Genomic DNA, 72,089 nt, shown 5'->3' on the forward strand with positions numbered 1-72,089 from the left:
TTTCCTGCACCAAAAAAATCCCTCAATACATTTTTAGAATGCAGCACACATAGAAAAGGAAAACAATGACAAGAATAACTTTTTTCTTCTTGCTAAATCATCTTCTGGGAGTTATAACAATTTCACGCAATCCCAGGTTTATATACCTTTGTAAATCTGGGATTGTGTGAAATCTATGGGTGGATGCAAGGGAACTCATCCCGGAAAGAAATGTAACGCCATGCACCGCAACCAGCTGCAATCCGTTGAATTTCTTTACAAAGCCATGCAAGACTGTGCAAACTACCCATTGTGTGACTTTGTAAATACCTACTAACTTTTACAGTCTTTACTTTGCCTCAATAGTGACACAGCCACAACACAAAATGTTAGTGAATATGGCCGCAGATATGTAGCAATTGGGTTTGGATGCCTTGCTGACCATTTTGGAACTGCTGTTGTATGTTCCCTTTGATGTGCATGAGGAGATTGTGTACAAAATTATATGTATTTTGTACATGACATTTATGTGTATTGTAGTATTTTATTAAGATGTTTTGTATTATATTGTTCCAAAGCAGATATTGTAGGGTAAATGTGCTTTTAATTGTACATTTGTATGAGCTTTCCTAGATTATGTATTGGCTTATTTGTCTATGTGTACATTTCAGTTTATATGAGGTATCATGGTAGTTATATATCATTTGTGTCTTCTACATTATGGGCATGATTTGTATTTCTTCAGACAGGATACTCTATTACAACGTGGTGGAAATCCCACCAGCTGTAGTACAAATGTATTATATCCTCTGGCACTGGCAATACAGCAGGCAGGATATCCATCACGTTTGTGACAGAGTATCCTGTCTGCTAAAATATAAATCAGGCCTTATATTAGGCAAGTTGTGTGTTGAAGTTTTTTAGGAGAGTGAGCTTGGTGCATTGATATTATTACTACTACATTAACACTTGCAGATACTTTGTGATGCTGGCCATTTCAGTCAGGCCAATCCACTTGTGTAGCCATAAGTGCAGTGTTCCCCAATGCACAAGCATCTGCTCCCAGTGGGCATGTTGCACCACTCCGCCCATCAGCTTCTGCTCCTTTGGTTGGGTGTGGTGTTGCATGTGCCAGACTTGCTGGTGCCTGTGGTACTGCATGTACCTGATTATAAAGTCTGGTTAATAGAAGAATACAACTAATCCCATAAATTAGAGGTAAACTATGATATGTAATCCCTTCTTATACAGATGAAGGAATTTGTGTACACACATAACATCATCTCACATCCATAGTCTCAACATATTCATACAACAAACAATAGAAAACATTAGAGGAAAGATCTCCTTGTGAAATGTCTAAGTGTATGTAACTCTCATCTTTATAAAACTTGTCTAACTCAGAAAGTGTAGTAGTCTCTGGAGAAGGTGTATAATAAGTTTCAGCTTTATCAGAAACACTCATGCTTATGATCAATAAAAGAACTTATCAACACATATACAACTGCCTATCCAACACACACTTATACCCATTGTTTATTTTGTGATTGGTATTCATGACTTATAAAGAATCAAAAAGTGAAAGAAAGAAAAATAGAAATCTAATTATGCAGCCACAACAAAAATCAAAAATAATCTTCAGTTTTCTTTGCAATTATCTAACGTAGCTTTCAAGGCTCTCCAGAATTTGTCGGAAATCAGTTTCAATATCTCTTTAGAAGATCACAGTCTGTTGATCACTAACTATTACTTCCATTGTATAATGTCTTTCTTGCTCTTTTGGCAATGTAATTTCAAAACTCAGCTTGATTATGACTCCAAGTTCCAAAATATAGAACTGGATTCTCAAGGTCAAAACAAAAGGACATAAACTTGTTTTCCCACTCATTAGCTGCAAGGTATGCCCTTTTTGATTTTCGACTTGTACTTACTCTTCAATCAGATCTGTTCTTCTTGTTGTTTCTGCTTCCTCCCTCATGCTTGATAACACATTGGGAACGTCTTCAGGTGCATGCAAAGAAGGCCATTTATCTCCTTTCTCAGATTTTCTAGACAATGATGGCATAACTGGGCTTACATTTCTTCTTAGATAAGCAGGAATTTGACAGCCTCTTCTTTGACTTCGACTTGTTTCACCTGCACCATCAGCCACTTTAGGAAGAGTCAAATATGGATGACTTTGATTCAACTCAGCTTCACTTTCGGCTAAATCAGGAAATTAGATTTGCTGTATTTCTTTTTCCCAATTGTCTGCTTCTGGGAGAGTCCTCCGGCTCAGACTTGACTCTACTGCTACATCCGCTTCTGATTCTGCAGATAGAGGAGTATGAGGATTGTCCTCTATTTCAGCTCCCAGAGGAGTACCTGAATCTGGATCTTCACCAGTTTGCAATGTCTTTACTCTTGCAGTCTCTTGCTCTGCTTTTGTCACTTGCTCTTCTTGAGACTGTGCAGTTTCTGCTGGTGCTCTCAGGAACACTAGATTTTCATCATCCATAAAATATGGCACTTTACGAATGTGACTGGCATGAATCCAGTTTGGAATTCCAGCACATTTCACAGCAGTCATCGTTACCAGGATAACCTGGTAAGGCCCCTTCCACCTATGCTCCAAGCAAGTCTTGCGCACATGCTTCTTAATCACCACCCAATCACCAGCCCGAAGACTGTGACACTGGCCTTGGGATGGTGACACAGCTGTAGCTTCCACCTGGTGAGACAAAGAGCGAACCACATCAGCTAGACCCTGGCTGTAATCCAGCAGCAAGTCATCAGTTTACAAGTGCATTTGCAGAAACAGCTAGTAATCTCATGGCTCTGCCTATCAGTATTTCATTAGGCAAGAGACTGATCTTTCTGTCTGGTGTACTTCGCATGCTCATCATAACCAAAGGTAAAGCATCAGGCCATTTCAGATTTGTGTAAGCACACATTTTTGCCAGTTGAGCTTTCAGAGTGCCATTCATTTGCTCTACTTATCCAGAAGCTTCAGGTTGGTAACTATAGTGCAGTTTCTGCTCAATGTTTAAGGCTGAACATAGCATTTTTATCACCTCATTATTGAAATGACTTCCTCTATCTGATTGTAAAGAGGCTGGAAAACCAAATTTTGGGATCAACTCTCTGAGTAACAGCTTCGCTACTGTGAGACTATCATTTCTACCTTTAGGGTAGGCTTCAATCCAATTAATATATATACAGACAATCACCAACACAAATCTCACACCACCACACACAGGCATCTCAATAAAATCCATCTACATTCTGTTAAATGGACAACCTGCTCTTCCAATGTGGCTAAAATTGACAAAGGTTCTCTTTCCCACGTTCATTTGCTGGCATGTAATGCATCTGTGACAAATGGCTTCTACAACCTGCCGAAATTTTGGACTGAACCAAGATTGCTTAAATTTTTGAATCATTGCATCGCTCCCAATGTGAATTTGACCATGATAGTATCTAGCCATTTGCGTCAGCAGACAGTTTGGCAAAACTACCTGCCCTTCATTTGAAACCCAAATTTCATCAACTTCTCTTTGATTACAATCCAATTTTATCCCGCTTCTTTTTTCATCTTCTGGAACCTCATTTTGCAATTTTTTTTATCCCTTCCGAAATGTCAACCATTGTCAACAGAAAACTTTGAATTGTCTCATCAGTGTCTGTTATATTTTTCCACTCTTCATTGAAAGTGGCACAAGTAAGTGCACGGAATCTAGCAATCTGATCCGCATATGAATTACCCATACAGATAAAATCACTTGTGTTCGATTCGCAGCACACTTGACAACTGTGACTTTCTCAGGTAATTGTAAAGCTTTCAGTAATTCATTAATGTTGTCCACATTTTGTATATGGGACCCAGAAGAGGTCATAAAACCTCTCTAGGACCACAGCTGCCCAAACTCATGAACTACATCAAATCCATACTGGCTGTCTGTAAAAATCGTAATTTTAAACTGTATTGAAATACAGCATGCTCTAGTTAGAGCAATCAATTCAGCCACCTGGGCAGAAAATACTCTTCGAAGCCATGAACCTTTGAGTATACCAGAGATGGTGCATACAGCATAACCAGATCTCAATGTTCCCACATTGTCTCTTAAACAGGTACCATCAACAACAATTATTTGATCATTTTTATCTAACTGAGTATCCTGAATATCAGGTCTGGGTTTGGTGCACAGTTCAGTAACATCCAAGCACTCATGTTCCATTTCATTTACATTTTCAGATTCAGCAGTGTCTAAAGGTAGCAAGGTAGCAGGATTAAGTATTCCGCACCTTCTAAGAATCACATTTGGGGTCCCCCAAATCAACAACTCCTAGCGAGTTAACTGCGCATTTGTCAGAAATTGAGTTTTGGTCTTGGTAAGCAAGACCTCGACTGGGTGAGCACCATAACAGTTAAAGGGTGTCCCATCACAATGCTCTCACTTTGGACCAGGCTCATACCAACCGCGGCTACCTGTTTCAGACAGCCTGGTAAAGCGGCAGCAACTGGATTCAATGTAGCTGAAAAATATGCTACAGGATGACTTATGCCGCCATGTACCTGTGTCATGACGGAAAGAGTGCAACAGTCACGTTCATGACAAAACAGTGAAAGTGATTTGGTGTTGCCAGGCATTCCGAGAGCTAGTGCTCTGCACAGACTCTCTCAGCTCAGTAAAAGCTTTCATACAAGCTTCATCTAAGGGCACAGGATCAGTTATGTCTTTATGGGTCAATTTCTGCCAAGGCTTAGAAATTACAGAAAAATTGGGAATCCATTGGCGACAGTAACTCACCATTCCCAAAACATTCTAACATCTCTTTGAGTAACAGGAGGGTTAATTTGCAATAAAGCTGTAACCCTTTCTCTGGACACTTTCCTTGCACTTTTCTTTCTCAGATGTCCCAAGTACTTAACTTCTTTTTGACAATACTGTAATGTTGCTGGAGGCAAATTGGGGCTTATTATGACTTCAGCAGATGAAAAAGCCCGTCTGCTAAAGTCCCAGAGTGTGGCAGCCTTCCCGCCAGGCCCATCATGAGTTTCCCACTGGGACACCGGGCAGAAACACAATTTTTACCTGCTGGCTCTGTGTGAAACGGCCTACGGCATTGTCTCTGACTCATAATAGAACAGGCAATAATGCTATAGTGCGTAGGGTGCACCAGCACCCGTCGCAATGTTCACTGTCTGCAAAGCATGGCAAGTGCATGGGCAGTGCAGGGGCCCCCCTGGGGCACCCTGCACCCTGTCTCTGCCAGCCTTTTCATGGGGGGTTACTGCTTGCAATGTTCACTGTCTGCAAAGCAGACAGTGAACATTGTGACGGGGCTGCCCCGGGGGCTGGCCCGGGGGCCCCCTGCACTGCCATTCCAAGTGCATGGGCACTGTAGGGGCCCCTTTGGGGCACCCTGCACCCTGTCTCTGCCAGCCTTTTCATGGTGGGGTTACTGCTTGCAGCACTGCCCCAGTGGATTAGGACCCCCAGACCATCATTTAGACGAAATCTGGCGGTGCTGGCTGTCCGACCATGGCACTACTGCCACGGTCGTAATATAGTGCTCGGAACGCTCCATTGGCGGCGATCCTACCGCCACCACAACCCTGGATGTCATTAGACCACCAGGGTCAGAATGAGGCCCTTCATGTCCATTTTCACCCAGATGATTCAATAAGGCAATAATATTTTGCCTGCATGCTTCTCGTGTCTTTAAAGCAACCAATAAGTCCTCAATGTACTGAACCAATGTAGATTGGAAAGACATTTCCAATGATTCCAAATTATTTTTCAAAACTTGATTAAATATTGATGGGATTCTGAAAAGCCTTGTGGAATTTTACACCAGGAATAAACACAGTTGCAGAATTTGAAACAAAAGAGAAACTGGCTATCCTCATGTAGAGGCACTGAGAAAAATGCCTGTGACAAGTCCACTACTATGAACCATTCTGTGTCACATGGAATCACTGCTGGATTGGGTTCCACAGGACAATGTTTGACCACTATGTCATTAATGTTTCTCCAATCCTGAAATTTCCCACAATGTTTTCGCAAACCCATAATAGGTGACTTACATGTGCTGCTCAGCACTTCTTTGAAAACCACTTGCTCAAAAACATCTGCGATTATAACTCCTTAAATTACATCTGGTGCCATGTGATATTGAGGAGTTTTGGGGAAAACTGCATTACATTTAACTGTGACTTTGACTTGTTCCACTCCTTTAATTAGACCAATATCTTCTCCAGAAAGATCCCACACATTTAAAATTACTGTATATTGTAGGTCATTTGTCAGGTCCTGTACCGTAAATTCAGGAAAAAGAGTAATCAATGGGAATTCTTCATTAATTAAATTACAGCCAATTGATATGCATGGTTCCTCATCATCACTATTTGTTTGAATGGCAATTCCATCATTTGTGCAAGGAATCGAACATCTTGATTTGCACACCAAATCTCTTCCCAGTAGGCATACTGGACTTGAGTCACAGACTGCAAATTTGTGCATGCCTTCAAAAGTACCAATTTTAACAGGAACTGGCTCAGTAATCAAATATGTCAGGTGTTGATTTGCTACTCCTACAACCTGTACGGTTCTCCCAGAAAGTGACACATTGGGAACTTCTGCAGTTCTGACAGTAGAACGTGTAGCTCCTGTTTCAACCAACAATGAAACTTCATGACCTATGACTGTTCCATTTACATAGAGACCACTCTTATCCACCTCTAATGAAGCTACTAGCATACATTCTTCTTCATGCAAACTTTCACTCTTAATTTCATTACTCAATTCATCCTCACTATGTAGCGGGAACAGTGTTATCAACTGATTGGTTTGACTTAACCTGTGACCCATGTTCTGCTGAAGCTTGACGTATTTACATTTGCTGCCATGGCATCATTTGCATCTGCTGTTCCATTTGTTGTTGTGGCACCTGAAAACGTGGCACCTGCTGTTGGGGAATTTGCATTTGTGGAATCTGCATTTGAATATTCATATTCTGAACATTTACATTAGGATTCAATTTTCTCGGTCCTCTCAAATTTGAAAAAAGTTTATGGTCATTCATCTGCACAACACCTTCCTGCACCATCAAAGGACATTCCCGGTTCCAATATCTAAGACCCCTGCAAGCATGACAAGGTAGCATCTTCTTCATTGTCTGCATCTCACCTACATTAACATTAGTATTCAAATCAACCCAATTTTCATTTCCACCACCAACACATCCTCTTCCTCCCACATGTCCCTGACTCAGAATCACTTGCATGCTTCCCTGTTGTTGTGGGATTCCCTGCATCCCTGATTGTGCTGCTCTAATTTTCATCACCATTGCCTTTTCTTTCAATCTTTTCTGCTTCATGTCAATTTGGTCACTGCAATATTTAGCAAACTCCAATACTTCATCAACCGGTTTTGTTTGCCAGCAAATCAAATGATTCTTGATTCATGTTTCTAATTTCAGGTCTCAATCCCTGCACAAACCTGAACACAAAATGCATCATTTCTTTGGGTTCAATTGTCTCTGTTACCACTGTAATGCTTGGATGCCTGCAACAACCTTTCATAATATGCATGTATTGACTCTTTTGCTTCCTGAGCTGTCCTATCAATTCTCTGCCAATCAATATCTTTTGGGGAAATTCTTGTTTCAAAAATTCAAACACTTTGTAAGAGCTTTTCATTACTTCAGGAGTGCACCTGCAGCTAGATCTCATGGGGGCTCTCTTGTTGGCCAATCAACACTCCTTTTGCAGTTATTCCATTTATTCCATAAATCAGCTGGAACCTCTATTTCTAAAAGAGTATTTAAATCCTCCCACAAACATTTTGCAAGTTTCACAAACCTGTCTGTTTTTTTATGCCATTCCAGTAGGCTTCTCTCTTAATTGAGGGTAATCATTTTTTAATGATAAAATATCACTACTGCTCCAGGGGACATGAACATAATTCCCTCCAGGAATTTCTCTCACTGGTAATATTTTTACTGGACTATCAGCCTGCTGTGTATCAGTAAAGTTCGAAGTTGCAGCCTCTCTTTTCTTGTGTTTTCTTTTCTTTAGCCATCTGCCTTCCCGTTTATCCAATGCCCATGTTTGAATACTTTGGATTAATTCTCTAATATGAATTTTCATTCCAGGAGATCGCATGTTTTCAATGTCTTTTGAATTGAATTGTAATCTGTAACTCCTCTTTAATGGTTTGGATTTCTCAATATCTACATCATATTTTTCTGCAAGTTCTGATAATTTCTGATGTGCCAATCCTGCTCTGTTTGTGACATCTTTACACATGGAGTGTAACTCATCTTCATTATATGAGTCAATTCTATTTACTTCAATTGTTCCCTCAATCATTTCATTTAATTCTAATTTTACTCTTGCTAGATTCAGTGTTCTTTCCCCTGCAGTAACTGTATTCATTGCTGATGCTCCTCTCACTTTCTCCAACTATTCTGTTAATTGCTGAGATGTCAAGCCTTGTAAAGAAACATTATTATTCATATTGGGCACACAATATGAACTTTTACTTGGTGTGCCCATCACTCTTTCAGGTGACATTAGAACCGAATTTGGATTTAGATTGGATGCCTCCAAATTTGGTCACATCATAGAATAATATTAAGTCAATAAACGGACCTGTTTTGTCAAAAGTCTGATTTATTGGAGACATAAGTCCAGCAGCAGCATTAAGTTTCTCCATTTCTGCATTTGAATTAAAAATATTTTACATACTGCTCTCAGTGTTTCCCTGAGCATACAATTGAACAACTAGACCAATTGTAACAGGAACTGTTAATGCTTCTGGACTTGGTGGAGCATTTTGATTTCTCGAGTAAATCACTCCAGAATTCTGACCTGTAAATACTCAGGAACTTGATTGCTATACTGGAGGATACATTGGCATTGTCTGAACTTGACTAACAACTTACACAGGAGTTACTGAATTAGGTGTAGACTCCACCTGAACCATCATTGGTTTCTGGAAAATCTGTGGTGCCACCCGTACTGTAATACTCTGAGCTGAACTCACAACAGGAACTGTAGAATATATTACAGGCTGAGCTACAGTTTGAATCACAGAAGTCTAAGTTACCGTAATAGTATTAACATTAGTTGCGACATCTACTTGACTCTATGTTACCACAACTGGAGGTGCACTTGGACCAACACTAGCACCTTCATTTGCTTCTTCTGCTGCATATGGAGGAGGACGATTTTTCAATAAATGTGTTATGATAGTGATTCAGAAGATGATGAATTTATAAGTCAGTGATCTTTTAGCTTAATCTGACCTCGAATCAGTCATTTCAGAATTCTTTTTCTTTGTCTTTGGTCTGACACTGTCTCTTCTTTCTTGTGAAATTGCAGGAAACATTCCAATACCATGTAAGGTTTCTGTTCTCCAAAACGTCTGCTCCTTATCCCATTTGGCATCTAACAATGTTTTCTCAGCTTTTCACATTTGTCTCTCAAATTGTAATTTCTCTTGTTGTCTGGCTACTAGCTCCTAAATAGCTAAAGCTACAAATTGTGCTAGTCTCCGAGGGGGCTATAATTCATAAAGTACTCTTCTCAAATTATCAAAAATTCTCATACTAAAACTTCCATCAGCAGGAAAAGCTAGGCTCCCTTCCTTTTCCATTATTTTGCTCCACTGTTTTAACCAAATGCATGCTGACTGACCTTTCTCTTCGATAGCAATGTATGCAGACGTACCTTCTGGTGGGGCAATTTCTCCTATTCTAACTGAAATGAAAGCATCTCCTTTTATTGCACATTTGAATTCTTTGAAAAATGTTATTTTTAACTTTAATTAGGGCTTAAACTACAAATTACATTCAAAACAGGGAGTATTTCAATCCCAAAATCCTTTTCACTTGCAACTCTCAACCAATAGCAGTTCACAGTTGTCCACCAATCCATTCACGGCTCCTTTCACCAACCAACCAATCCCAGCACAGACCCAGTAACGTCACACTCACTCACACAGCGGCTAACAAAGCCTTGCGGCTCGTCCTTCAAACTCGATTCACACAGAAGATTAAATGCAAAATATTGCGAGCACAAAAAAAAATTTGCAAAACCACTTGTCTGTTTACTACAGGTGGGACTCAATCACTTTGGAAATTTTACGGAAATTTCTACTGTGGTTTTTCACTCAAACAGTTACTCTTCTGGCTGTGGCTTTCTCTCATACGTAAGTAAACTTTGACCTGCAAATTTCACCCTTGAGTAATACCAGATCCTCCTTGTGCACTCAGAAATCACTAAGCACTTGCCAATCTGGCACTCGCTTAACACGCACACCAGGAATAAAAATACATCAACTGCAGACAAGTAAACAACAACAACCAAATGTCTAATACACTTGTATAATATTCCAGAGTCTCAGACCACGCAGGGTCCGTTACAACAACAACCACATGGGCAAATTTTGAGCACAAAGCACCACATTCACTTGAAGTATGACGACTTTTTTACTCTTACCCTTTGGAGTACGTAAACTCCCTACTTAACTACGTTGGAGTATGCAAACTCCCTAGTTCTCTCATACATCACAATTCACCTGTGATTTGACAAAGCATTGCAAGAGCAAACCCTACTTAGAACTTAAACAACACTGAGAACATAGCAAATTGGAATTTAAACAAGCATTGGCAAAACCAAATCTCCAAAAATTAGAATATTAAACAAGCATTAGCAAAACCAGATCTCTCAAAACCAGGATGATCCTTTCCTATTGAGACAAAACCATCCTCTGCTACCAAAATCTGTGGACATGTGACCTCCTTTAATTAGGCTAATGTGACACATAATAGGGCAGTGACATCTACTACCCTCAGAGGTCAACTTGGATCTTTTGACAGGAGAATGAGATCATCAAATCAAACAATGAGAACCAATACAATCAACAATAAGAATATGCAATAATGAGTCAGTAATTTATACACAGCATGATCGATGTGGTCATGAATCAGCACACAACTTTAGGAAAGTTTTAACGTTTATAGTCCTTAAATTGACAATGCTAAGGTCCTGTAAATGATGCGCAAACAAAATGATACCAATACAAAAATATCACAGGCTGTCCAAAGTGTCTGAAGAATTGCAACTTTATAAGTACAATTACTACTAAACACTCCAAAAGAATTATACAAAATAACAACAGAATTATTTGGAAAATAGCAACAAACTTCATTCAGTTGTGCAATTGTATCAACCACAATCAATTAATAAACATTTAAATATGTTGTTGGATCAGACATTTTAACTATCAAATTCTAATTTGAAAAGCACGTGTTGGCTGGGCTTTGTCACATGAAAAAATTAAAAACAAGACAAAAATTAATTTGGAAAAAAACATCTAACTATGGTGCTAATAATAATATGTGGTTGGTTTTCTAAAGGGAAAAACCTGCAAAAGAAAAATAAATGCACATTGGTTATACCTTCCTAAATGAGACAACAGCTTGCAGAATCTTCATCAGCTGAGCACAGAAACAGCAGGTCTTCAGAGATCAGCATCAGGAACATGAAAAGGGAAAACAGTTCAGTAATGCGGGGCCTAATGTAACTGAACTACTAAAATCATAGATAAGAGCTGAATAGCAAAACTGAACTGAACAGGAGCTGAAAAGTAACAAATCGGATTGCAAAGTGCTGAATGGGAAACCTAACTCCGAATGGAGCTGAAAGGAAACTGACTTGCATCACCTAAAACTTTGCTAAATTAAAGTCCCAAAAGTTACTAGCTAGGCTTCTATTGGACAAGGCTATGAGGTGTCATAAGTGGGCTTCAGTTGTATACTTCTTCGTTCCGTTCCCAAGATAGGGTCACATTCATGCTCCTCTCTGGATAGCAGGTTCCGTGTAACAATTACATTATTAAAACAGCAGCACCAACACAACATTTAGCTAACGTTACTTACTTTCTAAAACTAAGGCTCATTGTTAAAAGTTGCAATTTTTATTACAAGAAAGTACAGTACGAGGACAGAGAAAGAGTAGCTTTCCACTGTGAACTTTCAATTAATAATGTTTGCAAAAGCATTTCAGTAAAATCAGCATATCATTTCAACATTGTGCTTCTGGAAATATACTAAAATATAGGCCTTTATGCCTATGCTAATACATGAACAATAAAACATTTCTAATAATTTCAAGCCATTAGTTTTGCAGCACAGTAATATTACTCATGTTTTGTCAATGCATGTAGTTATAATTAATCAAAATACATTCTCACAAACATTTAATAATTCACATTGAACTTGAGAGGTGTCTGACACCGTCTCAGACACAATTTAAACATACACATTTATTTTTCTAACACACGTTTCTCTATTTAGGCCTTTTAATACATGTTAATCATTTCATTTTAGTTACACATATTTTAATAATAATGTTTGCTCTCTAACAAGCTCAACAAACATTTATGATGCAACAAAACATACAGACACCTCAGGGACATTTAGGACCTGATTTAGAACTCAGCAGATGGGTTATTCTACCATTTCGTCCCTCGAAATCGAAATCCCATTATAGCCTATGGGATTTCGATTTCAGTGGACAGTATATCTGTCATTGTTGTGACAGACTACCCCGTCTGCCGAGTTCTAAATCAGGCCCTTAGTCATGTGAGATGATTAACTTACGTATCATACCCATGGGTATGATAACCCTAATGATAATGTTGACGGTATGTTAAAAATTCCCTTTACCTACACAATGTATGTGTCTGACAGTTGTCACATTATCTACCTTACCAGACTGTACATCCCTCGCCATGCACAGTTTTCTCATCAATAATTTTACCGCAAATGTTACAGTAATATTATCAGTGGTGCCAAAGAAGATGTCATGAGTGATGTAATGTCTCAGGTAATTAACAGTGCATGGCAAGGGTGTGAGTTATTGTTACCTTAGGGCACAAGTTATAGTTACTTGAAATAACTCTAACTATACTAACTGAATTTCTATGGTATGGTGCCTGTAAAATCTGAACCTAACTATAACACCCCGTAACGTTTGTTTTTTTGGGTGAATTTCTAGGGTTTTATTTAATGTTAAGTGTTAGACCTAGCATCCTCGACATGGTCTCCCCTGTCTTTTTTGCCTCTGCTTCCCATGTTTTGACTGTGTGCTGGACTCTATTTTTGGTACTCTGGGTACTTTACCACTGCTGACCAGTGCTAAAGTGCAAGTGCTCCTGTGTAAAGTGTATGTGTGATTGGCTTTTCCATGATTGGCATATTTGATTTACTAATAAGTCTCTAGTAAAACGCACTGGAGTGCCTAAGGCCTGAAAATCAAATGCTACTAGTGGGCCTGCAGCATCAGTTGTGCCACCACATTAGTAGCCCTATAAACATGGCTCAGACCTAACACTGCAGTGTCTCTGTGCGCAGTTTTAAACTGCCAATTCGACCTGGCAAGTGTACCCACTTGCCAGGCCCAAACTTTTCCCTTCCATACGTGTAAGGTATCCCTAAGGTAGGCCCGAGGTAGCCCCAAGGGCAGGGTGCAGTGTATGTTAAAGGTGGGACATGTACTCATGTGTTTTATATGTCTTAACAGTGAAATACTGCCAAACTTGGAGCTCCCCTTTGAGAGTAGAACAAATATGGAGTTTGGGGTCTCTGAACTCACAATTTAAAAATACATCTGGTGCTGAAAAGGTAGTGAAGTTGGTTTTTAGATTGTTAGTTTGAAAATGCCACTTTTAGAAAGTAGGTACTTTCTTGTTAAAACCATTCTGTGACTGCTTGTTTGTGGATTCCCTGTCTGGGTCAGAATGACAGTTGGGCTGTTTGTAAATCTCCTCTAGAGAGTGACACAAAGGGAGCTGGGGTGTAGCTTGCATATCCTGATGAGCTATTTGAGCTAGAGTGGAGGGAGGAGTGGTCACTTACACCTGATTGTGCTCTGCCTGCCCTCACACAATGCAGTCTCCACCCCGTGGATATGTGTATGGGGCCTGGCCTGGGCAAGGCAGGTTATTGTGAACAACAGAGACTTTCCTATTTGTATTTTGACTACTTCAAAGGCAGAAAGGGGTATAGTTACTGGACCCAAAACCCCAGATTTTAGATCACCTCTGGAACCAAGAGGAAGCTCTGCCAAGGAGAAAAAGCTGAAGAGCTGGGGAGAAGTGCTGCCCCTGCCTGTGACTGTGCTTTGTTGGGCTATCCTGCAGTTGTTGCTTCTGCCTGTGAAAGGGGACAAAGACTGGACTTTGTTGTGCATTCCTGCTGGTGAAAAATCTCCAAGGGCTTGAACTGAGCTTGCCTCCTGTTTTGAAGTCTCAGGGCCATCAAAGACTTCCTCTGCCAGCATCTGGGCTCCCTGCTGAGAATCCTGCCCTGCCAAGTGGTGCCCTATCCAGTCCCTGGGCCCTTGAAAAGTGAAGTTGACTGAACAAGAGCTGAAATCCAAGCACAGAACGCCGTGCTGGGAAATTTGCGATGCACCCTCTGCATAGCAGCTGCTAAACGACGAGCCACCTGCTTGCGGCAAATATCGATGCTCCGACTGCACCGCAGCCGGGAGATCGATGCATCGCGGCTGCGGAAACGACATGACACCCGCTTGCTGCTGCTGATAACGATGCATACCCAATGCTGCACAGTTTTCTAACACTGTGCAACCGAATTTCTCATGCATCGTCCCTGGGCGTCAAAGTCATTGTGAATCAGCGAGGATCTGAAGTGCCCTGTCTGGAAAACGAGGCACCTTTCTCTTGTGAGGGAGACAAACTACGCATCCCCTATCCAACATGAGAAGAAATGATGCACTGTCTCTCTTGCGAGTAAGGATTCGATGCATCGCTGACTTTTCTGACGCACGCTCGCCCATGCAGCTTTATTTTTAACGCAAACCAGGTGCTTTCTGGAAAATCAACATTTCCATTGTTTTCTATGGAGTAAGACTCTTTTTCTTTTGAAAATTCATATCTTGACTTGTGTATGTTGGATTTTTGTAGTTTTGGCCCTGTTTGATTTAGATAAATATTTCCTATTTTTCTAAACTGGTATGGTGTCAATTATTTAGTGTTTTCACTGTATTACTGTGCGTGTTGGTACAAAGACTTTACACATTGCTTCTGAGGTAAGCCTGACTGCTTGTGCCAAGCAAGGAGGTAAGCAAGGGTTATCTAAGTGTGTTTCTCCATTGCCCTGACTAGAGTGAGGATCACTGCTTGAACAGAATGCAAACTGACTGCCAACCAGAGGCCCCATTTCTAACATTAAGTAAGATGCATGGTGGGGAGTTGGACTCAGGGCCTGGCTCCCTAATTTCCTTATTTACTGCAGTACCCTCAGTAGAACCTGCTTTCACTTTTCCACTTCGATTCCATCAGATGGCATTCAGATGTGCCTCACTTTTGGCATAAATTCCCAGTGTTAGTACTGTAGTTCCTCATTAGAACACTGTAAGCTGCTGATCACCAGGGAGTTAACTGTCAGTCTGCTGCTGGTGTTTGAAAGTGCATGTCTCAGTCCACATGTCAGAATGTTTTTAATGAAATAGAAGAGAAAAATATTTGAGAACTCACTTAGACGTGTCCTAACTTTGCTTTCTACAGCGCTAACCATAATTTCTATGACAAAATGACCCCCTCATTTTGTTCCTTTCTATATAAAATATTTTCAGCTTTACCAGTTTTATTCAACCAAGGTGGCTTTAGGTGATCCATACTTTTGTCATAAGTAAGACTGTTAGCGCTCTAGCTGTTTTCTAGAACACTCTGGGAGGCTGCAGCAGAGCACAGGGGAATCAACTGACAGGTTGCTCCTGTTGGGAGTACATGTTTACTGAGAATGCCTGACTTCATTCTCATGTCTGAGAAAGATAGAGTGAATTTACACAACATATGTTCTCATTTTAGCTTCTAGAGCACCTTTCATAACATTCATGGCCAAATCATGAGAAATCAGTTTTCTTTCAAACATGAAATGCCAGCTGGGGAAAATCACATTAGAACACGCCACAATTCCTAAAATTAGTTTGGTACCATCAGCAAGTGATTTATATTGTAACTAAAATCTGATATCACCCTTTATAAGTTCTCCTTTGTGTGACCCTCAAAACCTGCCTTTCACTACAATGCATTTCAATAGGGTGCTATCATTTTCTGGTTAAAGTACTGACAGCCAAATAGATCTTACCATGAGATCTGTGTTTAGGCTCCGCCCAGATCCACACATTTGGTTTTCCTTTAATATCTCAAAAACTACTGAACAGATTCACACTAAATAAGGCCAAGAGCTACCTTTCTGCCAAATTTGGTGTAATTCCATCCGCTGGACGGAATTACACCAATGTAATAGTGTCTAAAATCTCCATGGCAATTAACATGGGAAATGCACTTTTGTTGACCCCCCCATCGTTCTTGGCCCCCGCTTGACAGATCACCTTGAAACCTTCCATGCACAACAAGACCCTTGGCACACTTTTTATTGGAAAATGTTGTGAAGATTCGTTAAATGGCATCAAACATATAGCCAAGTCAAAAAACGCTTTTTCAATGGAAACTAGATGGTAACTACAACTAACTACTGGCACCGCCACTAGGTAATATATATATGTATACGTATATATATTCACTTAAAAAAGAAAGGTTACAGGGACTTTATAGTTTGGCTCACATTTCAAATGCACAAAACCATACAAATTAACCTGTTATAGTTATAGTAATTTCAAGTAACTATAACTCATGCACTGCTCAAAAATGTTACTGCAAATAATACATTGATATTATCAATAATGTTATCTAAGATGTCATAAGTGCTGTAATATGTGGGTTAATTAGCAGTACATGGGGAGGGCTCGAATTATAGTTAACTTCGGGCATGAATTATAGTGAAATAACTCAGGTGAATTTCCTTGGTTTTGTACATTTAAAATGTGAGCCTATTTATAACGTGCTTGTGCCCTTGAGTTTTTTATGTGAATTTCCATGGGGTTTTTAATTTTGTTTCCTAACTATAACATTCATGTAACCTTTGGCTTTTTCAGTGAATTTCAATTTTATTTTTAACGTTAAGTAATTTTAATTACTATACGTTAATGCAGCCCTACGACATGTAAGGCCTTCAGCCGTACATGGCTGAGGTTGGCCGCAGTGTGTGGCCTGTGGCCAGACCTGCAGCCAACCCCCTATAACCACCCAGCCCCTCGCCACTCATAGCCTTTGGCTGTGTGCGGCAGGGTTTGGCTGCACGGACTGGCCTGCTGCCAGGCCCTGCAGCCAAGCTTCTATAAAAACTAAACCCCTCCATCAAGGTTTACAGATAGCTTTTCAAGGTGAAAATGCAGAAAAGAAACATTTGCATTGCCTTCAGCATCCACAAGAAATTTGGAGGATTAGCGGTTTGTAGAACTGGAGCTTCAACTTGGGCACCTGTTTTGTTCATATCTGTAAATGCTTCCCATTGAGATCTAATTTTGTTGAAATGAGCATCGTAACAGAATGAAACCTGCCCTGCGTATTTCTTCAAGAGAGGCCAGCATTTTATGCAGATTGTCTACCCAACTGGAGTACTTTCTACTGGCTAATTACTAAGTGCTACCTCGGCGAGTAAATGTATAGTGCATCTGCAACACTGCAGCTGCCTAAATGTCTCCAGTGACCTGTGTGTCTGTAACTTTGCCAACATAATAGTTCCTTGAGCATGGCTATCAATTACTTTACAAGGTGGAACTGCAGCTAAAACACATTTGGATGATTTGCACTTTACAGGAGTTTGTTCTTCCTTGTTAAGGGAGTGCGGGGGAGCCTCAAAACCCCTGTGGTCCCAGCCGGCTCCCCACCTCCTATGGGAGCTGCCATTGCTCCTGCCCACAGGGAGCTGCTGTAAATGCAGCTCTTTGAGTGCAGGAGAAATAGTGTCATCCCTTTCCCTGCCTGCATGGAAGCAGACAGGGAAAGAGATGAAAATTCCAGCAAGCGGGAGGAGTTTAAACGTTCGCTGGGAGCAGAGTTATGGTTGCTTTTGCTTGGTGGGAGCTGTCAGGTCCCACCAAGCAAAAGCAAATAGCTACTTCCCAAGGCTGGGCAACCCAGGAGGTAGCAGTAGCTGGCCCTGGGAGGTGGCGGTCCCAAGGGCCAACTATGGTTCCAGGAGGAGGGTCGCGCGGTCCCCCCTTCTATATATATATATTTTTTTAAAGTCACTGGCCTCGGGGAGGTGGTGGTTCACTGGGCCAAGGGGTCTGTGTGGCCCCCTCATTTTTTTTTCAAAATGAGTCCCGGGCTGGGGGGTCCACAGGGACCCCCTATTTCATTTAGTGTATCTAGCCCTAGAGCGGCTGTGGTCCCCGGGGCCTGAGGGGGTCCACAGATCCCCCCCGTTCTTTGAACTTTCTAGCCCCAGGGAGGAAGTGGTCCCCAGGCTCTGGGGATAGGGTCCTGGTGTCGCCCGAATGTTAAGTGAATTTTGCCCTGTGGAGGTATTGATCCACGGGGCTTTAATAAGCCCTAGAAGGGTGGCCCCTTGTGTCCCCCTCCTTTATACAATGTGAAGGCCCATGGGACCAGGTCCACCAGAGTGCAAAATGAAAAGCAAGTGTGGGAGACTGTGCTTGCTTTTTTTAAATTGAAATTCACTGTGAAATTTGCAAATAATCACCAATTTAGCCATGAATTAAAAAAAATGCTTTTTTGTCCTGGTGCAGTCCCGGGAGGACCCCTGCAACAAGGCTAAGGGGTTAGGGTAAACGCACCTGGCTCCATTTCTTTTTTTAACATTTGTTTTTGATACTCTGCTGAAGCAAAATTGCTGCCAGCACTTCCTGGTTGAAGTGTTGGCAGCCAATCAGATCTCTTCACGAGATCGGGAGCATTCATGAAACCTTAGCGTCTCTAAATATACAAATTTGAGGGCATATTTATACTTTATGACGCAAAACTGCGCCAATGCAGTTTTGCGTCAAAAAGTTTAATGCCGGCTAGTGCCATGTCTTTGCGCCACCCGGGCATCAAATTTATACTTTGACGCTCTGTGGCGCAAACCACGGCTTAGAGTCATTTCTCTTTTACTCTAACCATTGCGCCACGTAATAAAGAAAAACGATGTTAATGTAGCGAAAATGACTTTTATCCGGTTTACGACGTCGCAAACCAGATACGCACCATTTTTTGCCGCAATAGCGTCAACAAGCGGCGCAAACACAGCAAACTGTGCAAAGGAGCCCCAAAATGGGTCCCAGAAGCCATGAGAGACCCCAGGAAGACTACAACTGACCAGGAACCAGCCAGGAGGACCAAGACAAGACCCAGGAAAGGGAGAAGAAGAAAAGGAAGTGCCGGTTCAGTGCAGAGGAGCAGGAAATACTGGTGAAAGAGGTGACGGAACACCCGCATCAACTTTTTGTTACCTCAAAATTGCCAATTGGGAGGAGAGAGGCAATTTGGCAACAAATTGTCTATAAGATCAACAGTGTGGCAGAAATGTGGAGAACAGTCACTGAGTGCAAGAAATGTTGGCATGACTGCAAGCGCAGGACCAAGGAAAAGATGGCAAGGAACAGGGAGGCAGCACTGCAGACTGGAGGTGGGAGTCCAGCACCGCAGGAGGCCCTGGACCACATGGAGGAGATGGTGGCAGCCGTCATCCCTGAGAAGATCATCACAGGGCTTCAAGGACAGGACAGCGCAGACTACCTGGAAACAACAAAGATGCAGGGTAAGTTGCATGGGGGACAAAAATGCCTAAATGTTAACTGTAAGTGGGGAGGGGGGACATACCTACTACACAATGAATGTCAGCCATGATAATCAGGTAGTGGAAAGGGCAAAGGGGCACGGCACGGGTGCATGGGCTGTGCAGGGATAACCTGGGGCACTACACTACACCAACAACCTTTGCATGGGGGCACTCTGCCATGCCAAGGCTGTTGGAAAGGCAAAGGCAGTCCAGGAGGGTAGGATACAACGTAAAACTGGCCTGCTGTCACACAACAGCTAGTATTGTCACAACATGAACTAGGGCTCAATTTCCAGTCTCAGGCCATATCGTAAGTGGTATTTACCACTGACAACAGTTGCCACTACCACCTGTGCTGTGTGTGCAGGTCAAGTAGCCAATGGCAGTTATGTGCCCATGGATCAAACACACCCAAAATAGAGGGTTCAGGATGACGACGTTATCAATCCCCTGTAATTACTAACAATGTGCAAATCCTGTCAAATGCTCCTGTCTATAGGCGCTATAAACATAAGGTATTGTTGTTAACATTATGAGGTACACAGCAGTAATGCCATATCCATGCTGCACATTTCAAGGTCATGCTGCACATTTCAAGGTCAACACCGTGCCAGTTTTACAATAGCTGCAATGCCACCTTGCAACATCCCAACTGTCATACTGCTAAGACAACAGCACTGAGGGGGAGGACATATGTGTCTAGCTAGTTAAACAGACCTGCACAGTCATAAGAGGAAATTGAACACTGCCAGGACCATCAGTGCAATCCAATGTAGCACACATTCACCAACATCAGCAGTACACACTACCAATGCTGACACCTGTATCGTGCCATGCCAATGTTATACATAGTATATGCTATGTGTAGGAAGTTGGCTCTGTATGTACTATTTCAAAGTAAGAAATAGCATGCACAGAGTCCAAGGGTTCCCCTTAGAGGTAAGATAGTGGCAAAAAAAGATAATTCTAATGCTCTATTTTGTGGTAGTGTGGTCGAGCAGTAGGCTTATCAGAGGGTAGTGTTAAGCATTTGTTGTTCACACACAGGCAATAAATGGGGAACACACACTCAAAGACAATTCCAGGCCAATAGGTTTTTATATAGAAAAATATATTTTCTTAGTTTATTTTAAGAACCACAGGTTCAAGATTTACAAACAATACTTTAAATGAAAGGTATTTCACTTAGGAACTTTAGGAACTTTGAATTAGCAAAATAGCATATACAGTTTTCACACAAATGGCAATAAGCTATTTTAAAACTAGACACTGCAATTTTCAACAGTTCCTGGGGGAGGTAAGTGTTTGTTAGTTTTGCAGGTAAGTAAACCACCTACAGGGTTCAAAATTGGGTCCAAGGTAGCCCACCATTGGGGGTTCAGAGCAACCCCAAAGTTACCACACCAGCAGCTCAGGGCCGGTCAGGTGCAGAGGTCAAAGTGGTGCCCAAAACGCATAGGCTTCAATGGAGAAGGGGGTGCCCCGGTTCCAGTCTGCCAGAAGGTAAGTACCTGCGTCTTCGGAGGGCAGACCAGAGGGGTTTTGTAGGGCACCGGGGGGGACACAAGTCAACACAAAAAGTACACCCTCAGCGGCATGGGGGCGGCCGGGTGCAGTATGTAAACAGGCGTCGGGTTCACAATAGGTTTCAATTGGAGACAAAGGGGTCTCTTCAGCGATGCACGCAGGCAAGGGGGGGTGCTCCTCGCGGTAGCCACCACCTGGGCAAGGGAGAGGGCCACCTGGGGGTCGCTACTGCACTGGAGGTCGGATCCTTCAGGTCCTGGGGGCTGCGGGTGCAGTGTCCTTACCAGGCGTCGGGTCTTTGAAGCAGGCAGTCGCGGTCAGGTGGAGCCTCTGGATTCCCTCTGCAGGCGTCGCTGTGGGGGCTCACGTGGGTCAACTCTGGCTACTCACGGGCTCGCAGTTGCCGGGGAGTCCTCCCTGTAGTGTTTGTTCTCCACAAATCGAGCTGGGGGCGTCGGTGCAGAGTGCCAAGTCTGACGCTTCCGGCGGGAAACGTGTGTTGTTTCAAAGTTGCTTCTTTGTTGCAAAGTTGCAGTCTTTGTGGAGCAGAGCCGCTGCCCTTGGGAGTTCTTGGTCCTTCTAGATGCAGGGTAGTCCTCTGAGGCTTCAGAGGTTGCTGGACCCTGTGGAATGCGTCGCTGTAGCAGTGTCTTTAGAAGTGGGGAGACAGGCCGGTAGAGCTGGGGCCAAAGCAGTTGGTGTCTCTGTCTTCTCTGCAGGTTTTTCAGCTCAGCAGTCCTTCTTCATCTTAGGTTGCAGGAATCTATCTTGCTGTGTTCTGGGAGCCCCTAAATACTTGATTTTAGGGGTGTGTTTAGGTCTGGGGGGTTAGTAGCCAATGGCTACTAGCCCTGAGGGTGGCTACACCCTCTTTGTGTCTCTTCCTGAGGGGAGGGGGGCACATCCCTATCCCTATTGGGGGAATCCTCCATCTGCAAGATGGAGGATTTCTAAAAGTCAGAGTCACCTCAGCTCAGGACACCTTAGGGGCTGTCCTGACTGGCCAGTGACTCCTCCTTGTTTTTCTCATTATCTCCTCCGGCCTTGCCGCCAAAAGTGGGGCCGTGGCTGGAGGGGGCCGGCAACTCCACTAGCTGGAGTGCCCTGGGGTGCTGTAACAAAGGGGGTGAGCCTTTGAGGCTCACCACTAGGTGTTACAGTTCCTGCAGGGGGAGGTGAGAAAGCACCTCCACCCAGTACAGGCTTTGTTACTAGCCACAGAGTGACAAAGGCACTCTCCCCATGTGGCCAGCAACATGTCTGGTGTGTGGCAGGCTGCTAGAACTAGTCAGCCTACACTGGTAGTCAGTTAAGGTTTTAGGGTGCACCTCTTAGGTGCCCTCTGGGGTGTTTGTTACAATAAAATGTACACTGGCATCAGTGTGCATTTATTGTGCTGAGAAGTTTGATACCAAACTTCACAGTTTTCAGTGTAGCCATTATGGTGCTGTGGAGTTCGTGCATGACAGACTCCCAGACCATGTACTCTTATGGCTACCCTGCACTTACAATGTCTAAGGTTTTGCTTAGCCACTGTAGGGGCATAGTGCTCATGCACTTATGCCCTCACCTCTGGTATAGTGCACCCTGCCTTAGGGCTGTAAAGCCTGCTAGAGGGGTGACTTATCTATACTTATAGGCAGTGTGAGGTTGGCATGGCACCCTGAGGGGAGTGCCATGTCGACTTAGTCGTTTTATCCCCACTAGCACACACAAGCTGGCAAGCAGTGTGTCTGTGCTGAGTGAGGGGTCCCCAGGGCGGCATAAGACATGCTGCAGCCCTTAGAGACCTTCCCTGGCATCAGGGCCCTTGGTACAAGAGGTACCAGTTACAAGGGACTTACCTGGATGCCAGGGTGTGCCAATTCTGGAAACAAAGGTACAGGTTAGGGAAAGAACACTGGTGCTGGGGCCTGGTTAGCAGGCCTCAGCACACTTTCAAATCATAACTTGGCATCAGCAAAGGCAAAAAGTCAGGGGGTAACCATGCCAAGGAAGCATTTCCTTACACTATGTCTCAGCAACATATAGGTGGATGTGAAATATCAGAGACTGGGTCAGTTCCAGATTGTAAAGTGTGGTGCAAGAGCCATCAGAACACCCACAGCCAGTGACGGAGGGTTGAGTAGTACAAGAAGGTGGCAATATACAATTTGGACAGAACCTACACCTAGAGAATGTGACCCAGACAATTCCCCAAACTGCCCACACTACATGTGACATGCAGGTGGGGCATAGGACTGGGAGAATGCTAATCTTAATGACGGGAACAATGACCAGGAACCAAGATTACAATGTTCAACTAATAGGAAGTCAGGAACGTCACATTACAAATGCCACAACACAGACACACTAATTGTACAATATCTAATTGCAGAGGACGATGGCTCTCCTGGGGATATGCCTGTCCTGGTCTTCCCTGATGACATGGATGATGAGCATTAGCCAGCAGACCCTCCAAGATGTCCTTGGAACCCTCCAGACCCCACATTCAGTCGCAAGGAGGAGCACAGAAGTAGCAGCCATCACAGAGGACCCACCCCAATAGTACGACCTGCCAGCTCCAACCTAGCTGAGGACTCTGAGGATACTGGTACCACCTTTGAGAGGACTGTAGTTGGAGTACAGCGGGAGCTGGCCAAGGAGGTGCGGGTGGCGATGCAAAATATGGCAGCCAGCCTTGAGGGGATGCGTTCATGCATGATGCCATCTGCAGAACAGGCAGCAGCCATGCAAGCGCTAACATCCATCTAGCAAGGACTACAACAAAGTGTAAGGGAATTCACCACTGCAGTAAGGGAGTTGCCACAACACCTGGCACCCCAAACCTTTCACTGCATGCACAAATGCAATCATGACCCCCTCAGGGCCGACCTGGCTGCCTACCACAGTGATGTAGCTGCTATACTCAAGAACCACAGCTCCTCCTTGCTGCAGTAATGCCCTTAATAGCACCACAGTTGGCAGCTACCAGGAATTCTGACTCCACATCTTCAAACACTGAAGTGTGTGTTGCCCCTTCAAACCCACCACCAGCAAGCGCAGAGGAGACGACACACACATCAGAAGTTGAAGGTGTGGAACAGATCACCTTCACCCATAGGAGTACCCGGTAGCACCAGTCCATGCAACATGGGCACTGATATCGTAGGTCCTGTGCTTGTTAACTTGCCAGTCTTGCAACAGTTGGTCACATGTACTGTTCTCCAGCACACTGTTTACCTTGACACTATGCTCTATGATTGTCTCTCACTACCTCATTGGCAATTCATGTTCCTCTGCACTGTATGACTCCTCACCCCAGCATGTCCAATGACATGTCCCATTGCACTTTTGTAGCATCACAATAGAAGGCATCACACTAATGGACTCACAATCCTGGACTATGTAATTATTGCACTACTGCACTCTAAAATAAATAGCACTTACACAACCACTTTTTCTCTGTGTAATGTGACACATCAACTGTGTAGGAGATTAGTGATGTATGTCACATGTCAATGGCCATAGAATGTCAATACAACTGCGTTGAAAGAATGTGTCCTGATAACTATGCACTGGGGTCTGGATAGTATCATCATCTGTGCTTCCTGAGTCTTATTTCTGAAGTAAATTGAAAACTAACAGTGTAATGCTGTGTTGGACTGAAAAAGTCTGCTTCAAGGTATGTATAAGCTGAAAATCAATGTGGCCAACATTCCCTTCAAGACAATCTTTATGTATGTGACATCTGACTATAAACTTTCATCACACACACACACACCATCCAGCAGGAATGGATGTGTACAAGTGTATGGGCCAATATGTAACCTGGAAGTACAAAGTAAGAAATGATAGGTGTGAGTTATGTATACAATACTACATAAGATTATAACATCACTCAGCTTATCAGGGTTCACATGAATATCAGGCTGCAGGCAGACGTACCACAGTGCCCAAGATTCCAATTCAGGTCTCAAACGATGACAGATTTAAAAACACATCCAAACTTCACAACACATTGGAAACCATAGTAACCTTGAGTGGTGGGTGCAATGGATGGCAGATGCATAGAGAAGTAGCTTTGGTGTAGCCTGCAATGTGACTGCACATTAGGAATTGTGAATAACCATGGCAATGGTGCCATTCGGATACAGGATGGAAAACAAATGCAAATACTAAATTGACACTGTTCACCCATGCTAAGGCCCTGATCCCCAATCATATGACACATACTGTAAAGGAGTACCTAAACATTTATTTAACAGTAATAAAGGATACTAAAACTAGGGGAAACACCTTAACTAACCTAACCTATCCTAACTAAACATTACCCACAACTGGCCGTAACTACCCTATTCTAAACTTACCTATCATAGGACAACATATACTAACCTAAAAACATACTATCTTATCCTAAACAAATATATATATATATTTTTTATTTTATTTTATATTTTTATAATTTTTATTTTTTTATTCACATAAACCCCAACATCATCAAACAAAAATACACATGTAATAATATAACCCCCTCCACCCCCCAACCCTCTTATACTAACTAAACTAACTGCCTACTCTAACCTAACACTAAGCTCCCCAGACCCACTAAAGATAAGAACCAGGAAAGAGGAGGGAGCAGAGGGAATCATGGCTGAGGGTCCAAAAGTCACAAATCTGCACTCCGCAGGATCTTCTTTATACCCCACAGTCTCCTGCTGTTGCGGGACACCTCCTGCTGCAGCCTGTCCATCCTGCGCAACATCTGTTGCATGTCACGTTTCATCGACTGAAATTCTGCATTGTCTATTACAGCAGCTGGGGTTGTCTGTGTTCCACTAGTTGAGGGCAGTGCTGGTGCCATGCTTGGAGGGGGAGGTGCAGGAGCTGATGTCTGTGGGCCTGGAGCAGATGAGTTTGACTGACAATGCAACAGTGGCTGTCATCCTTGGGCGACTGTGGTTGGAGCTGTTCTGCTGGTGGTGGTGATTGTTGTGGGCAAGGATCGCCCCCCCCGGGCAAATGCCCTCCAGACCCCTGTGGCTCTCTCATGGTGATAACACTGTGCCATATTGCGGAACCCAGACTCCACATCTAGTATGTGGCGGTTACGCAATTCCCTGATCTCATGGACATTCATGTTGGCAGCTGTAAAAATAGAGAAAGCCAAACATTAGTGACATCATTGTGTGATACATCTACAGATGATATTGTAACACTTCCTCAAAATTAGCTGAAATATTCCAAATCACAGTACAGATCACATAATGTCCCTGAGGAATGACAGGCCAACGCAGCCTACACATCTACTATCTAACAGCACAGCAATGCTTAAAAAGGTGTGTACCTACTTAAATGATCTGTGTATCATTGTACTGTTATTAGTCACATAACAAATGCTGCAAGCACTCAATCAATCAATCAATCAATCAGTGTATTCGTGGAGAGCACTACCACCCGTGAGGGTCTCAAGGCGCTGGGGGGTGCTGCTACTGCTCAAATAGCTAGGTTTTGAGCCGCTTCCTGAAAGTCAGCAGGTCTTTGGTCTGTCATAGGGGCAAGGGAAGGGTGTTCCAGGTCTTGGCGGCGAGGTGGGAGAAGGATCTGCCTCAGGTAGTCGCTCTTCGGATGCGGGGGACAGTGGCGAGGGCGAGGTCGGCTGAGCGGAGTTGGCGGGACGGGGTGTAGAAGGTGGGTCATCTGTTGAGGTAGGCTGGACCGGTGTTGTGGAGCGCCTTGTGTGCATGGGTGAGGAGCTTGAAGGTTATCCTTTTGTTGACGGGGAGCCAGTGTAGGTCTCTCAGAAGGGGAGTGATGTGGCTGTGGCAGTGGGCATCGAGGATCAGGCGTGCGTAGGCGTTTTGTATGCATTGCAGTCATTTGAGGAGTTTGGCCGGGGCTCCTGCGTAGAGGGTGTTTCCGTAGTCAAGTTTGCTGCTGACGAGGGCTTGGGTGACTGTTCTTCTTGTATCTGTGGGGATCCATCTGTAGATCTTACGGAGCATGCAGAGGGTGTTGAAGCAGGATGAGGAGACAGCGCTGACTTGCTTGGTCATGGAGAGTGTTGAGTCGAGGAAGATACCTAGGTTGCGTGCGTGGTTGTTGGGTGTTGGGGTTGCTCCCAGAGTGGTCGGCCATCAGGAGTTGTCCCAGGCTGAGGGGTTGGCGCCGAGGATGAGGACCTCCATCGTATCTGAGTTCAACTTCAGTTTGCTGTTCCTCATCCATTCGGCGATGGCCTTCATTCCTTCATGGAGGTTGGATTTGGCAGTGAGGGGGTTCTAGGTGAGGGAGAGGATCAGTTGGGTGTCGTCGGCAAAGGAGATAATGTTGAGGTTTTGTAGCCGGGCGACGCAGGTGAGCAGGGCCATGTAGACGTTGAAAAGTCTAGGGCTGAGGGACGAACCTTGGGGAATGCCGCAGATGATCCTGGAAAGGGGGGAGGCGGATGCTCTGGGTTTTGCCGGAGAGGAAGGAGGTGGTCCACTCCAGAGATTTTTCCTGGATCCCTGCGTTGTGGAGGTGTATGCGTAAGATGCGGTGGCAGACGGTGTCGAAGGTGGGCAAGACGTACAGGAGGATGAGGGCAGAGGTTTCGCCGTTGTCAAGCAGGGCCCTGATGTTGTCAGTGGCGGCGATGAGGGTGGTTTCAGTACTGTGGTTGCTGCGGAACCCTGACTGGGATGGGTCCAGGATGTTGTTTTCTTCAAGGTAGTGGGTCAGTTGTCTGTTGACGATCTTCTCGATGACCTTGGCTGGGAATGGGAGCAGGGAGATTTCTTGAGGTCTCTCAGGTACGCCATGGGTTTCTTGAGTAGGGGTTTGATCTCAGCATGCTTCCAGCTTTTGGGGTAGGTCGAAGGAGATGTTGATGACTTTGCGGAGGTGGGGTGCGATGGTGGCGCTTGCTTTGTTAAAGATGTCTTGCGGGCATGGGTCTGACGGAGATCCAGAGTGGAGGGTGCCCATGGTTTTGATTGTGTCATCTTCGTTCACATTGGCCCAGATGAGCAGGGGGTCGTAGTTGAAAGTGGGTGGAGAGTCTGAGGAGTCGGTGATTGGCGGGGTGGTCTGGCTGTTGAAGCTGTCATGGATGTCTGTGATCTTGTGGTGGAAGAAGGCGGCGAGGGAGTTGCACAGGTCTTGTGAAGGTGGGATGTTGTTTGTGCTGGAGCTGGGGTTGGAGAGTTCATTCACAATGTTGAAGAGCTCCTTGCTGTTGTGTGCATTGTTGTCCAGGCGGTCTTTGAAGAAGGTTTTCTTGGCAGACTTGATGAGGTGATGGTGATTGCGGATGGCGTTCATAAAGGCGGCATGGTTGTCCGGTGTCTGTTTGAGGATCCACTTTCTCTCCAGTTTCTGGCAGGTTTGCTTGGAGGCTCGAAGGTCCGAGGTGAACCAGCTGGCTCTCTTGTTGGCACCTCTGTTGGAAGGTTTATTGAGCGGACGAGAGTGTTGGCGCAGTCGTCGATCCAGTGCCAGAGGTTGCAGGCTGCGAGGTCGGGATTGGTGGGTTCGGTGGGTGGTTTTCGGGCGAGGCTGGTGTTCAGCTGGTCTTGGCTGATTTTGTACAGTTGTGGCGGGGGATCTGTTGGGTGCGGTGGTGCGTGGTGGGTTTCTGGAAGGTGAAGTGGATGCAGCAGTGGTCGGTCCATGGGAATTCAGTGGTGTGGCTGAAGGTAATGTGGGGGGTAGCGGAGAAGACGGGGTCCAGCGTGTGGCCAGTGGAGTGTGTTGGGGCAGTGACAAGTTGTCTGAGTCCGAGGGTGGTGAGGTTGTCGATTAGGGTGGTGGAGTTGGGGTCATTGTTATTCTCCAGGTGAAAGTTCAGGACGCCGAGGAGGACGTACTCGTCGGAGGCTAGGGAGTGCCTGCTGACAAGGTCGGCGATGGAGTCGCAGAACTAAGGCCGTGGTCCGGGGGGTCTGTAGATAAGAGTTCCTCTGAGGGTGGTGTTGGGGTTGATGTGGATCTGGAAGTGCAGGTGTTCAGCGGTGCTGAGGGTGTTGGTGGTACAGGTCGTGACCCTGATGGTGTTCTTGTGGATGATGGCAATTCAGCTTCCGACTCCGTTGGTGCGATCCCTGCGGGTGATCTTGTAGCCATCCGGAATGGCAATGGTGATGTCTGGGGCCGAGGAGGCATTCATCCAGGTCTCCGTCAGGAAGGCGACGTCCGGGGTGGAGGTGTCGAGCAGGTCCTAGAGTTCGACGGCGTGTTTGCGTGCGGAGCGGGTGTTAAGTAGGATGCATCGGAGATAGTTGCGGTCAGGCTCGGCAGGAGGTTTGGTGATTTGGAGGCTGGTGAGTCTGCAGTTCCGGCAGGTGAAGGGTCCCTGGGTGTGCTTAGGGGAGGCCAGGAAGCAGGCGTGTGCTCGTCCATGTTGAGTGCGCAGAGGGTGCTGGCGGTGTAATGGCTTTGCTGGCCGTGGTGGTCTTGGGGACCAGGGGTCCTGGCGCTGGGCGCGGTCTGGACACGGACGGGCGCAGACAGGCTTGCCTTAGGTGCATCTTCGTTGTGCCAGCGGCGTGGCTGCGCAGCGGCTGCCATATAAGGGGAGGTGGGAGGGAGAGGCAGCAGGGAGGAGTGAGGGGACAGCGAATGGGCGAGCGGGGGGTGGGGCCACAGGGACACAGCAGCGGGAAAAATGGAAATTGAAGTGGAGGGAGGGGGGAGCGCTGCAGGGACGCAGCAGCGGGAAAAAGGGAAATTGAAGTGGAGCGAGGAGGTCGGGGCTGCAGGGACGCAGCAGTGGGGCAGAGAAAACAAAAGGGAACCTGGAGCAGTGGCAACACTGGCACGCGGTGCAGGGGAGCGATCTGCCTGAAGCAGGGTCAAGGGTCGAGTACTCCACATGTGATAGGCCAAAAAATTACTATCTTCTGGGTGACAATAAAGGCCCATAAGACCTGTGATTTGTAAATGGAATTGCCTGGGCGGTATGCAGTTGCTAATCATGAGGGGGTATCCTAGGTTGGAACAATAGAATATTGGAATTACATGTCTGTTTTCTACACTGGGATCCTCACACCTGGGTACACATATTTCATATCCCTAACCCTGTGCCTCAGGGGGTGATGGACATGCAACACATACTTTCAAACATCAAGGACAGCCAGGAAGCTTTGGACAGCTGTCCCTGGGTTTAGTCAGTCCACCACAGGTAAGGGGGGCTGCCAACTAGGATTGACTCAAACATTGGACAATCACATCCACATTTATGTTCCTAATTGTAGCCAATTGTCAACATCATTTGATCTCACGGATACCTTTCCAAAAACAAGCACATAGATGCAAGCACCCATCTGGGCTTTAGCTGCATGCACACCTATGACATTCAAATCAAGTGCCACATAAACAGAGCACAACATGTGGAGCTAGATGTTGCTAAGAAGTCAAACATACAGGCCCTCATTCCAACCCTGGCGGTCTCTGACCGCCAGGGCGGAGGGCAGCGGAAGCACCGCCAACAGGCTGGCGGTGCTTCCAGGGCTATTCTGACCGCGGCGGTAAAGCCGCGGTCAGAAAAGGGGAACCGGCTGTTTCCCGCCGGTTTTCCCCTGGCCCAGGGAATCCACCATGGCGGCGCTGCTTGCAGCGCCGCCATGGGGATTCCGACCCCCTTCCCGCCAGCCTGTTTCTGGCGGTTTTCACCGCCAGAACCAGGATGGCAGGAACGGGTGTCGTGGGGCCCCTGGGGGCCCCTGCACTGCCCATGCCACTGGCATGGGCAGTGCAGGGGCCCCCTAACAGGGCCCCATACAGATTTTCACTGTCTGCTTTGCAGACAGTGAAAATCGCGACGGGTGCCACTGCACCCGTCGCACCCCTGCAACGCCGCCGGCTCCATTCGGAGCCGGCTTCCTCGTTGCAGGGGCTTTCCCGCTGGGCCGGCGGGCGGCCTTTTGGCGGTCGCCCGCCAGCCCAGCGGGAAAGCCAGAATGGCATCCGCGGTCTCCTGACCACGGAGTGGCCATTCGGCGGTGACCGCATGGCGGGCGGCGACCGCCGCCCGCCGCGGTCAGAATGACCGCCACAGTCCTACATGGTCATTAGTTAACAGGGATGCTCAAGTTTGTGGGTCATACTTCGGCATCACTGGTCTGTGTGCATAAGAGTATGACTTGCTGAGTAAATCATGAAAATTGCCACCTCCTAATTACTCATTGGCATACATGTAGCAACAAATATCACCCTGTTCACCTGCCCATGCCTATAGCGCAGCCCTCAAATCCCAATATATGACTCCGCCACTGATTGTCCAATTCAAACATGGAACAAAATGTCAACCTCCAGTCAAGTCACATATCAGATCTTGTGCCAGCAGATCATACCTTGCAATGTTCCAACACACAGGAGTAAATCACAAAACAGCTGCAAACACAACGCAGGACTAACATATCAACACTTACTGGATATGTCTGGGTCCGCAAATCGAGCCACTTCACCAATTGTGTAGGGGGCTGGTCCACCTTTAAAACATGGAAGGGTGAAATGTTCTCAATATCTGCTCACTGTATAAAACTTGGAACAACAAATCACTGTGTGTGACATTTTATACGATAGAGCAGCACCTCAGGCATGTAGACACCCCAACAGACATACTACTGCAAAGATGCACTGACCCTGTCACTCCAGTGAGTGATAGACACACATATGCACACATGCACTGGCCCCAACAATCATGTAGTGCCAAACATGATTACTCAATTTTGTGCAGAATTATTTCTCGAGGGTACTCCATTTCTTCATTTTTTGTTATGAGAGAAATGCAAAGCCACATTCCTGGAGCACTGCAATACCAGTCACTCTGGTATTGTGGCTTGTGCATGAAGGGACAATGAGTTACTGAGTGATGCTCATGTGGGTTGAGTTTAGTTCAGGATTTTTTGTGCTTTCTATGGTCAATTATATGTGTGCCTGTGTTGTATGTAGGTTACATATGCCACATTGGCAGTGAACCCAGAGCCGTATATGCCCCCTATTACACCACGATGGCAGGGATCATGTGTGTTACTTGATGACAACGTTATGCTAAACATGGATTGGCCATTTATCTAAATCAAAACAACAAAGAAATATATGCAGACAGTGTCTAATTTGATCATCCGTGACAGAATGCATGGGCACAGGTGTAGTCATTGCACCTGAAATGTGTTACTCAGGGCCCTGTGTACCTATATCAGGTATTGTAGATCAAAGTTAGTCACATTCATTATCTTACATTTGCCAAGTTGGGGGATCAGTGGTTATACAACAAACTGACACGGTACCTTAATTGAAACATGGTTTAGCAAATGTACTACTTTGGAAATCTTGATGAGGTAGGTCTCAATTAGTATACACCTTAGGAATTGCAGCACTCACAGGAATGCTGGCCTGCTGATCTTAGCATACATACAAGTCTGTGATAGCCTTTATACTGAAAACTTAACAATTGTACATATTGTACATATGCTGCACTAGATCAGCAGGGGTGTACAAAATGTAAACTACCAAACTATTTTGTCACTTTAAATGTATGATGGAAGCAGTCAGGGGTCCCTTGCACAACATCATGTAAATAAATAATTTGTGACCATGCATTCACAAAGTTCAGGGATCCCATGATGACCCATTAACTTTAGAAAATTGTTTGGCAATTGACACAGATGGCAAATGCATCAGCTGTGTACCAGCAATTGTTCCCAAGGCAAAATAAAACACACAGGAACAATTAACTTAGGGCCAGATGTTTTCTTTTTGATGTGTAGCATTTGCTTTATTTGTTTACGCTACAGCTATGGAAAGTAGCACAAAATATTTAGATATTATCAAGTGTGCATTACTTTGGCATCCATAATTAATTTAAATGCTGCACAAAACAGGTCAAAATATCAGCCTAAGATATTACCAGAGGTTAGGAAGATCTTTGTACGTATGGCCATGAATACAGTTCAGACAAGTATTCAAAAAATTGGGGACTACATTCGTTCCTTGCATTAGCACGTGAAATACATCTCATTCCTGGTACACTCACAGGCCCTGAATAATACTTTTGTTTGTGCCACATTACCATCATCTATTGACGTAAAAGCAGCACTAATTTACAAAATCAAGTTGTCTTTTGTAAGGTTGTGCAGCTTTTGCGTCCACAAATGATGGTAATGCGTAGCAAATACTGTATAAATCAGGGCCACTGTATGTTCAACTTGCATTCCACATGTCCACAAACATGTCACAAAATCTGCTACTGTCACTACAGAACATTTTACTGTACACATTAGTCTAATTTGTGCTCACCAATAGGGCCACCAATCACCACACCCAGGTGGTCCAGCAGGTCTTGCTCTCTGACCACAAGGTCAGCCCAGCGATGTTTAAGTTGGTGGTCGTTGCGCTGGCTGTTGAACACTCTCTTTAGGTGGAACAGCACCTTGGACCACCTGAGCCTCCTCGCCTCTGTGTGATACCCCTGTATCACCCTGCCACCAGCCTCTAACATCAGGGGGAGGAAGTAGCACACCAACCAAATAAAAGCCCCCAGATCCTCCTCACCCATTCTCCCCAGACGTGGCCTTCCCAACATCACAAAAATAATAGGGATAGGAAAGAGAAAAGAGGGAAATACAGGGAAATACAGGGAAAGGAGTTATGAAAATGAAACTTAAAGAACCTACAAACAGCCAAACAATACCCCAACTAACAGTACCCACTACACACTCCCAACAGTACAAAGACAAAATTAGACACAAAAAATGACAAAAACACACTTACACTGATTTACAGAGACAATTACAAAAATAACAGATGACAATTGAAATGGCACACAGGAGACAAAAGCACAATATTGACAGACACAACTCCCTACACAGCCACACAGTCTAGAAAAATCACAGACTGCAAAGTGAAAGTACACTCACTGTACCATTTCTGTAAACAGGATATCCTATTACATCACTTCCTGTCTCAAATGCAGTGAGTTTTTATTATGATGTGAGGAATTTTATGACCCTCACGGGAGTTGTGTCAATATTTTTTTACGCATATGCTTACAAATTCCCCGCATTGAAGGATCACTATATTTTTCATGGATAACCGATTTAATGGCGTGCAGTGTTGGAATTAACGCTAGGGACCAATCGATGTATAATGGGTGTGAATGTCATTTTTTAACGCATATGCATCACATTTTGACGCATATGCGTTTTTTTGACACTTTTGCGTCAAAATATCTGTCTTTAACTGTGTTCGTGTAATTTTTCTCATTTTTAACATACATGAAGGCTATAACTATACAAAGATAGGCTGTTAGGGCCTGCTGTGTGTGTTCTAGTGTTTGGGCATATGTGCAGACCACACTACTGAGGACCACAGTACTCATTTTGTTGTGCCGGATTAGCACTCTTAACTGACGGAACAGCAACCCAAACTTTTGGAATTAAAAGTGGTATTTCCTAGTTTGAGCAGGTGGTGCATCAATAGAGGATAGCAAGGCTACGCATCTTAAAAAATTCACTCATGGCCTGTGTGTTTATGTCTGTGAATTGGCTATTTCAATTGTTGTTGGGCCTCTGTGTGAACGTCACAAGACATGTTTTGCAGAATGTGCTTGTATGCATGTGTTGTAATTGTGGATAACCATCTGATGCCATTCATTGAGGTACATCAGTCATGATATGTGTTTGTCATATCTGTTGCGTATATGCTGTGGGAACTTCCCTGACTTTGGGGACAAAACGTCTCCTATGACAAACTATACACAGGATAGATAGAGGACGGTTGATAATGGCAATGTTAAAAATGTAAGCCATCACATGTAATGGAATGTTGGATACCACTTCATGGTCACTTGTGTGTATACTACCCATGAGTCAGGCATTTGAACATGCTAGGTAGGTACAGTGTTTGTGACACAGAGTCCCAACTTCAATCCAAAAAAAGTTTTGGTACACCACCGTTTGAGTCATGTAAATGACCCATGTTTCTCCTGTGGCTGTGGAGGACCAGCAGACCATGCTGCATGTGTTCACATATTTCCAGTGGTTCATTGCACAAAGGTGTCCAGTTCAAGTGTGTGGCCGTGTGTACCCTGTGTCAGTATTGGCCTCCATGGTGTCACAGTTACGTGCAGGTCTAGTCATGAGTCTGTGGAGCCATTCCCTCGATTAACAGAGTATCCTTCAAAGCAGTTTTGACCTCAAGCCAAAGATCAACTAATGACACACATGGGGATAGTCCAGCTATGGCACTGCAGAACTTTAATGAGGCTGATGACAGGGCAACCTTGGTGTGCTTAAAAACTTTATGGATCAGTAATAGGAAACAGGCAGCTTTCATCACAACATTTGTGCACAGGGTGGGCTCTAAAATTCCTACTGCAACAGGGAACATCAGTGCCTCTGTGCTGATTAATCTCACAGCTAGTCACCACGCAAGCACCATCAAAAGGTGGCTGCAGAAATGAATCTGTGTGTGGTCCATCAGGGCACAAACATGTTTTGTCCTTACATATACATTAGCAACCCATGTTTGTTGTGCTGGAGGCACAATACCAAATCCATGCATATAGCCATAGCACACTGCCACTTTTCGGCACTAATGAATACATGCAAAACCAGACAAGGGATAGGGGCTGGATTAGATTAGGCAATTTGAATACATGTCCCAGAACAAAATACGATAAGTAAACTGATTAAACTATACTATATATTTGAGGATTTATCGTAGACCTACCAGACACAATACCCCAGGAGGAAAGAGAGGGCATGGAAAGCAACTATGAGACAAATGCAGCCACAGGGGACCTCTATGGTTAAAGCAAGAACAGGAACCAGTCAGGCTAACAGGATGCAGGCTCTGTCAGGAACAAACATGAACAAGGCAAATACACAGTGAGCAGACTCTGACTGGGAAAAGCTGGAACTAACACTGTGGGAACTAAAAACTGTATTTGTGCTGTGGTCTGCAACGTTACACAATCCCCCAAGGGCTGTGTTACACAAGTGACATGGCTGGATCCCGTAACCCTGATCAGCTGGAAGAGAAAATAAGTCTAAATATTTGGATATTGGTGGCACCTTGATTATCACTTTGCATGGCAGTTGTTATCTTGTGTCGTCTGTGACTCATCTGTGTTTGTGTTATTGTGTGGGATCCTAGGCTTCTAGGATGTTCTTTCTGCATTGGGTTGTTTAATTATCAAAACTGGTGTTTGGCTGATTAACCTGATATCAGCGGTATATTTGTAAACTTGCAGTTGATTGTGTATCTCCCATGCATTATGTTATGTGAAAGGAGTGTCCATGTGCCTTCACTAGAGGTGACATGATACTTCCACATACAGAATTGATTCCACTGTGGTGGTAACACGGTTGCACTATATGGCCTGAACATCCCATCCAATTCAACATATGTAATAGCATGTGATAAACAACAGTGAGGCCCTATGATTTGGCTAGGTGACAATGAACAACACATCTCCATAAGTTGGCAGCACTGAAGTGTTCACAATTGACAATGCACAAATATCCCATTAGTGACAAGTTCTAGGCAAACCTAGTTTTGTGGCCTCACCGAGTTGGCTCATGTGCAAACGTGTACCTACACTCCTGAACCTGCGCCAGGTAAGCTGGCTAACTTGGTTTAGGGGGTGAAGGTTTAAGTGTCAGAAGGTCCATGTGCCTGTACATCTGTTATGTATATGTGTAATTGTCTCAATCTGTATGTGTAGTAGTGTGCACTTTGCATCAGTATCACATCAATATGTATTCATAGCACAGTCCACTTCCTTATTGCTGGCGGGCAATGTCACCCCAGGAGTGATATGAGATGTTGGTACAGCCTTAATGATTCCATGTCACCTTCATTGGAATCAGCATCATCATGCTATGGGTCTCATGGTGTTTGACCTGCAGCAAAACACATTACACACCCCTTACACAGTACGTATTGCTTGGAAAGGTGTGTGATTGATGTGATATTGAATGGTTAATCTTCCAAGATTCACTGCCAGTGCAGGCCACTTCATTGTCACTGTGTGGTTTTAAATTGGTCCCTTGTGGCTCTAGAGTGACATCTGTTGTTATTTGCATCTGTCATATGTCCATAGTTGTGTATCCCATTGGGTCAGGATATCAAACATGACTAGCAGTGTCACAACCTCAGTGTCTTCCTGGCCACGTGTCAATGTAGTGGTGTATGTGTTGTGTGTCCTACAGGGTTGCTGTGCTGTGTGCATATAACTAGGTTTCTGTACTTACCAACAAGTAGGCCATTGCCATATCGTCCATCCTGGAAGTGTTGATTGATGTGGCTGTGGCGGAATATGAATGAATCATGTACACTCCCAGGATACTTTGCCACAATGTTGGTGATAAATCCCCGGTGATCCACAATGGCCTGCACATTGATCGAGTGTGTGTGCTTCCTGTTGCGGTATAGATGCTCCGTTGCAGCAGGTGGCACAATCCGTACATGTGTGCAGTCAATGGCACCAAGCACGTGTGGGAAGCCATTGATTTGATAAAAGCCCTGTTTGGTCTCCTGCTGTTTCTGCTTTGTGTTGGGGAAGCTGATGTGGCGGGTGTGAGGGAGATGATGGCATCTAGTACCTTGAGAAGGAAGGCAGAGAATGAGGGCGGTGAAATCCAGGCAACCAGGGCACCAGTGGTTTGAAAAGAGCCACTTGCCAACATGTGCAGGACAGCTAGCAGCTTGGTCTCTGGTGGAATGATGTGGAGTGTCTGCAAGCTGGGTGCCAACTGTGGCTCAATGTGGCACAGCAGCTGTTGTATGGCTTGCCAGTTTAGTCTGTACCTTTGGATGATGTCATGTTCCCTGAGGCCCTGAAGGGTTGTCCTGGTCCAGAATATCCTCTCCTGCCTTCGGCGTTGCCTTTGGGGTCCCTGTTGGTGTGGTGAAAGCTGCTGCTGTTGCTCCTGTACTCTGCGTCTTCGTGCATGCTGAATGAATAGCACCTCCATGTCTTCCTTTTGGAGCTCTGATATTGCTTCTGTGAGTTTTCCTTAAGTACTGGTGTGTTTGCCCCATTTTAACACCTGCCCTGACCCAGGCATACATTTTTGCCGCAAATCGAGATTTGCGCCATTTTCCAGCTCCGCCTCCCAGCCGTGCGGCATTTTTGCGCGCTGGATAAATATGGGGCACGGGTGTTTAAGTCATTTTTGGGACGGGAAAGCCTACCTTGCATCTCATTAACGCACGGTGGTGTCACGCATCCAGAAAATGACCTTGGTTTTCTTTTAATATTTAAAGAAATACTAGACAGATTTATACCAAACAACAAAAAGGCTTCTTTCTTGACCAAAATCAACATGGGAAATTCATTTTTGTTGAACCCCCCTTTTTCTTTCGGCCCCCACTTGACACATCACCCCAAAACTTTCCATGCACAACAAGATTCTTGGGCACACTTTATTTAGAAAATTTCATGAAGCTTCGTCAAATCTATAGGCAAGTCAAAAAATAGTTTTTCTTTAGAAAGTAGGTCCTATCTATAACTACCTACTGGTGACCGCCAGTAGGTTTTATATATTGTGTATATATATATATATATATACTTATACATATATATATATATATATATATATATATATATATATATATATATATATATTCACTGAAAAAAAGAAAGGTTACAGGGACGTTATAGTAAGGAAAAAGGATTTAAAAAACATTGAAATTCACTTAAAAAACAAAGTTTACATGGACGTTATAGTTAGGTTTACATTTTACACACGCAAAACCATAGAACTTCAGCAATTACAGTTATCTCAAGTAACTATAACTTGTGCCCTAAGGTAAATATAACTCGTGCCCCCGCCAAGCACAGTTATATCATCAATAATTTTACATTGATATTATTAATGATGTTATAGATGCAATATCTGGGGTAATTAGCTAAGGCTGATTCCCAAAATGGCCGACCCAACTAATTAGCTGAGGCCAAGTCCCAAAATGGCTGGCAACACTTCCTGGTTGAATCTCCACGTCCCTAGATATACAAATTGGGTTTTGCTTTAAATACTCTAAAACTACTGAACAGATTTACACCAAATAACAAAAAGCATGATGTGCGCACCAAGATCTAGCTTCCTGCCAAATTTGGTGTAATTCCATTTAGCAGCTCAGGCTCTAGTTATGCCTAAAGACCCTACGGGAAAATGCATGAGGAAAATGCATTTTGGGCCACCACCCTTTGTCTCAGCCCCTGCTTGACAAATCACTCTGAAACTTTTAAGGCAGAAGCTGAAGTAAGTGGCAAACTAGTTTTGAAAGTTTTGTGAAGATTTGTCAAACTGTGCCAAAGTAACTGGCAAAACAAAAAACGCTTCTCCTATGGAAACTAGCTCCTAACTATACATCTTGTGGTCTTGCTTATGTTCTGAAGTTAAATCCTTGCCTTCTGTCTTCCCCACTTTTACCTCCTTGTAACGAGGCCTCAGTGGGAAAGGAGGGCTTCCTTCCTAGTACAGACTTCTTAGTCTTATTCTTTTTTGTATCCCATGGCACAACTTCTGAGATGCCCTTAGAAATAGGGGCCAATTCATTGGGATCTTGTTGTCTTAACTGCTTTCCACTCCACCACCCAGTCCTATGCAGCCTCAGGTGTCTCAAAGAAGTAGCTTGTATTGGAACTCTGTGACCCCAATTTTCTTTTTCATTTCTTTGAAGGATTTTCTTTGCTTCTGAACCAATTTTTAATAGTATTTATTTGTATGGTCTAGAAAATATATTGTTGGGGATGAACCTCAAGGTTCCATTTTGGCACGAGGAACCACTTGAGTCTTTGCTGAAATGCTCACAGGTGTTCATTCCCTAGCACATGAACAACACTTCAAAATCACAGAATTCAGCAATGTCATCTGTCTTAAAAAAATCCTAAGATTAAAAAATGGGTGTCATCAAACTTCCTAAAACGAAATCCAGAAAGGTTAGAATTCATCTTACTCAGCAGAGGCTAACCTCCTAAAATTAACATCATTTAGTTTGCGGACCTCAAAGTTTCAACTTTCAAGTTAAAGAAAGAAGTGAAACCTCTGAGTTTCCAGATTGACTAAGACCTATCCATGAACTTTCAAACTGGCCATACCACCAAATTAGGCAGAGCCGCCTATTCACTATAAAACAGTTCAAACGCTCTTCTCAAACACCAGAAAAATTAATTGGCATCTCTAATGGCCTTTCATCCTTCTGATGTTCTCATAACAGAAGCACTATGAAATTCAATTACATTATTGCTGTTTTAATTGACCTCCACTGGTTCTTTCTAAAGGCAACAATACAATTTAAACTCACCTGTTGTGGGATGAAAACGTTTCTCACGTGATGATAAACATGTACCCCTGCTCTGAGTGTCTCAGTTGCAGTGATATCTGGATCCTAGGCTATGATTGTGGGTCTTGACCGAACACCGATCATGTATGTGAGCTTTAATCAAGACCTTTTTCCTGGAGTGTGGTTGGCGTCGACCGGGAATGGTGCTCAAAGTGCTATCCTCAGGAGTTAAAGGCTACTGGCCGTCACCTGGAGTTATGTAGCATAAGCACAGTGATGACAACATACTGTGATTTTAGTTTTTAGGGATCAGTTGAGTGAACAGGCATTTTTACCTGTGTCACAGGAGTAGCGTCTCCTCACCCACCTTCATAAAGTTCCAATGATGTGTGCTTGCACGTTGCAAGGGACACAACACATGGAAGAAACTAGGTTCCATTTTGGGAGCCCCAGCACTTGCTCGAACAGTAGGGAGTGGTAGAGGTTTTCCCCAGACATATTTGTGAATTGCAGCATTCCTCAAAGCTGGATAGGACACACACTGGAGTACAGTACACTTCATGTGTGCTGTTTGATTTGGGGAGAAGTCACTGCTCAGAGATGCTTAGGTGCATGCAAGGAATAAAGAATAGAGTTGTGGCATGTACATGATTGTAATTATATGTGAGTTTTGACTACTGACTCCACGTTGCACTTAGCCTAGCACTACACTGTCACATTAGTGACCACCAGCTTCATTCTGCCTATTGACTTTATCATAGCATGTTAAAAGCTGCAAGAGATTTTCCATGTTGTACAATGTGCTCTGTCTTGTTTTCGTGTACATTTTCTCACCAAGGGATTTGGTTGATAAGAATGTTCTAAGATGGCAGGGAATGGCCTTGTTTTAGGTTGGCACCTTGGGATTGTGGCCACATCCCGACATGTTATTTTCAAAGCTACCCAAAAGCAATCAGCATTTTTTGAATAACTAAACTTCTGCAGGAAGAGGGAAGTCTGGAATTTCCCTCTATTGGTTCTTTAATTATAAGAGGCTGAGATCAGAAGTCTGGGGACAGAGCAGATCTCAGGCGCAACCAGGACGCTGGAGTGTGTCATCCTTCCCACAAGGATAATTGATCTCTCTCTCCTCGATTGATTCTGGGATCTAGCGATTTGATGCTGATAGGAGAGAGATGAAGGAAATTGCCCTTGCCTCATGGTGATGCATACTTCTTAATTCATTATTTGCTTTGCATCATAATATAGATACATATATTTGCTGTGTATATTGCAGTGGAGAATCATTCGTGTATGTTTTCATTTCATTGCTGTGACCATTTTTAAACGTGTGCTTTCAACATGCTAATCTCCTTCAGAGTGAAATAATAAATGTCTTCTTTGGACTAAGAAGTGCATTCCAGAGATTTTTGTCAGTGCATGAGTGTTTCAGCTCGGTCATTAAGTGAAAAGCGAAACAATGATGTACATGTTATTGAGGAGGCATCCAGGTATGAACCTCTGGTCGTTCCAATGGCCTGTGTCTGCGGCTATCAAGATTGGATACTGTCCTTCTGTGGTAGATTGCTCTGTAGATGAAGAGCACAACAGGGAAGTTGACACTTCAAAGTGGGTAAACCTCAGAACACAAACTTCAAAGACAGAGACTAAATAAAATACTAAATCACAAGTTTGTCTAGAAACTGAATATTAAAGCGTAAACTTGAGACTCACAGATTGTCAAACTGAAGTTGTACATCTGTGTGGAGAAGCTCAGCACAAGTTCAGCCTGTTATAACCAGTACTAGGGACTGTGGCCCAGATTTATCAAGGGCTTGCATCGTTCTGGTGTTACACAAGGTAATGCAAGATAACACAAATCCTTAAGTCAGATTTAGAAAGCCAAGCAGAGACACCTTGTGTGGCTCTGCGTGGCTTAGTAAATCTGGAATAAAACAAGACAGCGCAAGTCTCTGCCTTGCAATACTCTGCATTGGGAAGGCATTCCATAGGTTGAGAGTTGGTGCCCACGCATCCCCCTGTTGTGTTTTTTCGAGCATTCCCAGATTTACTATGACTAGTAAACCTGGCAATGCATCAAAATGCCACACCTTCCCAGGTTAGGCGTAGGAAGAAGAAATATGTTATTTCTCCTTGTTATTTCATCTTGCTACATGTGCTGCATTCTGCAGGAAGATGTCCCTTGCTGCGCAAAAACAACCTTGTCTGTAATGCAGGCAACTTTGCACCAAGATACAAAAGTGTCTGCATTGGTGTTTGGCCGTCACAAGTGCACCATGACTGAGAGAACAGGAATGCGCTGTATGTTATTAAGTATGGCTCATTCCTGTCCTCTCCATTTGATGCAGTGCAGCAACCCAAAGAAGGCCATCACCTTATTGATGCTGCTGAGTGACCCGTGTACGCCAGGAGGGGATCACAGAGAAGTCTAAGGATCATCACCCTGTATGCACTGTGAAGACTCCCTGCATGGAGACACGTGAACATTCGCTGAAAGCACTTGTAAAACTTGGAAGACTTCAGCTAACTAGAGTGGCTTAGCTTGGATGTCATCATGTGTGAATGGGGAATAACGATCATCCATAGATGGGGAAGGGGGACTGGAAAGCTGACTTGGGTAACATTAGTTGGCCTGCCTTAAGAAGACTGTGCATATTATTTATAGTGTGTTGTATTATACTTTGTGGTAATAGATAACAGATAACTATTTTTTTACGTAAAAGCAATTATTTGACTGCACCATCATAAGTTGGGGTTGCTGGGAGTGTTTTGAATTGTGAGTCTGTGCTCACCTTATACCTACCTAATCCCCACTGTTTGACCTGTGCTGCCACCTAGTAGGCCGGCCCTGGAACATCAGTAGCAAAAGGCCTTAACCACCATGATTGAGTCCAGTAGTTCCTGCTTTTCCTCTGGTCCTTTGAACGGGGTTTTGACATCTGTCTTACCTTGAAAGCTTTCAAACTTGGCCAACTGGATTACCTTCACTGCTTGATACATATCACCAGTGGTAAAAGAATGCTGAGGAGCATCTTGAAAGCAAAAAGTTTAGGTTTTACCAGGATACACACAAACCATTCTCTGGCAAAGTTCTCTCTCTATGAAATTCAATCCCCAAAGAGGTCTGATGTTGCCTGTATGCAGAAAAAGACTAAAAACGTTTCTCTTCTGTTCTGGGTGTCCACTCTCAAATTGCTCCAGCATGCCCACTTTCATTATCTTGTTCTGGGGCGCCTGTCATTTGACAGTCCTCCATTCTGTCTTCTAAGGAGCGAGTACTGGAAGACATCTGCTGCACCTTCATATGCAGTACCTTGAAGCCATGATCCAATTTCAGATTGTGTTCCCTGCTTCATTGTGATGCAGTCAACTCCATTCATTAGGTTTTATTTCTTTATTTGCTTATTTATGGTTGTGTAGGTTCACAGACATGGGGCAATGCATTGGTTAACAGTCGCAATTGATAATCACCCTTCAATGTGCAAGCTAGCATCGCTTTATGATGCTCTGAAAATCATTGTTGTTCTTTACTTTTGAAACACGTGGCTTAATGTGTACTGCACTGTGTGAGGGGAATTTTTTTTTTTACTTGCATCTATAATGCTGTGGTTAATCACAAGATTGTTAAAACTGAAAAAATTGCTCATAAAAAAAGGGCATTTCTTAATTATTGCTCAGAAGGGCAACATAAACCCCAGCCTCCCTGATAGTCCCTCAACCTCACCCTTTTCAACATATACATGACACTGCTCACCAACATCATCTGATCACAAGACATCACTGTCATCTCGTATTCCAATGACACCCAAATCATCCTCTGCCTGACCGACAAAATAACCACTGGCAGCACCAACTTCACCAATTGCATGATCATGGTAGCAAACTGAATGCGAAAAAAATGCCTGCAGATCAACTCTGACAAGACGAAAGTACTGGTCTTCGGCAACAAGATCTCCCAATGGGACTTCGCTTGGTGGCCAGCGGAGCTAGGACCAACACCCATACCCACAGACCATGCAGGACCATGCAAGAAATCTAGGAATCATCCTAGACGACAACCTCAACATGACAGCTCAAGTCAATGCAGTGTGAACCTCCTGCTTCCACATCCTGTGCATGGGGCATAGAATCTTTAAATGGTTGCCTCCGAACACTAGATGGACCATCACACAAGCACTCATCACTAGTGCTAGCGCGCTCGGTCCTTAGTAAGTAAACTTACAAGGGAACGCGTATAGGTTGATGAACCTTTTGAATCGCATGGAGTATCCTAGTCATGCAGTGACCACTGAAATGGTAGCTAACATTAATAATCAAGGAACATTCTATGAAAAACAACTTTAAACCATAATACTCAAGAATAACCACTACTCAGGAATTACATTTCTAATCATCTGTTAATTTAATCTTTATCAATCAATCTTTATTAATCCGCTAATAAAAATAATTTTTTCTCAAAGGAAACATGTGCGTCAATGCAATACCATAAGCTATGAATATCAGCACTAAGAATGTAATTCAGCAATTTAGTTTGTCGGTCATTTGTCACCGTCAACGTCACCCCTGACAGCCTACCTAACCAAGATTTGGATTAGCATGTGGGTCTTCATGCGAAAACAATTTACAGAAAACATCAATTTAGAAAAATTCTACCTAAGTGAGAATCTCTATAAAACAGCGCAGTTGGTACCTAGAAGAAAAGGCACAAAATTGTCGGTCACATTTTCATAGCTACCTATCCAGGATGGATCAGCAACAGGTCAGTCTTCGTCTTCAGGTCATCAATTAGTCTACAGATCAGGCTCACAGAGTATGAACCTAATATCAGCACCTCGGACAGCGTCTCCTGACGTCATCAATTTCTTCCCAGATTCGCCTAAATTCTGAAGTCTTAGCCCCTTGTAATGACTTTTTATTAGTGTCTCCCAATCCATTCCTTAATTGCTAATTGGTCAATCGGTCGGAAGATATGACTCTAACCTATAGTTTTTATTTACCAAATCGTATTATTATATGTCACAAAATGCTGATTGGTTCTTCTTGCGATGAGGACATCATCCGGCTCTTCAGGTATCAAAATTGTGGCACATGGCTCTCTAATCAGTGCTTCCATTGTTTAAGTCCTGGAAAAGTACATTTAGCCTACACTACACATAATTGTTTTAAATTGTCTTCACCAACTCCTGTCCATCGGTACATTGCAGAATGTTCTATCTAAGCGACTTGAATGCTGAGCGGTTCAAGGTCTCTGTCCCCAGTTACCAGTCCTTTGCAAGGCGTTTGTATTCTCCATGTTCAGCGCGAGCAAACCCAGTGGAACTAGGCCTCTGGTTCAGCTAACTTAGGACTATTGAATTAATACAAAACATAAGTTATACATCTCATTATGACATATTAGTACATTTTTCTCATATGTCTTCATTATTTCGCATATTTTATGTTATTTTAGTACACATGGTGATCATACCCAGAGGGCACATTTTCAAGCGTACATGTTATTTTCTGTTATTAATTTCTCTATGCATTTTTCTCATTTAGTAAACACACATATAAGTCATTAATATTTCTTAATTAACATATCTGCTCCAACATTAGCGAGCTGGACTTCAGCAACACTCTCTGTGCCGGAATCTCCAAACAACTCCCACACAGACTCCAGACCTTCCAGGCAACCACTGCAAGACTCATACTCAACCTCCCACACCAGACCCACATCTCACCACACTTCAAGAAGTTTAACTGGCTCCCATTCTCAAAGCAGTCAATTTGAACTTCTCACACATACATACAAAGCCCTACACAATACAGGACCAGAATACCTGAACAGCAGCATATACTTTTACCAACCCACCAGGCACCTACGCTCTGCCTCACTCTCACACACATTCCCTGCATCCACAAAATTAAAACTGGAGGTCAGTTATTCTCTTACATCACACCCAAGGCTTGGAACAACCTCCTTCTACACATCAGAGCCTACTCCTCACTTCTTGAGTTCAGCGAAAAGCTGAAGACTTGGCTCTTCGTATAAGCACCTTGGGGACCACAAAACTATACACATGCCCAAGTGCCTGGATACTGTCTCGGTGATTAGTGCACTATACAAATCAAATCAGACTTTACCATGGGGAAAATTGCTACAAATTCCGCACGCGCTACCCGGGCCGGCAAGTCTGTTCGCACCTCTGCTCCTCATTTTCCTCTGCTGTGTTTCTGGGTGTTCCACTACTTAGAACGAGGGGGGTTAAGACATCCTATGCCCCTCATATAGTTCTTCACTATGCTCTCTGTAGGGGGGATGCCCTGCCATGCACCTGAACCCTGCACATCAAGGACATCACCAACAATACTAAGCCCTGTCCCTCGGGGTGGTTCTCAGCTCATTGTAGAGAGGTAGGCCCAGCTTCAGGCGCATATGCCTCCACTTGTGCTCCACCACCCTTTTAATATTGCTAAATTGCCACAACTCCTGCGGATATCCACCTTTCCCTTCCAACACATATGTTTTGTCCTCTCCTTGTTTCAATGTATACACTCTCTCAGTGGGCCTCCATCCAGCAACAAATGTCCTTGTGCTTACATTGGGAGCTTCTCCTCTCCTGACTGGTCTTCTTTTTTCTCCTGTATTCTGATAAGCAATAGACTGCTACTCCCTGCTAAATCCCTGTATCCCTTTGTACCCTACCAAATTCTCTTTCTCCAGTCACTAGTCACTTCTTCCCTTTCGTCCTCAGCAGTAGTGTTTCTCCAATTTCACCCTCTCCAATCCAATGATATCCCCCCTCCACCCTTTTGACACACAAACATCTTCCCAAGCAGCATGTACTCTTATCTTTCACCATCATCCACACCACCAACGGAAACAGAAGCAAAACACAATCAGCAAATCTCTTGTGGCAGGGGCAGGGTGCACAGGACATACCCCTGCTTCTCCCTCCACTTGCTGATGTCAAGTCGAATGCCCAGAACCATACTCTCCCTTTGCTCCAGAATCCAGGGGCGACACCAGACACTCCCACCCTAGACTGCAACTGCCTGCTATACCCTTCTTGCCACTCCAAGTCACGCTGGACCTGCTAACTACTGCCACCCCCAATACTTTCCCACATCTATCCATATCAAGCTCCCCCACCTCTGTCTGATTAGGTCTGCCCCAGGGGTATCCAGCTATCCCTTAACACTTCCACCCCTGTCTCCTGAGACAATATCCAAACGTTCCAATATTGGAGCACTCTTTCAAAAACGTTTCCCACACTGGGGCTCTCTGCACCCTTAACCACTCCTTGGCATGCCCGTCCACCTGCTCCCTACCCCGTCACCCTGGCATCTGAATGGTCTATAAGACCATCCTCAGCATATACCACCCATATAGTAGAACAGTGGTCTCCAAACATTTAAATGCCACGCCCCCCAGTTGAAAAATAAAAATCATTGGGCCCCCCCTCAGAATTTTTCACAATTATTGTACAAAGATGGCAATGTTTAATTATGTCTAGACCTATTTAAACATTGCAGTTAAGTACTATTACCGTTTAAAAAAATGCAATAACATGCTTCTGCTTAAAAGAAAACCTTGTTATCTGTATAATGCTTCTTTTGGTCAGAGCCTGGCGCCCCCCCTGGGATCACTTGAGGGCCTCCCCCCTTGGGCGGCCGGCCCCCCAGTTTGAAGACCTCTGTAGTAAAAACATGCTTCAAAAATTGGTTCACTTTCCTTTCACTCCTGAACACTAGTGCCTCGCTTTCCTCTTCTCCAAAATCCTTCAACTTTGCTGTTCATTCAAACACCTTCCTTTCATTTTCCCTGTGGAAGATGCTCTTGTCGCCCCTGGTGTACATCGCGGTTCACTGAAGCATATATCTTTTGTCCACTACTGCTTCATCCTTGTCTGCAATCAGTCTAAGTCCCCTTCCCACAAACCTAGTGCCACAAGTGCAAAAAGGAAAGACTTTTTCTGAATTTATCTTGAATACGGCCCAAACTGGTGGACCCTGAGACACTTTGGTATCAAGGACTTAGGCAATGTGTCAATTGTGAGACGTAGAACCTGGTGGGCTATAACCCCCCCAAACCTCCTGCACACTAAATGCAGATGGTGCATTCTGAGTAGTGAACGCTCCTGTGAGACTCACAGGAGTACTAGTTGTTAGTAGGTTCCAACCCCTTCAGCTTTTCTGCCAAAGCAATATATGCACTCTCTCTCTGAGGGACAAGTTCTCTCCTTCTAAAGGGACTTCCCCCTCCCCCAACTAGCTTTGGGTATGGCCATTGTGACTGTGTGTAGTGAGGACCGGTTTTCTTCCTCCTCACTAAGGTTCAGATGCCCTCCCTCCCCTGAGTGGTTGGAGCTGGCATCTTCCCCTACTTCTTCCTCCCCTGGAGCTTCTTCTATGCCTACCTCTTGGGCCTCAGTCCAGGCAGGGATTTCATCAAAACATTCTTTCTGCGGTTAGTGGCTGCAGGCAACCCCCTCTCAGCACACAACCCCCTAAGATGGATTACTGTCAATGTGGGTAGACTAGCCAGATCAAGCTCCATGGTTCCCTAGTTTTGTGTCACACAAAAAAACTTTTCCAAAAATTGAAATCAAGAATTTTGAAAAATCACAAATATCCAATACTTGAAGTTGATCCAAATTAAAAATCAAAAACAATTTTTGCACTAGGACAATTTAAAGGATGTTTAATTTGTTTTACTTAAAACTGTTGTGTAATACTGAACACAAGTATTGGATCCCACCACTGTGCACAACAAATGCTGGAAAGTGGATTATTGGTAAGGGCAGAAAAGTACCTACACTTACCAATAGGCCACTAACCCCCACTAGGTTCAGTTAGGTCTCAATAAATTAACCCCAGCTCAACCCTTGGTAGCTTGGCAATGAGCAATAAGGCTTAACTTAGGAGACAAAGGCCCTCATTATGATCCTGCCGATCTTAAAACCACCAGGGACGCGGTGGCAGTCGGACTGCCGCCAATGTGGCGGTCTGACAGCAACATTACAACTGCAGCGGTAGCACCATGGTAGCACCATGGTCGAACCACCAGAACCACCACAGGACCGCCACAGTTTATCTTCCAACTTAATCTTTTTCTTGAAGATTTTTTTTCACCGGGATGAAGTCGTAGATTGGATCCGACCTCTCTGGAGCCCTCTTCGGATACGCGTCACAGGAGACCTCGGTGAAGAATTCTCCCTTCAGACTTAGTCAATTTTTCAGGATGGAAATCTTCGTCCAGGTCAAAGTTGAAATTGGATCCCACGTCCATGGAGCCCTCCTCTGACACACTGTGCGGGAAGTCCTAGTCAACTTTTACGTTTAGATTTTGTTACTTTTTTGGATCTTTTTCTCTCCGACATCGGGCGACCCTCCACAGCAAGCTGATTTTGAGTTGACTTTGTCAGATTGCCTTTCCAGGAGCCCCCAGTGAAATTTTGGAGGTCTGGGGCTCTGGAGCTTTTCAGCAGGATGAACCTGCAAGTCAGGCTGGGTTTCAGTCAACGTAAGCCGGCTTTACTCGCAATGTCGGTTCAGTCCCTTATGGAGCTTTTTACCAAAAGTTCTCCAATTTTCTCCAAACTTCTGGAACTTCTTCTAGAATGTCTTTGAAGGTCTTGTAGGAGTCCACAACTCACCCCAAGGTTCCAGAAGCTCTGAGTTGCTCCTTGAGGGTTAGGATTCCAACTCCCAGAATGCACCTGGCTCAAACTCAAAAATGACCGCTGGACTGTGGTCAGCTGGTCAGTTACTTCAGGATTTGAAGCAGGGGACTCAGGTTAGCTATTTTCTACCTGTAGCAAACAGGGAGTCTCTTCTTGAACCAGTTGAAGCCAGGCAAAGTCCTTTTTGTGGTGAAGCCCAAGTGTGCAGCTGGTGCAGTCCTTCAGAATGCAGTGTCCAGGTGCAGGCCAGGGGTCCAGAAGAGCAGTCCTTCTTCTTCTTGTCTTGTTCCTGGTAGGGATCTGAGGTGTGGGTGCAGCTCTGCCATATTTATCCTTGCTCCTGAGATGGAAAGCAAGGGGGGGGGGGGGCAACTATCCAATCACAGACAGGCAACCGCCCTCTTGGATGACCACATCCTGGGAAGTGTAGCAAAAGTCAGTCCCAGGGAGCAACATTCTTTAAAAATCCAAAATGGCAGAATCCAAATTTTGGAGGTTAGGTCTGGCTAAAACTCCTTAACACAACGCTTTCCTGCCCTCTCAAAATCTAATCAAGGGGGCACCTGGTTTTCTGGGCTTTCAGTAAATGGGGGAGGTCCTGGGCTTCTCCAAATGTCCTTCCCTCCTTTGAAGACCAGTTTTGCAGCTCTCCCTCATCCTGTTCACCATCTGCTGAGGCAGATCTCCTCCCCCCAGACACTTCCTTTATCTTCAGCTCAGGCCCCTTCACACCTCATCAATCCAGCCTGGCCAGGCTGCCAGAGGCTGGCCAATCAGAGAAGGGCACTACAGAGTTGAAGTTGGCAACTTTCAGGTAGAGTTCTAAAATGCTTTCCCTGAACTGGTTATATTAAATTCAACAATGGCAAGTTGTTTGATTTATTATAACAATCGGTTTAATACCAAACCTGAAATATTTAGCTCCTTTTATGACTTTATCAATTTAAAATAACTTCTTCCAATTTTAGCCTATGGAGCCCATTCACTACAATGAGGGAAAAGCAAATTTGGCTATTTTCCCTCACCCGGGCTTATAAAACATCTTGTATAAGGTCCCTGCTTATAGTTACACTGCTCCCACCCCTGGGGACCTACGACACACCTTAGGGGTGACATATGTAAAAAATAAGGTGATATAAGACTTTATAAGTACTTTTAATTCCAATGTCGAATTTGAAGGTAACCTTAATTTAAAAGCAGCCAGCAAGGCAGACCTGCATTTGATATGACACTGGGCACCTAAGTTGGGTGCACTACAGATGCTGGGGTCCCTAAACCCACATGCGCTACCATACACTAGGGACTTATAGTTAGGTTGATACTGTCAATTATAATTAGCCTAATTTGCATATCCACTTTGCACAGAGCACTGGCCCTGGAGCTGGTTAGCAGTACCCAGGGCAAAGCCAAGAGTCAGTAACCACCAATATCTGCATAAAACGTTTGGTGGTGCCCAGAGCAAAAAAGAGGACTTTCATACAGCATGCTTGTGGGTGAGAGATCAGCCATGGGGGAGGGGACCATGCCGCCCTCCTCCCCACAAAAACAATAAGTAATTAGGCCATGCCCTGGGGGATGGGATCCCCAGTTCCAAGATCGGCCTGGGTAGCGGGCCTCACGGCCCCCGTCCACTTAACAAAATAAATATTTATGCCAGGCTTCAGGGAAAGGGCTCCCTGGGACCGAGATCAGCTTGGGGAGGGGGACCGCACAGCCCCCCTGAAAAAAATAAATATTTAGGCTGGGGGGGCGCGGCCAAGCAAGATGGCCAGCGGGACGCGCTTCTTGTGAGCTCCCACCATCCCAGCCTGATCCTGAAGAAATCCTGGGGTGCCTGAGTCGTGGGGTGCCCCCCATCGGCTAGGGGTAGTGCTCTGACCTACATGGTAGGCCCATATCCCGCTTTGGGACTTCGGTGAGCCCCATTTCGGCGGCATGACGAGGCCAGGCCTGAGCTGGGTGAAGAGCGGCTGGACGGAGTATGGGGAGGCCTTGGCTCGGCTGTCCCAGTTGGACTTTCTTCCCTGTCAGTACCCTGGGCTAGCGCCTGGGCTCCCCTGGGGGCGGGTTCGTGGGCCCATTGGTCTCCCTGGCATGTGCGGTCCTGTGGCTGGGGGGGGGGCATCCAGCTCGCCCCGCTGCGTTGGTGTGGGGGTGCCTGGCCTGATTCCCCCTGCGTCGGTGATCAGCCCGGGATCAGGGCCTGGGGGCAATGTCAGAGGATGGTGAGGAGCGGGGGCCCGGGTGCCCAGCAGTGAATAGTTTATTCTGGGCTGCTGCGGAGTGGCTGGGGGCAGCCCGGCGGAGTGCAACGCTCTCTGGAGGTGAGACAACGGAGGTCGCCATTTGGAGAATTCGCGTGTGTGTGTTCTGCACTGGCGGAGTGTTTTCTGTGGCCCGGGTGTGACGCCATTGTCTGGGACCTGTGACGCAGCACACACCTACATACGCCTGAATCAGATGAGGTCTGGGCTGGCGGCACGGATACATGGACATTATAGTGGCCCGTTGTTGTGGTTATTTGGGGCCAGGCGATTAACTTGCATTATTTGATGGGTGTCTCAGCTCAACGGTGCTTCATCTTTGACCCTCTGAGTCAGGTACGGTGGTGATACATCCTACTATTTCTAAGTTGATGGTGAGATGGGGCGGCATCGGCAAGCTACTGCATCGCAGGGGAACACTATGGAGCAATACACTACGCCTACCCCATTGCATCAGTGCCAGACTCATATTGGAGGGCCTGGAGAGGTCCTGGGCACGCCAGCTACTGCAGAGGAACCCTCACGTGATGAACTTTTGGCTGCTATACAGGGCTTTAGGGTGGCTCTTGAGGGGAAGATAGAAATGGTGGCTGTGGAGGTGAACCTTCTCCGAGCGGACCTCTGCAAAGTATCTGATAAGGTCAAGGTAGCGGAGGGGTCTATTGTGGATTTGCAGACGGAGGTAGGCGCTTTACGAAAACAGGTTGCGCAGGTCACTTCCACGGTTGGAATGTTGGAGGTGGGATTGGAAGACCCTGAGGGCAGATCCCGACAGAACAATGTGTGCCTCCTTGGGTTTCGGAGCGTGCGTAGAGTTCCACGGCAGAGGGTTTTGTGGAGCGATGGATCAGATATGTATTGCAGCCTGAGGGATTATCTAAGGTGTTTGTGATGGAGCGTGCACACAGGGCTCTGGTTGTGCCTCCTAAGCCTGGCGCACCTCCAAAGGCCACCATTGCACCCCTTTTGAACTATAAGGATAGGGACTGTATCCTGCGGACTGCTCGTGAAACCGACAAGGCTGTGTTTGAGAATTGCAAAATCTCTATTTATCCAGACTATACGAAGAAGGTCCAGACCTCTAGAAAGGGTTTTTAGGAGGTGGTGGCCAAGCTTCGTGACATGAACATCAGATATGTTATTGTATCCGGCATGCTTGAAGGTGCTTTCCGGGGGCAAGTCGCATTTTTTTCAACATCCTGAGGAGGCCTGGAGGTGGCTGGAGCTGTGGGACAAAGTTGGCCCGGGCCGATCTGGGCAGTCTTGTCTGGGGGCTGCTCGTGCTTCTGTGTGGATGGCACAGACTGGAGGAAGCGTGGGGCGAACCAGATGCAGATTTCCGCACATAGGAGTGTCGACTCTGACAGTAGAATTTAAATTCAGCAGGATGGTACTATGGCTGTGGTGGTTCCTGAGCTGGCTGCCGAACTTACTGTGGCATCTGATCAGGGAGTGGAAATGATCTCTGTTGACATTTGATCTTGTTGATCTTTAGTGGATGCTGCTCTCAAAAATACCACTGGGGGCCTGTGCTCGGGTCTGAGGTGTCTGCCTTGCATAGTAAGGGGTATTGGGATCACAATAGATATGGATCCGAATGGGCACTTCATGAATCTGTATTATACATGGGGAGAGAGTGCTTTTCTTAGACTATGGCGATCATTCTGACCGCGCCGCCCGCCATGCGGTTACCGCCATTTGGCCGCTCCGCGGTCAAAAGACCACGGCGGCCATTCTGGCTTTCCCGCTGGGACGGCGGGCGCCCGCCAAAGGAGTGCCCGCCAGCCCAGCGGGAAAGGCCCTGCAACGAGGAAGCCGGCTCCAAATGGAGCCGGCCGAGTTGCAGGGGTGCGACGGGTGCAGTGGCACCCGTCGCGATTTTCACTGTCTGCAAAGCAGACAGTGAAAATCTGTATGGGGCCCTGTTAGGGGGCCCCTGCACTGCCCATGCCAGTGGCATGGGCAGTGCAGGGGCCCCCAGGGGCCCCACGACACCCGTTCCCGCCATCCTGGTTCTGGCGGTGAAAACCGCCAGAAACAGGCTGGCGGGAAGGGGGTCGGAATCCCCATGGCGGCGCTGCAAGCAGCGCCGCCATAGAGGATTCCCTGGGCCAGGGGAAAACCGGCGGGAAACCGCCGGTTCCCCTTTTCTGACCGCGGCTTTACCGCCGCGGTCAGAATAGCCCTGGAAGCACCGCCAGCCTGTTGGCGGTGCTTCCGCTGCCCTCCGCCCTGGCGGTCAGAGACCGCCAGGGTTGGAATGAGGGCCTATGATTGATTAGGTTTATAGGCACAGCATATTTTGTATACGGGGTGAGGGGTGGTTACTTTCACTGTGGTGGTAGGGTTCTGGGGTGTCGGGGCATAGGCTGTGGTCCTGGCAGCATTTACACATATGGATCTACAGTATGTTTTGATATGTCAGTTTTACTGTTTATCTGGGGTGGGCATAGGGGTTTGTGGTTACTGAGTTCATGCAGGTTTTCATGTGTTTGATGTTTATGGTAGCAGTGCATGGTTGTGTGTGGGATGTGACGTAAGGACTTGTCTTGCCCTCTCTTTATAGGAGGGAGGTGGGGGGAGGAGGTGCAGAGGGGACGGAAGATATGAAGCCTTAACATGGGTTGACAGATTAATACGTTGATGTGGAATGTCAGGGGGCTGAAGAGCTATGCTGTGAGCTATAGGGTACACTCCTTCCTGAGGCGACATAAGGTTCATATTGCTTGTCTCCAAGAAACGCACATGACAGAGGAGGAATCACAAAAATTGGCTAAGAAGCGGCGGGGTCAGGTGTTCTCCTCGTCCTTTTCCTCTTATTCAAGGGGTGTGATGATATGGATTGCACCTGGGGTCCCATTTACACACGTCTACAGTGAAGCGGATGTGGAGCGGAGATATGTACTTCTACAGGGCACATTGGATGGGGTGCCCCTTACCATCCTTAACACTCATGCACCCAACATAGATGATCACTCCTTTTATGATAATATACCTGAGGTGCTATTTGAGGGGGTTGACGCTCCTCTAATATGGGCTGGAGATTAACATTGCATGTTGGATGGTGAGAAGGACTGTCTAAATTGGGCACTAAACCATTGATGGTGAGATCTCTCACAGAGGTTATGCACAATTTAGGGCACTGGGATGGGTGGAGGGAACCCGCAACTGGCAAACCGCCAAAAACCCGACAGCAACTGCACCCGGAGGGTAGGGAGTATACCTGTCATTCTAAAATGCATAATACATATAGCCGGCCGGATCGTTGACTCCTAGGTGGACTGACTTGTTCACAGGTGTTGGATGTCAAGCGTCTGGGGAGGTTTTTGTCTGATCATGCACCAGTATTGATGCAAGTGCTGTGGTGATCTGATGCCAGGGTGACACGCAGTTGGCGCATGCCTACGAATTTCCTGACGGATGCTGGCTGTCATGGTAAAATAGCGGTTGTCCTTAAGGACTACATGGACTTGAGTTGGGGCCCGACCAACTCTAGGGGAGTGGAGTGGGAAGCCATGAAGGCCATACTAAGAGGAGTTTGTATAGGCACTGTTTGTGGGGTGCGCAAACAAATGGAACAGGAACTTACTGAAAGTATAAATAAGGCCTTTAGATCGTATAGACAGCGCCTTCACAGGGAGGGAGACAGGTCTGGTAAATTACTGGTGTGGATCCTCAAGCAGGAAGTCGAATTTCCTCCCATTTTACGTGTTAGGAATGAAGATGGTGTGCAGATTACTAATCGCCAGGATATCTTTCGAGTCTTAGTGGAGCATTTGCAGGCCGTGTCCAGTGCTGGCGCATCAGTCCGAGATGTTGACTTAGGAGAGTTTCTGGAGCGGATGAGTCTTCCGCGGCTGGAGCTGGAGAGTCTGGAGGTTGAGATAACTGTAGAGGAAGTGAGTGCTGCAGTGGAGGCATTGTTGAAATCTAAATCGCCAGGCAGGGATTGATTCCCGATTGAGCTGTATCAAACATTTTCTTTTCAATTGCAAGAAAAGCTGTTGACGGTGTTTGAGGAGGCCTGGGAGTGGGGTATCTTGCCAGAGACCATGCGTCAGGGCGTCATCTGCTTAATGCTTAAGCCTGGGGGGGGGATCCTGGTGACCCCTCCTCTTATCGCCTGCTCACCATGCTAGATAGTGATGTCAAGATTCTGTGTAAAATATTGGCTACTCGGCTTTGTGGAGTGATTAAGGGCTTGGTGCATGATGATCAATGTGGTTTTACACCTGGTAGTAGTACGATTTATAACTTACGTCGTTTGGCACATGTTTTGCATGAAACCATGGGGCAGAGGACGACTTAGTTCTAGTGTCATTGAACCTAGAGAAGGCTTTTGATACAGTGGAGTGGGGATACTAACTGGCGGTGCTAAGGGGAATGGGGTTTAGCCCCCATTTTTGTGCTTGGGTTCATTTGCTGTACACTGCTCCCTCTGCATGCGTTTGGGTGGGCGGGGAGCTTTCGGAATCCTGGGTGATTGGCAGGGGAGCCAGGCAGGGGTGCTCTCTGTCACCATTTCTTTTCGCCTTAGCGGTCGAGCCACTGGAAGTCTAGCTTCATGAGGAGTTGGTGTCCTGGGGTTCAGGTGGGACAGGTTACCCATATTGTCTCTCTATATGCCCATGATGCGTTGATATACCTTAGAGAGCCACGTGTTTCGGTGCCTTTGTTGTTGCGGTTGCTGGAGGACTTTGGGGATACATCTGGTCTTCAGGTAAATAGGAATAAGTCGCTTCTGTTTCCTTTAGGGTCATTATGTGGTGTCCCGTCGGAGGATTTGCTGGTGGTGGGGCTCAGGTGGGAGCTCAAAAGTTTTAGATACCTAGGCATCTGGGTCACTCATATTGTGGCGGCACGTGACTCATAATGTAGAACGGGTGGTGACTGTTCTGGAGCGCTTGGTTGCGTTTTGGAATAAGTTACCTCTTTCAGTGATGGGGAGGGCGGTAGTGGCCAAGATGGTGTTTTTGCTGCGGTGTCTTTACCTTGTACAGAATTCTTTGTTTCCGTTGGCTGCTCAGCTATTTGATCATCTGGACAGTTTGTTGATTTCATTGGTTTGGGCTGGGTGTCGTAGTAGGGTGGCGTTGACGACGCTGCAGAGGGACATGGTAGATGGAGGATTGGCTCGCTCTAATATTAGACACTATTATTATGCAGCACACTTACAACATAATGCAAAATGGATGACTCGGTCGGATAGCTGGGAAAAGCGACTATTTGCAGGCATTCTGGAAGGAGAGGAGTTGGTGCATGTATTGATAACGGGTGGTCGGTCGGAGACTGCTGTTCCCTATCTGGTCAAAACTACTGCATGGATTTGGGAGCAAGCCGTTAAGAAAGTGATTTGACACACCCAATTTGTTAGGGAATTGAAGATTTGGGATTTAGCCCCCTTTCGGAATATGGAGACTTTAATGTCAATGGATGCTTGGAGATTGAGAGGCGGTCTATTGGCGGGTGACTTATACCCTAATGGGGAGTGTATCTCCTTTCAGGAGGCACGGAATACGTTTGGATTGAGTACTGGTCAGTTCTTGCAGTATGCCATGATGGAGAGTGTGGTTTGAGAAGTTTGGTCTGGATTCCCGGTGGCTCTACCGATATCAAAGGTGTTGAATGGGCTGATAAAATGGGGTAAGGAGTCTCACTTAATTACCTTGTTTTATAAAGCACTTCGGGGGGGATCAACCAGGTGTGGTGTGTGCAGCACGCAGGGCCTGGGATCGAGAACTGGAGGATCCCTTAGAAGACGTGGACTGGGATATGGCACTGTTGCTGGTCCGCACGGTTTCTTGTAACAATAGTTTTAAGCTACTAAATTTAAATTTTGTACAACGTGTGTATCTTACACCTGCTCGTCTTAATAAGATTGACCCAACAAGAGAGGCCGGGTGTCCTAGATATGGGGAGATAAGTGCCTCCTTTCTCCACTTGACTTGCTCCTGTAGGCAGGTGCAGCGATTTTGGTGGGAGGTGGTTTGAAGGGTAGAAGGGATCATGGGTTTGGGGCTTAAAGGGACACCTCTGACCTGCCTTTTAGGTGTAGTGCGGAGACCACGGGGTAGGCGCATTCCCATATAGACTTGCACAACTCGCTCTGGTGCTGGCTAAGCATAGGGTGGCTATAGGCTGGATGAGTACTCGGGCCCATCCATTCCTTACTGGATCCGTGATGTACTGGAATGGGGTGCTGCTGAAGAGCAATACATGAGGATGACACGCAGGGAGGAGGGGACACTGGCGGTCTTAATTGCCTGGGGAACACTACTGAAACGCTTCACAGGTGTGGAGGAGTCTAGTTCTGACTGGAGCACTGACGATGATGGCTGACTAGTGGAATGTTATGTTGGTCATAAAAGGTGGCAACCAACTGTGGGGATGTTGCAATGCTGGTAACCACTGCATATAAACAAATTGGTTACATAAGGATGTCCTTGGGGAGGGGAGGCTGGGGGTATCTACTGCTGGAATGCTTGGTTTTGCTTCATATTTCTGTCTGTGTATGTCCTTTATCCTCCACTCACGGGACAAACAGACATTGTGCTATCTCACAATGATATGCACTGCACTGTTTGTTTTGTTGTTATGCATATTAAACTCAATAAAATAGAATTATAAAAAAATAACTATATTTAGGCTGAGCCCCAGGGGCTGGGCTCCTGGGGCCAAGATCAGCCTGGAAAGAGGGGCAGTGCAGGGCTGGGTTGGTATAGGGGTTGGCCGGAGGGACTGGCCACATGCCAGGCCCTGCAGCCAACCTCTGCTGTGCTCGGCCAAAGGCTGTGCGCAGCGCAGGGTTGGGTGGTTATAGGGGTTGGCCACAGGGCCTGGCTGCAGGCCAGGCTCTGCGGCCACCGCTGCTGTGCACGGCCCAAGGTGGTGGCGGTGTTTAGATTAACTTATAGTAATAAAAATTACTTTACATAAAAAAAAACATAGAAATTCACTAAAGAAACCGAAGTTTACAGGGACGTTATAATTAGGCTCTGAATTTACTTGTACAAAACCATAGAAATTCAGCAGTTATAGTTAGAGTTCTTTTAAGTAACTATCACTCGCTCCCTAAGGTAACTATAACTTGCGCCCTTGCTATGCACTGCTAATTACCCCAGGTAATACAGCAATCATGACAACTTCTATAACATCCTTAAAACTATAAATGAAACATTAGCAGTCAAAATTTTGAAGAAAAAGCTTGGTCATAATCAGTGCATTTTTGGGGGTGCAAGTTATAGTTAGCTCTGGTAACTGCTGAATTTCACTATTTTTGTACGTATGAAACAAAAGTCTAACTATAACATCCTTGTAACCTTTGTTTTTTTCAGTAAATTTTTATGATTTTTTAAAAAACATTTCCTAACTGTAACGCCCCTGCAACCTTTTGTTTAGTTAGACATTGTGGTGGTCATTCCAACCTCGGCGGTAAAAGGCGCTTACCGCCGCTCAGAAGACCACCATAACACCGCTGCGGTCGCGGTAAACCGCCACGGTCATTCTGACCCGCAACTGGCAAACCGCCAAAAACCCGACATCAACAAAAGTCCGCCACAGCAACGGCCAGCGAAAAACTGGCGATGACCAAACCTCCACCGTCACGCCAACAGAAATACGCCCATGCCATTCCGACCCACAAACCCCCGCAGCGGTCTTTCAACCGCGGTATTCCATTGGCGGTACACACCGCCGCAGTCAAAATACACACACCTGTACAAAACACTACCACATTGGACTACCACATTGGACAATTCAAAATACACACACCTGAGACACACACACACACCACTCCCACACACCCAATTAAATATAAAACACACACCCACATCACCCACAAACCCTTACGACCACAATTGCGACTGAAGGACAGAGAGAGACAGCACAGCATAGAGTAGACGATCACACAGAGGCAAATCACAACATCACCCACACAATTTCCACGCACAAAACACCATACACCACCACACTCACCACACTCTACAACACATACACCACCCCTCACCTCATCCACACCACCCCATGGCACCCCAAAGACACCCCAGGTTCTCTGACGCCGAACTCAGGGTCATAGTTCGTGTAGAGCCCCAGCTCTTCGGGGCACAGGTGAAGCACACCACCATTGCCAGGAAGATGGAGCTATGGAGCAGAATAGTGGACAGGGTCAACGCTGTGGGACAGCATCCACGAAATCGGGATGACATCAGGAAGCGGTGGAACAACCTACGGGGGAAGGTGCGTTCCATGGTATCAAGGCACAACATCGCGGTACAGCGGACTGGCGGCGGACCCCAACCTACTCCCCCAGAATTCACAGCATGGGAGGAGGAAGTCTTGCACATCCTGCATCCTGAGGGCCTCGCAGGAGTAGGCGGAGGAATGGACTCTGGTAAGTCAAATCTTCACTACTTCATTCCCCCCACCCCACCTGCATGCCAAATCATACCCCCACCCTCACCCCCACCCCCATCACACCAACTCCTTGCAAATGGCTCACCATCACAACCCACCCATCCTAAAACCTAGCCCTGCATGCCTCCCCAAAGCATGGACACCCATCACCAAAGCATGTCCACTGCACATACCCATCTCCCCCACAAGCCACCGTCACAAAAGCCCCCACAAGGGAATGCCAGCACTGGGGTACACGGCCACCCACCCATTACACGAAATGGCACACACAGAAGCAATAACCATACTCTTATACCCCTGCAGGACCCGAACGCCACCACACCGCCCAGGAGGGTCCAGAGATGTCCATCCCACCCCCAGAAGAGGCCCCCAGTGATGACAGCAGCTCTGTCTCCCTGGACCCAGATGACCAGCCCAGCCCATCGGGGACCTCGGGACAGTCGGTTCCCCACAGACAGCCACAGGCTACAGCATACCTAACCCCCTCTGGGAACACCAGCACAGCTCCCACCCAGCGGGCCCATGCCTCTGTCTCCAGGACACGTCAATCAGCGGTGTGTCCACCACTACAGGGCACCCAGGTTGACCCACCACCCCAACAACAACAGGGACCTGGGGGCAGTGGTAGTGGGCACACGGTCCAGGGGACAGAGGCCCAAGGAAACAGGGGAACTGGGAGGGCTGCTGTGTGACAGGGGGGGGACAGGCCCAGGGAACCGACTCTCCAAGAGGCCCTCTCCTCCATCATGGGAGCATACCACCGCTCCCAGGAGACGATGGCTACGGTACTGGCCAGGTTCCAGGAGATCCAGGTACAGCAGGAGGAACAGTACATGGGGTTCAGAGAGGAACTGAGAAACATAAGTTCCGCAATGGGGACCATCGTCGTGGCCCTTAACCAGATAGTCACCACATTGCGGGACCATGTGGCACCACAAAGGGCCCCTGTCACTAGCCTGGACCAGGAACAGCCTACCACCTCCGCCGGCGCTAATGGACAGGAGGCCCCCACACAACGACAGGCCACCAGAACCCCACCTCCTGCAGAAGAAGAACCACCCGCAAGCGGTACCTGAGATCTCACAAGAAGACAGAGTAGGATGCCAAGACCCCCGCCAGCAAACGATACCCCCTGATGTCATCCCACTGTCCCACATTGTCACCCTGTCCAAACTTAAACTGCCCCTGCTCCATCCTTCCACAGGCATATGGACAATGCACCTGTGAGACTGAAAACTGGACTCTGCCATGGACATTACTCCACCATCACCCATCACCGTTTTACAATCATGTCCCTAAATTTAGCACTTTAATAAAATCACTTATTGCACTTAAAAAATCTGGAGTCTGCTTGTATTTTGAACAAATGTATTAGACATAACGGTGCCAAAATGTTCAGTTACATTGTGATGACAACATACCACTGTCACACAGCTGTAGTCCATGGGCAAACAAAGCAGAGGTCACACAGTGGGGCCCACAGCTCTGAAAACGGAAGGGAAAGTCACAACTCAGTTAACAGGAACTGGGGGGAAACACAGACAGTAGAGAGGCAGGAGACTTTAAGTAAATGTAAAATGGCGGGGTTGATTCGTACCTGTGTGCTACTGAAAATACTGTTGTATCACTGTGTCCCTGTTGTCTGTGTCGTCCCCGTCATCTTCCTCCTCTTCACTCTCCACAGGCTCCACAGCTGCTACAACACCACCATCTGGACCATCCTCCTGCAGGAAAGGCACCTGGCGTCGCAAAGCCAGGTTGTGAAGCATACAGCAGGCCACGATGATATGGCACACCTTCTTTGGTGAGTACATTAGGGATCCACCTGTCATGTGCAGGCACCTAAACCTGGCCTTCAGGAGGCCGAAGGTCCGCTCGATCACCCTCCTAGTACGCCCATGGGCCTCATTGTACCGTTCCTCTGCCCTTGTCCTGGGATTCCTCACTGGGGTCAGTAGCCACGACAGGTTGGGGTAACCAGAGTCACCAATTAGCCACACACGGTGTCTCTGTAGCTGTTCCATCACGTAAGGGATGCTGCTATTTCGCATGATGTACGCGTCATGCACTGACCCAGGGAACTTTGCATTTACATGGGAGATGTACTGGTCAGCCAAACAGACCACCTGGACATTCATCGAATGATAACTTTTTCTGTTCCTGTACACCTGCTCACTTTCACTGGGGGGAACCAAAGCCACATGGGTCCCATCAATGGCACCAATGATGTTGGGGATATGGCCAAGGGCATAGAAATCACCCTTGACTGTAGCCAAATCGCCCACCTCAGGGAAAACAATGTATCTCCGCATGTATTTCATCAGGGCAGACAACACTCTGGACAAAACCTTTGAAAACATAGGCTGAGACATCCCTGATGATATGGCCACTGTTGTTTGGAATGATCCACTTGCCAAAAAATTGAGTACTGACAGAACCTGCACCAGAGGGGGAATCCCTGTGGGTTGGCGAATGGGGGACATCAGGTCTGGCTCCAGCTGGGCACACAGTTCCTGTATAGTGGCTCGGTCAAGTCTGTATGTCAGTATGACATGTCTTTCTTCCATTGTCGACAGGTCCACCAGCGGTCTGTACACGGGAACATTCCTCCATCTCCTCGCAAGTCCCAGCGGACGGTGCCTAGGAAGGACAACATGGAGCACAGAGTCAAGCAACCCACAGGTACGTAACCACAGCTTGCACAGAACACGATTCGCTATGCATTGAATGGCTTGTATGAGTGGCAATGCAAGGCCTAGGCCTGTGTGACGCAGTAGAAATTAAGCCATGTGGGCCCTTGAAATGGCGGCTGCCTGACCTGTGAAGTGTGACAATGGGATGTGAGGTCAATGCGCTGGCGTGGCACACCGTGGCGGTAGGTGGTCGAAGACCGCGGCGCAAAGCAGCATTGGTTAACATTGAACCCTATGGGTCTCAGGAGCCAATGACGATGTGCGCCGGCGGTCGAAGTACGCACCGCTGCGGTACGCACCGCCGCGGGCGTGACCGCCATCTTCTATCTGCTTAATCACTCGAGACCTGATCATCCACAGGAGAGGACCTATACTGCAAGTGCTGCTGTGACCTCGGTCTGGAAGATACAATGGCTGCTGCGACTGGGGAAAGGGCCCCTGCCTTCACATCTGAGGAATTGGAGAAACTTGTTGATGGGGTCCTCCCCCAGTATGCGCTACTCTACGGTCCTCCAGACCAACAGGTAAGTACACTGGGACCATGCTTTGTGGGCAATGCCTGTGTTGAGTGGGGTGGATGAAAGATGGTGGGGAGGGGAGCGAATGAGGCATGCATCGCACGACAGATGAGAGCATGTGCCATATGGCAAGGTTGGGGAGGGGGGGCCACTCACATCGACCATGCAGAAAATGATGATATTTTTTTTCCCACCCTGTCCATGTCACATAGGTCAGCGCCCATCAGAAGATCGACATTTGGCGTGCCATCGCCAAGGACGTCCGGACCCTGGGGGTCCACAACAGACGGGGCACCCACTGCTGCAAGAGGTGGGAGGACATCCGCCGCGGGAGCAGGAAGACCGCGGAGGTTCTGCTGGGGATGGCCTCCCAACGTAGGAGGGGTGGCTCCCGTCAATTGACCCCCCTGATGTCCCGGATCCTGGCGGTGGCCTACCCCGATTTGGATGGGCGCGTGAGGACATCACAGCAGACACAAGGGGGTGAGTACCAGCACATTCTGCTATGTTAGCGCACAGTGGAGGTGTCTGGGTGGGGGAGGAGGGCTGTGGGTATCTCTAGGCCAGGGCGACTTCTGTAGGCTGGTCCCCTCCGTAAGGCATGGCCCTGTGCCCCCGCCCCCACCTCTGTAGGGTGCTAAGTACAGCTATCCATGGCCCTGGGTCAACTATGTGTGCAGTTGTCGTCCATAGGCTTGTAGGCCAAGTCACAATAATTGAGTAGTGTACACCGAGTGCGTGGCGTAGTGCAGGGGGCTTCTGCGTCTGTCCTCTCCGCCAACGGTGTCGCCAATGCATGCACTCAACATGTCATTTTTTCTCCCCCCCCCCTTTTTTGTGGTCTTCCTGTTCATGTGTGCATTAGCATCATCAGGCGGAGGAGAAGTGGCATCGGAGCACGAGGGAGCTGCATCTCACATGGCCCCGGAGGGCCATGCAACTGACTCCGAGTTCACCAGTGAGACGGAGGGCGAGGGGAGCTCCACAACGGGGACCCGTGGAGACGTCAGCGACACAGACACGTCCTCGGAAGGGAGCTCCCTTGTGGTGGCGGCAACATCCGTGCCCACCGCTACAACAGGTACAGCCGCCACCCCGCGCACCAGCTCCGCCCTCCAAGCAGCCCCTCAGCGTTCGCCCCGGGCCCGCTCGGCCAGGAAGGCGGGCATCTCCTTCTCCCCAGGCACCTCAGGTCCTGCCCCAGTTACCCCTGCTGCCCTCAGTGAGGAGATCATTGACCTCCTCCAGACGCTCATTGTTGGGCAGTCTACCCTTTTGAATGCCATCCAGGGTGTAGAAAGGGAGGTGCCCCGGAGCAATGCATACCTGGAGGGCATTCATTCGGGTCAGGCTGCCCATCAGCGATCGTTCAACGCTCTGGCCTCAGCACTGACGGCAGCCATTGTCCCTGTCTCCTGCCTCCCCCCTCCAATTTCCTCATCCCAGTCCCACTCCCCTGTTCCTCTGCCTATCCCAGCCACACCTACAGACCAGCCTGCACACACATCAACACCCAAGGGCAGCTCATCCAGACATAAGCACCACAGATCACACAAGCATTCACACATGCAACATCCACATGCAGACATGCCAACAGCCACTGCCTCCTCTGTGTCCCCCTCCTCCTCGTCTCCCTCCTCCCTCCCTGTGACGTCTCCACTCACACCTGCATGCACACCACCATCAGCCAGTACGTCCATCACCAGCACACCCACCAGAACACTCCGCACACGTGCAGTCACCACTCCCACTGCCATTTACACGTCCCCTGTGTCCTCTCCCAGTGTGTCTGTCACCCCCTCTTCCAACCCACACAAACGCAGGCAGCCACCCACCCAACAGCCATCCACCTCACGACAGCCTCCGTCACAAGCACCTGCACCCAAAGACAGCACACTTGACTCTCCTACAACCACATCCTCTTCCTCCACTCCCATACCCACTGCACCTACCCTTCCCACTGCTCCTAAAAAGTTTTTCCTCTCCAAAATTAACCTCTTTGCATCACCTGACCCACCCCCTCCATCTCGTAAGAGTCCAAACAGCACCTCAGCTACCACAAGCCCTGCACCTACAAGGACCATAGTCCAGGGCTATTGGAGTCCACCAGCTTCTAGGGCAGCAACATCGGCCAGCAGCAAGGGGACAGCCAGCCCACCCCCTGGGAAAAAAACTAAAAAAGGGAAGGGCCGGCGCGAGAGGCCAGAGACGGCAGCCCCCAAAGGCAATACCCTGGCACCGTCACCTGGCACATCCACAAAGGGAGGCAAGGGCCCCAGAGAATTGGCGAAGGAGGGCAAGGGCAGCAGGGCGGACATTTCCGGCAGCAGGCGAGCTGCCCAGGAGGGCGACACCATCCCCATTTCGGGTGTGAAGGAGGACACCCACGGGCCCAGGACTCCAGCACAGGAGGGCCCCGCAAGCGAAAGGTCGGATGGCAACTGAGCGGAAAATATTGGCCCGATCTGGTTCCCTGGGAACACATGACATGCACCGCTGAACAGGGCCCCGCCGTGACAAGCACCGCTGAACAGGGCCCCGCCGTGACAAGCACCGCTGAACAGGGCTCCGCCGTGACAAGCACCGCTGAACAGGGCCCCGCCATGACAAGCACCGCTGAACAGGGCCCCGCCGTGACAAGCACCGCTCCGCTGGGCCCTTCATCTCAAGCACCGCTCCGCTGGGCTCTTCATCTCAAGCACCGCTCCGCTGGGCCCTTCCTGTCAAGCACCGCTCCGCTGGGCCCTTCATCTCAAGCACCGCTCCGCTGGGCCCTTCCTGTCAAGCACCGCTCCGCTGGGCCCTTCCTGTCAAGCACCGCTCCGCTGGGCCCTTCCTGTCAAGCACCGCTCCGCTGGGCCCTTCATCTCAAGCACCGCTCCGCTGGGCCCTTCCTGTCAAGCACCGCTCCGCTGGGCCCTTCATCTCAAGCACCGCTCCGCTGGGCCCTTCATCTCAAGCACCGCTCCGCTGGGCCCTTCCTGTCAAGCACCGCTCCGCTGGTCCCTTCATCTCAAGCACCGCTCCGCTGGGCCCTTCCTGTCAAGCACCGCTCCGCTGGGTCCTTCCTGTCAAGCACCGCTCCGCTGGGCCCTTCCTGTCAAGCACCGCTCCGCTGGGCCCTTCCTGTCAAGCACCGCTCCGCTGGGCCCTTCCTGTCAAGCACCGCTCCGCTGGGCCCTTCATCTCAAGCACCGCTCCACTGGGCCCTTCATCTCAAGCACCGCTCCGCCTTGCCCTTCACCGCTCCTCTGGGCCCTTCCTGTCAAGCACCGCTCCGCTGGGCCCTTCATCTCAAGCACCGCTGGCCCATTGGCAGGGCCGGATCTGTGTCGGCCAGGGCTTCACGAAGCACTCTGGGCACCATGCCTCCTCCAGAACCAGTGGAGTCTGTAATCCACTTGATGGACTGTGGCTTTGCACTCCCCAGGATGGTACAGTGGGCAACCCACCCACTGTAGAGACTTGTGAGACTGTGGCTTTGCACTCCCCAGGATGGTACAGTGGGCATGGAGGCCCCTCGTGGATCTGGCGTCGTGGACTGAACTGGCTGAGGTGCCCCCCTTCCCTTCCCCCTGAGGTGCCTGTAGTTTTACTATCTGATGCCCCTGCAGTGTTCTCTCCAATGGAATCGGGTCTCGTGTGTGGGCTTTGCCCATGTGTTTAGGCCCATTGGCCCGCGAACAATGGATGATAGCCAATATGGACCGGACTTTTGACCTATGTATATATTGTTCATGATGTAATATATTTTATTTATATATTTCATATTTCACTTAACTTCAATTATGCTATAATATACTTCATTTTTAATGATCATTTTATTTTGTCTTTGCATTCTTCCGGGGGGTTTGGGGGGTGTCACTCTGACTTGTTGCTCTGCATTGATGTGTGTGTTGTAGTGGGTGAGGGTGGGGGTGGGTGTGTGGCATATGTGTGTCCCCGTAATTTTTTTCCCTCCCCCTCCCCTGTGTCGTAGGTGCAGTACTCACCGTTGTCTTCTGCGCCGGCGTTCGTGCTCCTGGTAGAGGAGCAGGTAGACAATAGCTGGTAGGATGTGTAGTTTGGGTTCCATGCTGTCCAGATTCCTCGTGGGTTGTATGGAGGTGAGCGTTTTCCCGTTCGAAGTCTGTTTCCGCCGTGTTTTTATCGGCGGGGCTCCCGCCCCGGAAAAGGTGGTGGATTGGTGAGTTGTGATAGGGTGGGCGGTACATTGTCTGCCGCCTGTCTGTTGGCGGTGACCGCTGCACTGCTTGTCTGTACCGCCGTGGCGGTCGGAGTGGTAAACTGGCGGGCTGTGTTGGCGGTTCCCGCCAGGGTCGGAATTCCATTTTTTTGGCCACCTGCCTGTTTGCGGGTTGGCCGCCGCTTTAACACCGACCGCCAGGGTTGGAATGACCCCCTGTGTGTGGTTTTGTGAATTGTGTTTGTTAATTGAAAAACGTAAAAAATGAGAGTGAGTCTGTGTATGGGAGTTTCAGCATCTGAGCTAGTATATGACAATATGTATCAGTATTTATGTGGATTTATGAGTGTACATAACAGTGTGTAGCTGTGATGGTAAATAAGACATGCGTTTCAGTGGGTTCGTAAGTGCGCAGTTCACCCTGTTAGTGAGTTGAAAAAAGAAAGTTAAAATGAGATAAAAGTCAGAAGCAGAGGATACAAATGAATAGAAACATTGTGCAGTTAATGACTAGAAAATGTGTAGAAACGCAGAAACAGGGGAGAAACATGAGCAGAAAGAGAGAAAAAGAAGCTAAGCTATGACCATTAAAAGAAGAAGAAATTTACAAAATATATGGAAGAAACAAGGAAGATTTGCAAACAAGAGGACAATAAAAATAACAAAAGTGGGGACATGTGTAGAAACAGACATAAAGGCCCAAATAAGACTTCGGCAGATGGAAAAGGCCGTCCGCCGAAGTCCTGCGGTCAGGATACCGCCAGTGCAGTCCCCTTTCGGCAGCCCCTATCATGAGTTTTCTCCTGGGTCAGTGGGTGGAAACTAATTTTCCGCCCTCTGGCCCAGCGGGAAAAAGCCCACAACATTGACGCCGGCTCATAATTGAGCCGACTGCAATGTTGCGGGCTGGCCATGGGGGCCCCTGCACTGCCCATGCCAAGTGCAAGGGCAGTGTAGGGGCCTCCATGGGGTCCCCTGCACCCCGTCTCCCCCAGCCTTTACATGGCGGGGCTACCAAAATGTAAAAGCTGGTGGAGAGAGGGGTCGTAATCCCCAGTGCAGCGCTGATCGCAGCACTGTCCTGCCAGATTAGGACCGCCAGCACCACCAGCCCCTCCAGTGGAGGAGAAGTGGTGGGGCTGGCGGTCTGACCGTGGCGCAACCGCACGATCGTAATTGTGGGACCATGGTGGCAGTGGTGTCAGATGTGGCGGTCTGATCGCCACCGCGGCCCTGGCAGTCTTAAAACCGCCATGGTCGTAATGAGGGGCCAAGGGACGTCAGAGAGAGTCAAACAGACAGAGGAAGTAGAAACAGTGAAGCAGGCTCTAAATAATGATTAGAAAAGAGGTGGAATGAAGAATTAGAACATATAAAATGTAGATAGGAGTAGAAACTGAGAATGGGAAAGAATGAGAAGACTAGTACAGACATAGAAGATATGAGAAATGTGAAGAGGAATGTTAACAGAGGTTAGGAAATATAATTAAAATCTTTAAAGGGGCATATAAAACCATTACAGAGTACGAAAGAGGCACAAACTAATGAAATTTAGAAAAAGACACAGCTTGGCTCAGATAACTAGTAAGAAACAAAGAGAAAGGAAGGAACAGTGAGCAAGAATGCTTTTTGAGCATGAATTTCATATTTGCGAAGATCACGTAAACTCATGATACATATGTTCCAATTTCGCGATTACGTTGCGGATATTGCATGTTTTTGAAAAGTGTAAAAAAGGTAGATACACATGTTATACACAATGTTTGAATACAGCTGTACTCTCATATAGTATTAAAACTAGTGTTTTGCAATTGTTTTTATTATAATCTACTTTCTAAGTTTATTTTGTGTGTGCGCAGCGACATCGGTCATCGTGGCAACCAACAAGTGCACATATGGATGACTGAGTGAGCGCATAAGTGCATGTATGGGTGAGTGAGAGAGTGCATGAGTGCACATATAGGTACATGAGTGAAGGTATAAGTGGATGTATGGATTAGTAAGTGAATGTATGAGTTTATGTATGGATGAGTGACTGGTTGCATGAATGCCTCTATTGAGTGAGTGGATACATTACTAACTGTATGGCTGGGTGACTGAGTGCATGCATGAGTGAGTGAGTGCATGTATGAGTGAGTGCATGAGGTCATATATGGGTGACTGTATGAGTGCATGAATGGGTGAGTGATTGAGTGCATGAGTGTGTGTATGGGTTATTGGTTGAGTACATAAGTGTATGTATGGATGAGTGGGTGAGTGCATGAGTGCGTATATGGGTTAGTGATTGAGTGTATGTGTGCATGTTGGGTGAGTAACTATCTGCATGAGTTGATGTATGGAAGAGTGAGTGGGTGCGTGAATGCATTTATTGAATAAGTGGGTACATGAGCGGTTGTAGGAGTGAGTGAGTGAGTGCATGATAGCATGTATGGGGAAGTAAGTCAGTGCTTGCGTGCATGTATTGGTCACTTAGTGAGAGCATGACAGCATGTCTGGGTGAATGAGTGAGTACAACTGAGTTTATTTGTGACTGAGTGTATGAGTGCTGTATGGGTGAGTGAGTGAGCGTATGGCTACTGTTTGCATGAGTGTATGAGTAGTACATGGGTGATCTACTGATTGTAGGTGAGTGAGTGAGTGAGCTCATAAGTGCATGTGTGGGTGACTGAGTGAGTGCATGAGTGCATGTATGGGTGAGTGAGAGACTCCATGGGTCTGTGTATGAGTGACTGACTGACTGCATAAGTGCATGTATGGGTGAGTGAGAGAGTGCATAAGTACATGTATGGGTAAGTGAGTGAGAGAATAAGTGTATGTATGGATAAGTAAGTGAATGTATGAGTGTATGTATAGATGAGTGACTTGGTGCATGTATGTCTCTATTGAGTGAGAGTGGATACATACATCACTGACTGGGTGAGTGACTGGGCGAGTGACTGAGTGCATTAGTGCATGTATGAGTAAGTTAGTGAGTGCACATGTGTATTTGTAACTGAGTGAATGAGTGCTGGGTGAGGAAGTATATGACTAGTGTATCGATGAGTACTTGAGTGTATCAGTGGTGTATGGGTGATTTACCGATTGAGTGCATGGCTGTGTCGGTGCATTAGAACACGCAAGGGTGAGTGTGTGCATGAGTGCATGTATGTGTGAGTGAGTGAGCAACATCACTGACCTGGTCAGTTCACTGCTCTGCCTCTCATGGCTCCACCTGGTAAGTAGAGCCCTCATCCCTCGCTCCTCTGAACTATCTTCCCCGTCGCTGCTGCCCCTGTGCCCCCGCCCCCCTCCTCTCTCTCTCTCATGCTGCACTTGCACCCCTTCTGCCCCCACAGCCCCGCCACCTTTTTCACGCCGTTTTTCACCCCAACCTCCCAGCTGTCCTCTCCTCCCCCTACCTCCCTACTTAATGGCGGCCGCTGGGTGGCTGTTCCCTGGCGCGCCGAAGGCGTGCCAAAGGCAAACCCGTTTGTGCCGGGCTGTGCCTGGATCAAGCCCAGCACCAGAACCCCTGGCTCTCGCGCCACCACGCTCGTCTTAACTACGACGCTGCCCCCCTCCACGCCCTCAACACTGGCCGCTCTCCCGTCTGCCTTCAAGCCTCCCCGCAGACCACCCATGGACCCTTCTCATGCCGGAACTGCATCTTCACCACCCTCCATTCCAACGACCCACCCACCAAGGCAGGTCGCTACCATCTTAGATGTATCCTCCTCAACACCCGCTCAGTCCACAAGCACGCAGTAGAGCTATAGAATCTACTCGACTCAGCCTCCTCAGATGCCGCCTTCCTGACCGAGGCCTGGATGAACCCCTCCTCAGTGCCTGACATCGCCATAGCCATCCCGGACGGCTACAAGATCACCCGCAGGGGCCACTCC

The 72,089-nt window shown here is 46.7% G+C and overlaps 1 long non-coding RNA gene across 1 annotated transcript; it reads right to left on the reverse strand.

Annotated features, from left to right (window-relative positions):
* Positions 1 to 25,406: 25,406 nt before the first annotated feature.
* LOC138283188 (uncharacterized) lies at positions 25,407 to 33,653 on the reverse strand. Its single transcript, XR_011201118.1, has 3 exons — positions 33,475 to 33,653; positions 31,605 to 31,664; positions 25,407 to 26,340 (listed from the first exon to the last, which is right to left on the reverse strand). It is a non-coding gene; the product is annotated as an uncharacterized lncRNA (long non-coding RNA).
* Positions 33,654 to 72,089: the final 38,436 nt, after the last annotated feature.

The sequence above is a fragment of the Pleurodeles waltl genome, chromosome 3_1 (assembly GCF_031143425.1).
Source record: "Pleurodeles waltl isolate 20211129_DDA chromosome 3_1, aPleWal1.hap1.20221129, whole genome shotgun sequence".
In the NCBI taxonomy this organism is placed as follows: Eukaryota; Metazoa; Chordata; class Amphibia; order Caudata; family Salamandridae; genus Pleurodeles; species Pleurodeles waltl.